The sequence below is a fragment of the Phoenix dactylifera genome, chromosome 12 (assembly GCF_051530095.1).
Source record: "Phoenix dactylifera cultivar Ajwa chromosome 12, Ajwa_hap1_PhDact_Kaust_v1.1, whole genome shotgun sequence".
NCBI classification, from domain to species: Eukaryota; Viridiplantae; Streptophyta; class Magnoliopsida; order Arecales; family Arecaceae; genus Phoenix; species Phoenix dactylifera.
Window position 1 is genome coordinate 24,359,349 of NC_143201.1, and position 71,013 is coordinate 24,430,361.

The following is a 71,013-nucleotide window of genomic DNA, read 5'->3' on the forward strand; positions in this document are numbered from 1 at the left end:
TCCCCCTTAACCTTCCGAGCTCCCTTGGATTGCTGTCGAACTCGAATGGGTGGCAGAAGTTGGCGAAGGTGGCACGACGACAATCACCCTCGAAGGATTGGAAGGCCGGGGAGGGAGCCGACTCGGGCACTGATTCTGGGATGACTTAAGGGAGTCACCTAGTCGGGTCGAGCTTCGATCCATTGAACGAGCTAGTCGACTCGATTGATGACTCGGCTGAAGTTAGGCTAGGCGTTGTGCAGGTTGGCCTAGAGATAGCGATGGTGGACATGAGCCTAAGCCATTCGAATAAGAGGCCCAGGAGCCTAGTGATAGGGTCGGTGGGATTGAGCCTTTGCTCGGCAGACTCAGGCTGGCCTGGTGGCGTGGATTGGGCTACCCAGGCGGATGGACCCAGTGTGCCCCAGGCACTAGAGTCGAAAACTGGAGAGGGACGGGGCCATGGTGAGTTGGAGCTGATCACCACCCCCTCCCTCTACCCATGCATCGGCACCTACCCCGGCGACTTTGCCTTCGGCTTCGGCGACCCCCGGTTCTTTGACACCGCCGAGGGGTTCACCTTCTCCGATCTCTGAGGCCGCTTGGGCTCTTGCCCTTCTTAGTGGTAGTGGCCCGGTAGACCTAGACTCGGTGGCGCCGGCTCTTCGACCGGCAGTGAAGACAGCGGTGCTGGCAGTCAAGGGGGCTTCTGATGGTGGCGAGCCAACAAGCGGGCAATTGAACTAGCTCCTATTCGCTGCGACGGGTGATCACCAAGCAGCAGTGAGGAGGGCCAAGTTTGTGCTGCTTTTGGGAAGTGTGGGAAGGGGCGATGGAAGTGGGCCGGCCCACCAAGAAGAGCAAGGAAATAGGACTTCGGGCGGCGAGGAGTAGGGTCTTTCTTTGTTGCATGTTGAAGAATGAAGATTCTTATGTGGAACTATAGGAAAGTGGGTAAGCCCTCCTTCACTATCTCGTTTAGGAGATTGGTCTAGGTGCTTGATCCGAACATTTATTTTTTATGTAAGACGTGGCTTTCTGGAGACAACCTCTGCTGAGTATATAGTCATTTTTCTATTACTTGGGAGTCTTATGCAATTAAATCTCAAGGTCCATCAGGAGGCATCAATGTTTTATGCAAGCTGGGTCTCGCCACTATAGATATGTTCCACAACTGTCCCCAGCAAATTGTAATGGCAATTTTGTAACCCAATGAAATTTCTTGGATTATGTCAGGAGTGTATGTTAGTACTGATTGTAGAGTGATAAGGGCCCTCTGGAGAGAGGTGACTAACCTTGTCACACATGGGATCCTAACCTTAGTTTCTGGTGATTTCAACTGTATCCAGAAGCCCACAAAAAAGAGAGAAGGCAAGGCCTATACTGACAAGGTAGAAAGAAGGAAGTTTTGTGACTTTCTGGCGGTGAGTGGGTTAGTGAATCTTGGATTCTCTAGACCGAGGTTCACATGGTGCAACACCATACAGACCGTGCCAGAGTGTGGAAGAGGATTGACATGGCCGTTGCATCATCCTACCAGGTCCAGCATTTCTCCACCTATCAGGTTTGCCACCTTTCTTGGATTGCTTCGGATCATTGTCCTCTTTGATCAGCACTATTTTTAGCTCCTAACATCACAACTCCTTCCAATTTGAGAAGATGTGGCTTTCGTATCCCCAATCCTGGGATATTGTCCGGAGGGTGTGGGGGACTCTGGTGCGAGGAAATGCTATGCACAAGGTCTCTCACAAGTTGGAGCTTACCATGCGAAAACTACGAAAATGAAATCGAGAGATGGTAGGCGACATCTTCAGATGCTTGGATGAGGTGGAAGCTTCTATTATTGATATTTAGGAGGACAGTAGCGGCGAGTTATTGGTGGTCAAACTTGTTGATCTTCGTTAGAAGCTAGCTATGCATCATTCTCTTTTGTAGCAGCAAGTCTTTTGGCGGCAGAAGTTTAAAGTCCAGTGGATTAAGAAAAGGGATAGAAACACTTGATTTTTCCACCGTTCGACCATCATGAAGAGGCAAAGGAACATAATCTGATCTTTGAGGGATGAAACCAGATAGAGTGGAGGAAAGCAGGGTAAGACAGATTCTATTTATCTTCTTCAGATCTAGGTGGACGGAGGACAACAACCTAGGGGGTTGTCACCCACTTTCCGCCATTGGATGTCGGAGTTGGGATGATGGAGAATATAGGACTTGTTGAACCAGTCTTAGAGAGTGAGGTGCGGAGTGCGCTTTAGGCCTTGGTGGAGGACAAGGCCCCATCCTCGGACGGCTTTCTCTCGGTCTTCTTCGGGAGATATTGGTGTATCATTCGAAGGGAGTAGTAAAAGCAATCATGTTGTTCTTCAGCACAGCCTCAATGTCGGATGCCTGGAAGGAAACCTACATTACTCATCTTGAAGCGCTAGAAAGCGATGGAGCCCAGCCACTTTTGGCCGATCAGTCTTTGTACTATGCTTTTTAAGGTAGTAGCGAAGATTATGGTGGGCGTGATGAAGTCATTGCTGTTTAGACTCATCAGCCACAAGTAGGGAGTTTTTGTGGAGAGCTGCAGCATCACTAACATATCCTGATTGCCCAGAAGATAGTGGGATCTGCAGCGTGCCCTGTGTCGGCGAAGCTTCATGGAAGTGAAGCTAGATATGGAGAGAGAGAGAGAGAGAAAGCTTATGACCGAGTTTGTTGGGACTTTCTTCAATTTGCCTTGAGAGCTTTGGCTTCTATGAGACATGGATCAGCTGGGTTCTAGGTTGTGTGCAGAAGTCGTCCTCCATTCTGATCAACGAGATGTCATCGCCTTCCTTCCACTCCACTATCGAGCTATGTCAAGGTTGTCTCTTGTCCCCTTACTAGTTTATTATTTGTGCTGATGTGTTATCTCGAGTCTTGCGAGTAACGTGTCGGAAATAGGCGATGGATGCCTATGTACCATCCCTAGGGCCCCGACCAATCTTCCATCTTCTATTTGTAGATGACTGTCTTATTTTGGCCAGAGCGAGGACGAGGGATGCGTTGACTCTTAAATGCGTCTTGGAGGACTACTGCAAGGCATCAAGTCAGTAGGTGAATCTCCTCAAGTCAACCATCTGCTTTAGTTTGAAGACTAAGCTGTGGGTGAAGCAGGCCATCAGGGAGCTCCTTAGCATGAGGAGTAGGAGAGGCCGTGGAGTTACCTAGGTGTCTCTATCACTGAGCAGAGATTGCAGGCGATAGAGTGCCTCAATATAGTGTAGCGTATCCTGGAGTGGCTTAAGGGTTGGAGACTGCCTCATTATCCATGATAGAAAGGCCGACTCTAGTGAGATTGGTCCTCAGGTCCATGCAAGTTTATCTTATATCCAACACGGTTGTCCTGAAGACAGTGCTGTTGAGGATTGGGCGACTATTTTAGAGCTTCTTATGGGGCTCATATGGCAGCGGACATGGGGTGCACCTACTGGTATGGGATATCGTCTGCTAGCCATTTCAAGGAGGGTTGAGTGTTTAGTCTCTACTTATGAGCAGAGAGGCGCAGATTGTTAGACATGCTGTGAGACTGATATTTGAGCCTCGGCGCCTTTGAAGTTAGGTGATAACAATTCGTTATAAACCAGTAACTGCATGCGGGGCAGCTCAAAGTAGTCGGAGGTGCTCATTCATGTGGAAGGAGATCTACAGGTATGTTCCCACTACTTTGGCTAACACCAGATGACTGATTGGAGATGGGTGTAGTGTGATGTTGTGGAAGACCCTTTGGTGGATATTCTCCTCCGTCCTAATGGGGTAGGGTGGGACTCTAGCCAAATCGACCATCCATTTGTATGGCACCTTGCTGAGAAGTACAGTAGCTAGCAATTTCAAGGTGTGGTGGTTTGGATGTAATGGTTTTGGTGTATGTCCTGTAGCCCCAGATTTGAGTAAGGGACATTTATGGCCTTCTTCAGAGTGAACAACATCTAAGGCAAGACTGTGCCTAGATTTGGTCTTCACCCGAGAGTAGCTTTGTTCATTTGGAAGGTGACTTGGAGTCGGCTACCAACGAGGTCTGCCCTGAGTAGGCATAGACTAAGCATCCAACTGCACTGCCCAGGGTGCAAGGTGGTGGAGACCATAAACCACATTCTATTCGAGTGTGATCAAGCTATGAGGGTGTGGTGGCTTGTTGATATCCCGTCAGATGCTCTATGCCAGTCCGACTCCTTCACCCAGGCACTTAGACGGTTGGTTAACATATCTCAGACCTAGTATGTGGCTATCAAGGCAACGTATATTGTATACTATATTTGGCTAGCTAGAAATGTCTGAATTTTTGGAGAGAGCATTCCTATACTAAGGCTCGTCATAGAGAGGGCTTGAGTGCATACTGCAAAGATCACCCATGCATGTCTATTGGATAGGTTGTTGATAGTTCGGGATATCTGGGACTCTACCTCTGCTCTTGTAGTACCTCAGACGGTGTATATCACCTAGGAGCCCCCAGCCTCAAGTTTCCTCGAGGTCAACTTCGATGAATGTGTTTAGGATAGTAGCAGGAGAGGTAGAGTGGGTTTTGTGATCAGAGGCCCGGATTCTAGAGTGGCGGTAGCCGGTGGGTGCCCAATCTTCGACATTTCTATCCCTAGGATGGAGCGAAGGGCAGCTTGGGCTCATCTATGTTATATTTGGCGTGTAATGCTGGCCAACACAATTCTGCTTGAAGGTGACTCAGCTACTGTAATGAGCTAGATCCAGGGGTGCTCTGGTGATATAGGTAGCTACTATTTCTTGCTCCAGGGTGTTTGAAAAATGGCAAACGGAGATATTGCCTTCCGAGCCGCACATCATAGGGAGGCTAATGGAGCTGCAGACTGGATGGCTCTTTTGTGGTTAGCTATTATAAAGGAATTCTTTAGACTGGTGAAGAGGAGCTATTTAGAGCACTCTGTAACTTATTTATACTAGAATTATATGAGCCATCTATTTTTTATTTTTATTTTTTAGTGGAATAAACATAATTTTGGGCGAGTTATCGTCTACCTCGTCCATTAGTTGGCTGATATGGAAAATAGATAACACAGTTCCAGGAACACGAACACAGTTCCAGGAACACGAGAGAACCCCTCCCGCACAAACAAAAAGCGCCATTCAGTTTACAAATAAATACACAGGAACAATTCAGATTAAAATCACTATGGTGCAGAAAATTTCGATTACGGCTCTGTTGGGAAAAATCTTGCCTCGACTGGGGATGGGGGGAAGAAGGTCGCGGTGTATCGCCTCATCTGGGGATAGGGTGAAGAAGGTCGCGGTGTGTCGCGCCTTCCCGATCCCCGCATTCCCGTCCCTCCTCCGCGTTCTCTTTCCACCCTATCCCGCCAGGTCCCGCGTGGTTTTCCCAAACACGCCCTAAAGTTGCAGCGAGGCGGGAAGCTTCGGTCGGTACTACAAGAGAACAGGATTTGGGGGATTATTAGAGAAAAAACTATAATTCTTGCATCTTAGACGCAGCGGCATGCAAAGTTTTGGGGCTCTATGGTGAGTTTGGCTATTTTTACTTCGCCACTGTTAACCCCAGAAGCAAGTGCCAAAAGCCAACACTGTCCAAATCATAGAATTACTTGGATGCTCCATGATGCCGTGTTTCAAAAGAAATCCTTCTTCCAAACGGCCTTTGATAAGGAATTCTCACCGTCCAACCGCCGTCACGACAAGGACGTCCTCCGTCCTGCTGATAACATTCTTCGAGCATTGGATCCATTAGCTGCGGGATACTACGTCTTTCTTCCATCTAAAAACTCAAAACCATTCATTTAGTTGATTAGTAACGTGAATCAGATTCGTCGATGACACGGATATAAAATCCATTCCCCGTTTCAGTTGTCGTGAATCAAGTTCTGATGGCTCGCAGGCATTCCCCAATCCACTTAGCTTTCTAAAAAAGCATGCCACCAAGAACTTTCAACCATCGACGCTCTTTGGAATTGACTCCAGGATCCATTCATCGAGCAGAAGCCGCCTCCTGCTTAGCCCTCTGCCTTCAAATTCGCCGGGCCAAGTCCTAGGAGGATCACCCAGCTTGTCCGGTTTCAGAGCCCATAATTAATGGCAACCACCGCCTACGCCTCCATATTACTCTCGTTTGATCGTCGATATTTTTGTTGGAACTTCCATAGTCCATGCACCCCTTAAAATCTGAACACAGTTTCCAGAATATACAATTTACTAGAAATAATTTTTCCAAAGTTGGGAGGTGGACATATCTGGGGATTAGTGACACATCTCACAACCAGTTACCACATTTACCAGCAAGATAGAACAGAACAGAATCTAGGCTGTCACACTGCAAGTAACAAATTTACGTAGATATACTACACAATGGGGGACCATCAAGCCTTCTAGAAATTACTTACATAGCTGTTTTCCAGATAGGGATGTTTCCATACATGCAAGCAAAAATATCTGTGATTTCTCAGGGTGGTGGGGAATGCAGTTCAAGTTTTCGAGCAGTAATTATACAATCGATGCTTGGAAGGAAACTGAGATGAAGCTCTCCATCATCAGCCAATATTTAGAAGCCTTCGTCCTCAAATAATACTCCCCTGATCGGATGATGCATCTTCGTGGTAGTAGGGGGAGAGTTTTCCATGCCTCTTCTCAGGCTTATTAGGCTTGTCAGCACTCACTTCTTGGAGCATCTTCACTACCTTCCTCATGGGAGGGCGGTTAATGGGGAGGGAACTGGTGCAAAGGAGGCCAATTTTGAGGACCTTTTCTATCTCCTCCTTGGAGCACATATCAAGCTTGGGGTCGATCACGAGGTCCGCATCCTTCTGATCAATTGTGCTGCACACCCACTTCACCAGGTCCTTCTCTCCAAACTCAGGATCCGCAGGGCGCCTCCCTGTCACCAGCTCCAGAATGACGACACCGAAGCTGTATATGTCGCTCTTCTCATTCACCCGGAGGGTGTATGCATACTCTGCAGCACATTAGAAGATGACAAGTAAAATCTGCAACAAAAATTTTAGGCCTCTAGTAGTTGATAGGCAAATACATGCATCGAGACAAGCATAAACTATTGATGAAAGAATTCAGAAAACCTTTTCGTCAATCAACTTTAGAAGGATACAGATACAGCTGGTTATTATTAAAACTATTCGGTAAAATTTACAAGAAGGAAAGCAAATATTTTCATATTGTTAGTTAATATATCTAGATGTGCATGCAGAAATTGAGCAGGAACGGGATAAGTCTCCCAACTACATATGAAAATAGATGGGTTATCCATGAGATAAGAAAAGCATAGTCATTTGATGGACGAGGTTTTAAGTTCTATGCAAATCAGAAAAGATGAATTACATACCTAACACTAATCTAAAGGAAAAAAGAACAGAAGGAAAAACGAACCAGGAAAAACTGTTATGATGACAATTTTTGAGAGTTCTCAATATCAAAAACTGAAAATACGGAGAGGGATCATCAAGAATGAACTTCTTGAAGAAGGGAATTTGAAACATATGTATCCGAACAAAAGAATTTGTGGACAAAATAAGATTATGTTGCTCTACAAAACAGCAATTAGGAACTAAAGAGCAAACAACAGACAGCATCTACATAAGTGATATGGAGGACAGAAACAATTTAAATAGAGGACAGGGCGAGAAAGCGTCTTTTAACATAAGAAGAAATAGAAACAGGGAATGAACAAACCTGGGGCGATATATCCACACGAACCCGCGATACCGGACATAGATTTCGACCCCTTCCCAATTGCTTCGACCGCCTTTGCAACCCCAAAATCTGCCACCCGCGCTCCAAACTCCCCATCCAACAGGATGTTGTTGGACTTCACATCTCTGTGCACAATTGGTGGCACGCAGTCATGGTGCAGATAAGAGAGTCCTTCGGCCGCATCCAAGGCAATCTTATACCTTGTCGGCCAATCTAAAAGCCCTCCCTTGCTGCCATGCAGCAAGTCCCCCAAGCTTCCATTAGGCATGTATTCATAAACCAGAAGCTTGCAATCCATGTGAGTGCAGCAGCACCACAGCTTGACAATGTTCTTGTGCCTGATCTTTCCCAGAGTCGCAACCTCTGCTTCGAAAAGATCATCGACCATCTGATCTACGTTGTCCCCATCCTTCTTTGATGTCCCCCAGAGTTTCTTCACTGCGGCTGCCTCTCCATTGCTGAGGACTGCCTTGTACACCTTCCCGGATGCTCCGCTGCCTATCACATTATCTTCATCGAGGCAGTCCAGGATCTCATATTCGCTGAATCCTAACTTGTGGAACGAGGTCAGCGTCCACTTAGACTTATCCATTCCCAGCTTGGACCTCTTGAAGCTCCGGTACCTCCAATAGAACCATGCCACCCCGACAACGAAGACCAGAGCAGCTAGTATGAAGATCGACCAGAGCAACCAAAGGAACGCATGGCCATCCTTCCTGCCTCCCGGTGTAACAGGGCACAACCCCGGCAAGTCATCACACAGTCCGGGATTGCCCAAGAAGCTATTGCGGTAGGCCTGGCTCGCCAACAGGGGTGGAAGAGATCCCGACAGGCGATTGTTGGATACGTTAAACTTGCTGAGCTTCAAGTTTTGCAATTGGACAGGGATCTCGCCGGTGAGTATGTTGTTTGAGAGATCGAGATAGTTGAGCACCGGAAGGTCGCCCAGCTCCGGCGGTATCCCACCAGTGAAATCATTATAGGAGAGGGTCAGCTCACTGAGCCTTTCCCAGGATTCGATCCCTCTGAGCAACTCGCCGGAGAGGGAATTGTTGCAGAGGTTAAGCCGGCCGAGCTCCGACAAGTTGCCAAGGGACGACGGCAGTGGCCCAGTCAACCTGTTATTCGCAGCGGAAAACTCATATAGCTTAGACAGAGATCCCATTTCCGATGGGATACTGCCGCTGAACTGGTTATAAGAGATGACGAGATTCGAAAGATTTGCCGCGCTGGATATAGCCGGAGAGATCCCACCAGAAAAGAAATTACCTTTGAGCTCAAGAAGCGAGACATGGGGCAGGCCCCACATCCCGGCCGGGACCTCGCCGGAGAGCCGGTTGTTCGCGAGCCGGACCCGTGTGAGCGTCCGGCACCGGCCGAGACCCATTGGCAAGCTCCCTGTGAAGAAGTTATCGATCAAGAGGAGCTCCTCCAGCACGCCGCGGTCGCAAATGCTCGGCGGGATCTCTCCGGAGAGCAAATTGTCCGAGAGATCAAGAGATATCAAAGGAGAGTTCTTGCCGAAATCCGCAGGAAGGGAGCCATTCAGCTGGTTGCGGAAGAGACTCAGCTCGACGAGCTTCGAAGCGCGAGACACGCCGGCGGGAATGCTCCCGGTGAGCTGGTTAGTATAAAGATGGACATTTTCAAGCAGAGGGGCGTCAAAGATGTCCTCAGGAAGAGGACCCTTGAGTTGGTTCGTGGAGACGTCGATCCGGCGGAGATTGGCGAGCTTGGAGAAGCCGGAGGGGATGGGACCGGAGAGGAAGTTGTTATATAGCTCGATCTGGACGAGGCTGGAGAGCTGGGTGAGGGTCGCCGGGATGGGTCCGGAAAGGGAGTTGGTGGAGAGGTCGAAGTTGGCGAGCTTGGCGAGGCGGCCGAGCTCGGGGGGGATCTCGCCAGTAAGATTGCAGTGGGAGAGCCAAAGCTGCTCAAGGGAACCGAGTTTGGCGAGCTCGGCGGGAACGGGGCCGGGAGTGAAGGAGTTGTAAGAAAGATTGAGTTCGCGGAGGGTAGAGACGTTGGAGAGGAAAGAGGGGATGGTGGAGGTTAGAAGGTTGTTGACGAGGGAGAGGCGTTGGAGGCGGGGGAAGGCGGCGAACGAGGGGGGGATGGGGCCGGAGAAGTTGTTCGCCGAAAGGTCGAGGTGGAGGAGGGCGGGGAGGGCAGCGAGGGCGGAGGGGAGGGGGCCGACGAGGTTGTTCACGGAGAGGTCCAAGTGGGAAAGGGAAGCGCAGGGACGGAGGGTGGAGTCGGGGAGGGAGGAGTTGATATAGTTATCGGAGAGGGAGAGGGAGGCGAGGTAAGGGAGGCGGCAGAGGACGGCGGGGAATGGGCCGACGAGGCCCTTGCCGGAGAGATCGATGGAGGTGACGATCCGGTCGGAGGAAGGGGAGCTGGGAGGAGAGCAGAAAACGCCGGTCCAGTTGCACGGGGTGTCGTCGCGGCGGTTCCAGTTGGCCAGGGCGTCGCCGGGGTCGTCCAGGCCTCGCCTGGCCTCGAGAAGATAGATGCCTTCTTGGTTGAGAGAGAAGGCGAGCTGGGAGAGGTGGAAGAAGAGAAGCGACGGTAGTAAAAGTCGCATGGTGGCGAGTCTCGGAAGCTAGGTTTTAGCTCTCTCTTTTGGAGTCCAGGTGGAGCTAAGAGCTACTAAATATACGATGGTGGTGAGTTCTTGGATAAGGGAGGGAAAGAAGTTCCCAAGGGCCGTCCCGCCCGCCCCTCATCAGTGCTGAAAGGGAGAGGAAGAGAGAGGAGAAGAGGCGGGGAGCAAGTGGGTGGTGGGGCGGGCAGCGGGCACTTACTACGTGAGTGAATGAGAAATTTTAAAATGTCGCCATAGAAAATGGTCTAGTTTTCTGCGAGTTTTTTTAATGACCTGTTGTTTACGGTAATGGAATGGCGTCGTGATCCGGATGTTGCTGTCCTCAATTACCTGCCTTCTACTGGAGATTCTAGAAAAGCACCGGACAGGGCGCCCGAAGCCCGTCTGGTTACCAACCATTAGAAAGAGGTGGACATAAACATCTCTGAATGCTTTTACTCTTAATTAGAAGGCGATGGTCGTGTCAGGGATGATGTTTTTTTTTTTTTTTTTTTTAAGATTACGAATCATATTAACGTTCTTTTTCGTAGGTGGTTGGCCGGTCTCTTGCATGGATGAGATTTAATGGTGATCATTTAAATTATATTCCTTGATATCCTGTTTCTGCTTATATCTCTTGCATTTTGAGTGCCAAATAATGGTTGTCTAGAAGTTTAGATAAATAATTATTATATCTCACTGTTTCTGTGCATAATACTGCTATGTTGCAAGGGATCCACAAACATGGTTAGACGCTACTGCCATCTACCAGTTATGTGGGTTCTAAACGATGTGCAGCCATGGATCCAAGCTTACAGGTCTATTCTCTAAAACTTTAATTATGGTTCACTTGCATGGAAAAGGCCCACGTGAAGCGCTGAGGACAGACTCGGGACTCTGGTTTTGACTGCGGTGTGGCCAAATTCGTGCATGATCTAATATGATAGTAATTGGCCAGCCACACAAGCTGTGGCCGGTTGTTATCTTCTTTGTCGCTTTGTGTGCGGTATGTTTGACCTCCACTGCACATTATTGTTAAAACCTGAATTTATATCTAAACCGTAATGGACAAGGGTTTGCCCACCATTTCATGCTTGCTCGGGCTATACCTGTTTATCTAACGACGGTGATTTTTAAATACATTTTATGATTTTATTCCTTCTATAAGTGACTCATCTTTCTCTCTCTCTCTCTCTCTCTATATATATATATATATATATATATATATATATATATATATAAGAATTGACTCATGTTTCTTTAATTTGAAGTGAGGGAAAGAATATTCAAATCATATTAAAGGTTGATGAGGAGCTTTTTTTTCTTTTTCTCAAAAAATATGCCTGCGAGCTATACCATTCAGTATGTAGAAAACACAATATGTGTCTGTATTGCAACATGAAGACGTATTAGCTATTGCGATGATCATGATGTTGATGGTGATTACAAAGTGCCAAAAAATCTAAGAATAAAAAAAAGTGTTCTTTATTTATATAAATATTATTTTTATGAGTTATTTTTTATCTTGTTATTGTAATAGGGCGCAAGTGAGATTCAAATATATGATTATCCTAGCGGACCAGCCAAAGCGATGGCAACCGGATCTGATTTAGGTTAGATTAAAAAAATATGTAAATCCTAATATGATAATTTGAAATTTTATTTACATTTGAATCCGATCATTTTATTAAAGAAATAATCTAATCCAAGCTATAACTGATTAAATTAAATTAAATAAGATTAAGCATTGTCACCCTTTTATTCTGAATATATACCACCGTACAGAACTGGGGACTGGGGTGGACCACATGAATACATGCGGGCGGTGGTCTAAAAGCAACGCAACCCACCCGAATTTTTTATTCCATTTAATAATTCCCCTCCCCAATTGCATCACCACGTTTCAGAATCAAGGTTGGCGCTTTGGTCCCCACCTTCCCTGCCCCTTCATTTGAGGAAGCCAGCATCCGATGTCCCATGCCAAACTCTGTAGACACGCGGCGTCATTTTGATGAAGAAAAAAAATGGAGGGTCGTGTAGGTTTCTCTCTCTATCTCCATCTTATAAGTTCCATTTCACCAATAAAATTCCAATTGAACTCTTTGCTTTTGAATTTTCCGCCATGTCATCCCTTTTGGCTTTGCAAAGCCATCTCAGTTCAGTGTACTCCTCTGTGCTCTTCTTTACGCTTCCTATTTCTCGATCTGCGTCTCAATGTGTCTCGGCCTTTTAGCACTCGGTGCCTTAGAGCAATCAAAAGCTGGCACGTCAGCTGTGAATCTATCTTGTTAGATTCTCGTGTGAATCTAATGGCGCTCCGGTCTGTGCCTCTGGCTTGCTGCTGTGCCGGGGTTTATGTGCGAAGATCAGTGATGGCAGGGAGGTATGCGACCGGAACTTTTATATTTTCGGCCAACCCACCAAAAGTCGCTCCCTCCTCAGAAATTAACGCCGCCCTTGTCATATCACTTCTCGGGGGAAGGGACTGGGGAGAAGACCAGATCATTTATCTTCTCAGCTCTCCTTGTTTTCTGCCCTTTCTTCAAACTTAACTCTATAATTTATCTTAATTTAATAAATTTTGAATGACTAAACCTTCCTTCATCTGAAATATATCTATATAAATAAATAAATGTGGAAAGAGAGAAGGGGAGAACCTCGACCGCTGCGAGGAAGGTGGTCTGATTATTATTAGTAGGTGGAGGGACTGTTGCACCACTATAACGAGCCTAATTCACAAAACGGCCGTTATTAGACCATTATCATGTTTAGGAAGCGGGAAACCTCTCATTAGGTGCATAAAGCATATAGACAATTATAACAAAATCGGTCATTCTAATGCTTTTATGTCATGACAACCTTGTAGAGTAGGAATCATGATCATAGTTCTCACACATCGATTTTTATTTCATCCAAAGAAAATTTTAAGATAAAAAAAATTATTGAAGATATTTCTTTATTTGATGAACCCTCGCTTGAGTAAATAAGATATTTTCTTTCCTTGCAAATATAATGTTCTGTAATAATCCTTACAACAATCATTAGTTTAATGATTGCCATTTCTAGTGTAATAGCAAACAATAGTCTTCGAGAAAGATTTTTTTTTCCGAATTTATTAGCTCTCAATTAGGAAAAACACAAAATCTATATCAATGTACCCATATTGCTTTCATTTTTATCTAACTAATATAAATACAAACATAGATATTAATAAAATATTATAATTTATATCCATATTTTTTTTAAACTTATATATGTATTAGTTAGATATTGACAGTATGATTATAAATGCATATGTAAATCGAATATTTAAATTTTATAAGATAAATTAAGATTAAGACATCAATATTATTATTTATTTGCTTTTAAAATTTAAGAGATCTAGACATGACTAAATAGTATTGCAAATACAACCACATGTTTGGAGGGGCTAGTTATCTAGTTATAACCATATTTGAATAAATTCAGACACAAAAATAGATTTGAGCAAATATTATCCTATTTACTTTCATCTTTATTATTATTGAAAATTTTTGTGATATATATATATATATATATATATATATATATATATTTCTGGAGCAGCTATATGGCTCTTTATTTTAAACTGAACTTAATTTTTTACTGTTTAAATTTATATCCACTAAAAAATTACAAAAATCATTTGCCCTTTCACCGGTTGGATATCAAAGTCGGAGGTTGGTTGACCGGTAAGCAGCGGCCCACCGACCGATCCGGTCATCTACCGCACCCGTTCCAGCCACATCAGCCCGGTCAGTGGAGCGGTGATTTGATGGGTGACCGGAACTTGGAAAGATTAGATTCCGCTACGCAAGTCAATTTTACTCGTGGCCGGCGACATGATGTTTTGCCCGGCCAAGTGCGGCACTTCGTCCAAGGGAACGTAGTTGTATCCTTGGTGCGAAGGCAGGATTCACCTTCCTTCGCGTTCATCTACCGTTAGATCGTCCACTTCTCGCTTTGAGAGCCGTGCGGGGAGGTGAATCGTCCTTTCGCGCGAAGGTTACGAGAACCGCGATCCTCGTCCCAACAACGGCACTTAGACGCACCCAGATCTAACAGTGTATAAACTCACTCATCATCAATTTATAGTTTATAGTTTGCAACTTAGTTACTGGGATCTCCCCTAAGTAAATTTTGGGGGAAATTTTTAGATGGATCATGCCCACCATGGATCAATCCAACGAATCCAACCAGTGAAACCAAAAAGCGGCACTTATGATAGTATCATTTTTTTTCTTTTTATGTGTGATAGCAACATGTGCTAGATTGGATTTATTAATTATTGAGGAAGAACTTGATCCAATTAATAAGTTTTTGGATTTTGACATCTAACCATAATGTGCTACAAAGCTGGCTGTTGCCCGGGCCGATCTGTCACATAAGTTCATTTATTCTATGTAGACTTAAAATGAAAGCATCGGTGCGATTGGTGGGGGTGGGTCATTGGTTAAACGAATACACTTGGCTGTGGGGACAATTAACCTACTGTCCCTAAATAAATAGAGTTGATGGTGTTCAATTATCAATTATCTCAAAATAGAACATGATTTTATAGTTTTAAAAATTGATTTTCCTCTTTCAAAACACGTCACCATTTGACTGTTAGGTATGTTAAATTTTTGAACAATGCTAAACAAATATCTAAATACTTGTGCTTTTGAGGATGGCGGGGTGGAAAAGAAATTTTAATAGTCTTTATCGCTTATCGTATGAATTATATATACAAAATTAGCATATGTACAAAGTTTATGAGTGCTATATAAAATTAAATAGGATTACAAATAAAATTGGATATTCGAATACGAATCAGATAGTTGTTTATCTATATATATATATCTTTTTTATAAATTTGAATATAACAACGGATATTAGTCTGATGCTTAAATTTCTATCCATATTTAGATAGTTTCATATATGAAAACAAATCTAGATGGATATTGTCAGATCCACTTTTACCCCTACTTCAAATGTCCTATAAATTGGACACATGCCTATTTAATAGACCAAATCCATCTTTGCTAAATTACTAAACATATGTTTCTCCCCTTAAGATCATCTACCCAGATCACATCCAATAATGAACAGTACTCGAGCACACACCCTTCTCAACCTAAGCTTGCCGTGTACCATGGCTTCAAGCCTACTTCTCTTCCAACTCTTTTAGGTTTTGGACCGGCGAGACCTAGAGGTTTAAGCTGATTTCTAAAACAGTGATGGGATATTCCACGTTTAAGTTGAATTATAAATATCAATTGTCTTTGTCCTAATCACCAGCTAATTTTTATTATTCAAGAAGACTCTCCATCCAATTTAATATGCTTCTGGGACCGTTGATGGAGCCGCGATGAAGATAAGGAAAGCATCGGATAAACGATGATTTGGTTTAGTGTTGTCGTAATTCATGCTTTGCTTTTAAGTTCGGCCGTGGCTAGCTGATGCTTTTAAGTCTGGTTTTTGTCAATGAGAAGCAAATCCCAAGACTGACTCATGCTTGCAAGTTTCGTTGTCATTTTGTCAGTGAAAAGCATGTCCTAAGACTGATGTTTGCAACGTGATAAGTGAGACAAGCGACATTCTCCGTCTCACCTGCCCCCCTGCTCTCTCTATCACCCAATTGCTCTTCTTCTTCGTCGTCTTCTTCGGAAAAAAAAATCAGGAGCAGGAATGAAGCAGCTCATCTCTCAAACTTCAAACAGAAAAGAGAGAACGAGACTACCAGACAGAATTTACAAGCAGATTTTGTGGAGTCTTCCAAAAAAAAATCTTTAACATTACAATTATTGCTCAAACAAAATTCGAAACAGACACAGGGGACTGAGATCATTTTGGAGCACGGTTTGACATTTCAAAGAAGCCAGGGTTCGATTTATGGGTCATTCGTGTTGTTAAAGCGAAAGAATTGAATGAACGTAGTTTGAGAGCCTCAAAGGAAAAACTATCCAACTACCATACTAGAGTTTTTTTTTTTAAAAAAAAAAAAATCACACCTATTAGAGTTCAAAAAAAATATCAATAGAAATTTAATTTAAATAAGTTGTTTACGTGCATAGTATGTATTAAATGCTATTAAATGGAAGTTAATAGACCCGTATGCCATGGTGCGTAACGTAGCTGTCCACGGGAACAAAAAGAGATCAGCAAAGCAATAACCAGTCTCAAGGACCGAGTGCAAATCCGCCTTCAATTCCCTCCACAAAGATAATAATTTTAGGTCTGGCCAAAAATGTGTGACGCTCTGGGACAAAAATAAAAATCCTCTGAATTTAGAGTCCGAACAGAAGTATAATATGTTGATGACCAGCTTGCAATTACCTGCAAGACCCGGCACCATGAGCAAATGTAGTGAGGGGACCATATTTTTGGCTTGGATCATTAGCACGAGTGGAGAGGCGTTTTCCAAGGATTTACTCCTGTTGGGGGAAAACTCAAGTCGCACCAGTCCGGAGGCGCTCGCCTAGGGAGCGCCGACCAGAGGGCGCCGACCAGGAAGGCGCCCGACCAGAAAGCGTCCGACCAGGAGACGCCGACTAGAACGCGCCGACCTCGCGACACTCGAGTCAAAGGCACCCCACTGAGCAACTGGCTCGGCTCGGCACCCGGCCAGGTGCCGAGTCCTAAAGATGCCTTGTCTAAACATTCGACTCCAGCCTAATCCCTTAGAGAGAATCTGACAACTAGATATCCAACTCCACCGTACTCTGCTACCGTCGTCAAGCCATTAAGGCACGTGACCTCCGCAGGCCTCCGACACACCCGATCATTAATGCGTGTGACCCCTGCGGGCCTCCAGTGCACTCAACCATTAAATAAACACGGCCCAAGATGATCTTCGGATCACTGGACCATCAAAGCGTATGGCTCTTCCTGATCACCGGTTCACTCAGCAATTAATGCACTTGCTATCTACGAACCCCAAGCCCACGACGGCCGGCGGTTGAACCACTCCAACAGGTCCGATCAACCATGACAATTCGCTGACTCCGGTCTGATCCGGTCTCATCCTCCATGTAAAACCCCCCAAAATTAAAAAAAAAAAAAAAAGAGGAAAGGGCGGATGGGCCGGCCCGAAAAGACCGGGCCCATCCCCTTTATCACGATCGTGCCCTAGGCACGATCGTGGAAGAAGAGGGAGAGTGCGAAGGGGAGGCGGCGGCGGCGCTAGGTCGATCGCTGGAGGGAGCCGACTCGCCGGAGAGAAGACGAGCGCCGGAGAGGGGATCCGGCCGGCCGCGCTTCGGAGAAGATTCCTCACAAACCAAGTGAAGAGCTCTCGGATCCGTGTTTTTCAACCGAGCTCGCCACAGATTTCTTCCTCCGATTCCTCGCCGGAAAGGCCGCCGGAGCACTCATCGGACGGAGGTAAGCATGGATCTTTCCCTTGTATATCATTTGCTTGGTTTTTGGGTCGTGTGGATGGGATTTTGGCCGGCGGATCGCCGGAAAAAGGGTCCGAAACAGGGTACCCCTGTTTCGGCCTCTTCTTTCCGGTTTTTGGCCGCCGCCGGCCGCCGAGATGGCCGGGATTCATGGCGGTTGGAATTGGTCGGGTCTGTGAGGGGGTCAGAGAGGGTTTTCTAGGCTATGTATGTGATGAGGGAGGGTGGATCCGAGGTCTTCTTCCTCGGGATCCCATCCTCTCCTCCTCTTCCCCTCGTCGGTTGGCCACCGGCGGCGGCGACGGCGGCTGGGTGTCGTCGGTTGGGGGCCGAGCCACCATCACGGTGGCCTTTCCGTGGAAGAAATGGAGGAAGGGGGAGGGGTCTGTGTCGGCTGGAAAGAAGAAGAAGGAGAAGAAGAAGAAGAAGAAAAAGAAGGAGGAAAAATAAGAATATAATAATAATAATAATAAGAGGAGAAGGAAAAGAAGAAGAAGAAGAGGAAGAGACTTCTTCTTCTCTCTTTCTCTTGGCCGGCCACCATCGCCGGTGACTGCAGCAGGGGCGGCCGGCGATGGTTCGGCCAATGGTGGCCGAGGGTGGGGAAGGTGAGGGCACAGCCACCCCGGCTGTTGCCCTTGGACCAAAGAGGTGGAGGAAGAACCCTTCTCTATCATCCACCCTTCTTTTGGTCTTTTCATCGGGACCGGCCATCGTCGCCGGCGTGGCAGCGGCCACGGCTGGCGACGACATGGGCCGGTGGTACAAGGGTGGGAGTCGGGCCACCCCGACTGCCCTAGACTTGGAGAGATTGAGATGTTTGGGGATCTGGTTATGGACCCCATAGTAAATATCAATTATGGTTTGGAATATTTAAATATTAAATGATTTAGTTTGTGATTTGTAATTGATGTTGTAGAGGAAGAGTCGGCAGAGCCAGGAGGTTTTGATCAGGGGACTCAGCACCCCAGCGCGTAGGTTGTGATTCGGACTGTGTTTGAGTCAGTCTACAATTTCTGTAAGAATCCCTACATCTGAGCACTTCTATGCATATATTGATTTATCGTTGGATTTATTTTACGGTTGTGTTGTTATTGCTTGTGAGCTGATATGACACATATGAGATGAATGTTTATCAACATATTTTCATTATTATGTTGTTATTGTTTATGTGTTGATGCGGCACCTATGAGGCGTGCATGTTGTTTTAATGAATATATTGAGATAAATTCATTTGGGAAGAAATAACATATTTTTGAAAATTTATGAAAATATGTGATGTGATGGGAATGTGATTGAACATGTAAAACTAGACATGTAATATGGGTTGGACTAACCTTGTCATGAGATAGCGGCCACGAGCTGATGCGTGGGATAGCCTCCACGGGCTTACGGATAGCGGCCACGAGCTGATGCGTGGGATAGCCTCCACGGGCTTACGCGTGGGATAGCCTCCACGGGCTTACGGATAGCGGCCACGAGCTGATGCGTGGGATAGCCTCCACGGGCTTACGCGTGGGATAGCCTCCACGGGCTTACGGATAGCGGCCACGAGCTGATGCGTGGGATAGCCTCCACGGGCTTACGCGTGGGATAGCCTCTACGAGCTTATGCGTAGGATAGCGGCCACGAGCTGATGCGTGGGATAGCCTCCACGGGCTTACGCGTGGGATAGCTGCCACGAGCTTATGCGTGGGATTTGTGCAGTCTTGGACTGGGACATGATCTTGGTTAGTCCAACGCCAGAAATGAAAAGTTTGAAAACTTTGGAATTTGAGTAATACGGGAAGGGATCACATAATGTGAAAAAGGATTTGTGTATATGTACTGATTACATATATTTGTTGTTTGTTGAGCTTTTGAAATGATGAAATGATATATATATTTTGATACTTGATTATTTTATGATTTTGTTGTGTGTGGCTGTTGGGATTCTTACTGGGCTAGAAAAGCTCATACTATACTTCCATTTTTTTTTTCAGAGGCACTGGATTCGTAGAATCTGTCGGATGGGACAAGAAGTGAGCTCGATCTGGAGTCAGACTGCTAGATAGTTAGAAGTCAATTTATCTTTTATTTATGGACATTTGAAATTATGTAATAAATCAGTACATTGTAGCTGGATTTGATTGAATTACACCAATCTTTGGTTTTGGCATATATGTGAATGTTGTACCTTTTAGGCCTTGCATGATCTTTAGGGCACTGTTCTAGGGCTCATGCGGCCGGTCGCGTGCCGGACCCGGGAGTTGGGTTCGGGGCGTGACAGAGTGGTATCAGAGCTTCAGGTTAAGGTATCCTAAGGTTTAGGAATCATAGGGTTTAGGCTCGAGTAAGCCTGAGTGGGGAAAATCATTAAATACGTAAGATATTAAATGGTGTGATTAGCATATGAAGGATGCGAAATTTTCTTAATCTGATGATCTTGATGCTGGAAAAATTGTGTAGGTTGATATGGCGCGAGGGCGTGGTCGGGGGCGTGACAGAGTGGTATCAGAGCTTAAGGTTAAGGTATCCTAGGGTTTATGTTCAGGTGAGTATCAGTGGAGAATTATGATAGAAAAACTATCAGAGATTTGGTTTATAATCACCTGAGATTGTAACAAGAATGATATTATAATCTAAGGTTTAAGACCACTAGGGACTGTGGCCTTAGTGGCACTAAAGTTTGAGGTTTAAGATTATTGGAAAATGTGACCAGTTGGAATCTGAGCATATGTTTAAGATCACTAGGGATCGTGACAGAAATATATCATAGCTTAAGGTTATGATCACTTTGTACATGACAATTAAATTCAGTGCTTAAGCTGTAAGATCACTTGGCCTTGTGATAAAATGTATGCATCGGTTTGGTTTTCGATGCATACGGAAGGAAAGTATAAATTGTCTTTGATCATGATAAGAGAGGTTTGACCTAAGATAAGTGTAGGTCAACAATGGCATATCGAGCATACCATGTTCAGATATTATTTAAATGATTTGAAAGTTCAAATTTGATTTGGGTTTTGATGTGATCATACTTTTGGTTTAGCTTCTAATTATTAGAGTGGGATTTGTACGTTGATTTAGTATTGGAGTAAGCTAAGGAGATTTCATAATATTGAAAGGAACGTTCTTCGAAGTTGAAAATGTATGTGGATTATATCTGGTGTTGGCATGTTGGATATTGCAAATAGGTCTATTTCCTATGGATGTATTTGATTATTTTGAGGCCATAGAGTATGCATATTGATGGGAGAATTCTAATTATTTGAATTCTCATGTTTGGATTGGGCTACTGGATTTTACTTATAATTGTAGAAGACTATTTGATGTGTTAATTTAAAACTCAAGCCTAGGTTTAAGATTTGAGCAGGGATCTTTTGTCGTTGTTGATGAAGTCACTAATAAATGTCATATTGAGTAGAGACTTCGGTCATGAGATGCTTACATGAATTATCATATATAGCATTACTGATGGATGTTAAGAATCTTGGTGAAGGAAGATCTGGAGATCAATCGAGTTAAATTCTAGTGTATTGGCTCAATGACTCCTAAACCATTGAATTTGAAGTAAATCTTTTGGAAAGAAGATCAACGTAGATTGTTTAATCGAATTGCTGAGGAAATCCATGGTTAACTTATTTTAAATTAAACCTAGATATTTTGGATTCTAAGAAGGTTGTGGAGATCACATAGTGACCTTAAACTTGACTAAAGGATCGGGGGTTAGTTATGGTATGTACACTCTATATAAATTGAGGACAAAAAGATCTAAAGGTTTTGCTCTAGTTCTACTTGGAAATTTGAGATTTGGAGTTTCTTAGTCTCAATGCAAAGTGATACTTTAGTCAGAAATCATTTTGTGACTTTAAAGAATTAAATGAATTAAATCAGAGTGTGCAGCGAAAGTGTGGTGGTTTGACTTATTTTGAAACTGGTTAAGATCATTAATATTTGATCTAAAAGGCATTATGATGAAATACTTGAGTTAGTTTCAGGAGAATGTTGTTGATTCTATGGATCTCTTATTTGTTGGAATGATGTGGGAGAAAGAAAAGAAAAATGATTATAGAATATTAAGAGCATTTGATACTAAAGATTTCTCCTATTTCTGTCAAGCCAATTATGATCTCTGTGTAGAATCAAGGGAAATTAATTTCTTGGGATATAATTATGGCATTTTAATCTAAGGTTGGAAGTTTGGAATTCTTTTGAAGGAGATCAAAAGAACTTACTATGTGTGGTAAATAAAAAGGATCAAGTTTTGAGATGCTGTGATTTTTGTATGTCAAAATCTTGTGAGTAGATACTTCGAGAGGGAGACTATTTGAGATCTCAGGGATGATGTGGGAGAAAGAAAAGTATTGGGTCCAAAGATAGTACATCAAACTGTGGATAAGATACAGATAATCAAAGAACGGCTCCTTACAGCTCAGAGTAGACAAAAGAGTTATGCTGACAATAGGAGAAGAGAACTGGAGTTTCAGGTTGGTGATCATGTTTTCTTGAAAATATCTCCCACTAAAGGTGTGATGAGGTTCGGAATTCGTGGCAAATTGAGCCCTAGGTTTGTTGGTCCGTTCGAGATCTTGGACAGAGTTGGAGAAGTGGCATATCGTTTGGCCCTACCACCAGCTTTATCAGGTGTACATGATGTATTCCATGTTTCAATGCTGAGAAAATATATTCCAGATCCAAACCATGTGGTAGATTTTGAGCCTATAAGTCTGCATGAGGATCTGACTTATGACGAGTACCTGATTCGGATTGTGGATAGAAAGGATCAAGTGTTGCGACGTCGGACCATTCCTTATGTAAAGGTGCAATGGAGCAACCACTCCGAAAGAGAGGCCATTTGGGAGCTCGAAGAAGAAATAAAAACCAAACATCCTCAGCTCTTTGGTATTCCAGGTACGTTAATTTCGCGGACGAAATTTTTTTTTAGGAGGGGAGAATGTAAAACCCCCCAAAATTAAAAAAAAAAAAAAAAAAAGAGGAAAGGGCGGATGGGCCGGCCCGAAAAGACCGGGCCCATCCCCTTTATCACGATCGTGCCCTAGGCACGATCGTGGAAGAAGAGGGAGAGTGCGAAGGGGAGGCGGCGGCGGCGCTAGGTCGATCGCTGGAGGGAGCCGACTCGCCGGAGAGAAGACGAGCGCCGGAGAGGGGATCCGGCCGGCCGCGCTTCGGAGAAGATTCCTCACAAACCAAGTGAAGAGCTCTCGGATCCGTGTTTTTCAACCGAGCTCGCCACAGATTTCTTCCTCCGATTCCTCGCCGGAAAGGCCGCCGGAGCACTCATCGGACGGAGGTAAGCATGGATCTTTCCCTTGCGTATCATTTGCTTGGTTTTTGGGTCGTGTGGATGGGATTTTGGCCGGCGGATCGCCGGAAAAAAGGGTCCGAAACAGGGTACCCCTGTTTCGGCCTCTTCTTTCCGGTTTTTGGCCGCCGCCGGCCGCCGAGATGGCCGGGATTCATGGCGGTTGGAATTGGTCGGGTCTGTGAGGGGGTCAGAGAGGGTTTTCTAGGCTATGTATGTGATGAGGGAGGGTGGATCCGAGGTCTTCTTCCTCGGGATCCCATCCTCTCCTCCTCTTCCCCTCGTCGGTTGGCCACCAGCGGCGGCGACGGCGGCTGGGTGTCGTCGGTTGGGGGCCGAGCCACCATCACGGTGGCCTTTCCGTGGAAGAAATGGAGGAAGGGGGAGGGGTCTGTGTCGGCTGGAAAGAAGAAGAAGGAGAAGAAGAAGAAGAAGAAAAAGAAGGAGGGAAAATAAGAATATAATAATAATAATAATAAGAGGAGAAGGAAAAGAAGAAGAAGAAGAGGAAGAGACTTCTTCTTCTCTCTTTCTCTTGGCCGGCCACCATCGCCGGTGACTGCAGCAGGGGCGGCCGGCAATGGTTCGGCCAATGGTGGCCGAGGGTGGGGAAGGTGAGGGCACAGCCACCCCGGCTGTTGCCCTTGGACCAAAGAGGTGGAGGAAGAACCCTTCTCTATCATCTACCCTTCTTTTGGTCTTTTCATCGGGACCGGCCATCGTCGCCGGCGTGGCAGCGGCCACGGCTGGCGACGACATGGGCCGGTGGTACAAGGGTGGGAGTCGGGCCACCCCGACTGCCCTAGACTTGGAGAGATTGAGATGTTTGGGGATCTGGTTATGGACCCCATAGTAAATATCAATTATGGTTTGGAATATTTAAATATTAAATGATTTAGTTTGTGATTTGTAATTGATGTTGTAGAGGAAGAGTCGGCAGAGCCAGGAGGTTTTGATTAGGGGACTCAGCACCCCAGCGCGTAGGTTGTGATTCGGACTGTGTTTGAGTCAGTCTACAATTTCTGTAAGAATCCCTACATCTGAGCACTTCTATGCATATATTGATTTATCGTTGGATTTATTTTACGGTTGTGTTGTTATTGCTTGTGAGCTGATATGACACATATGAGATGAATGTTTATCAACATATTTTCATTATTATGTTGTTATTGTTTATGTGTTGATGCGGCACCTATGAGGCGTGCATGTTGTTTTAATGAATATATTGAGATAAATTCATTTGGGAAGAAATAACATATTTTTGAAAATTTATGAAAATATGTGATGTGATGGGAATGTGATTGAACATGTAAAACTAGACATGTAATATGGGTTGGACTAACCTTGTCATGAGATAGCGGCCACGAGCTGATGCGTGGGATAGCCTCCACGGGCTTACGGATAGCGGCCACGAGCTGATGCGTGGGATAGCCTCCACGGGCTTACGCGTGGGATAGCCTCCACGGGCTTACGGATAGCGGCCACGAGCTGATGCGTGGGATAGCCTCCACGGGCTTACGCGTGGGATAGCCTCCACGGGCTTACGGATAGCGGCCACGAGCTGATGCGTGGGATAGCCTCCACGGACTTACGCGTGGGATAGCCTCTACGAGCTTATGCGTAGGATAGCGGCCACGAGCTGATGCGTGGGATAGCCTCCACGGGCTTACGCGTGGGATAGCTGCCACGAGCTTATGCGTGGGATTTGTGCAGTCTTGGACTGGGACATGATCTTGGTTAGTCCAACGCCAGAAATGAAAAGTTTGAAAACTTTGGAATTTGAGTAATACGGGAAGGGATCACATAATGTGAAAAAGGATTTGTGTATATGTACTGATTACATATATTTGTTGTTTGTTGAGCTTTTGAAATGATGAAATGATATATATATTTTGATACTTGATTATTTTATGATTTTGTTGTGTGTGGCTGTTGGGATTCTTACTGGGCTGGAAAAGCTCATACTACACTTCCATTTTTTTTTTCAGAGGCACTGGATTCGTAGAATCTGTCGGATGGGACAAGAAGTGAGCTCGATCTGGAGTCAGACTGCTAGATAGTTAGAAGTCAATTTATCTTTTATTTATGGACATTTGAAATTATGTAATAAATCAGTACATTGTAGCTGGATTTGATTGAATTACACCAATCTTTGGTTTTGGCATATATGTGAATGTTGTACCTTTTAGGCCTTGCATGATCTTTAGGGCACTGTTCTAGGGCTCATGCGGCCGGTCGCGTGCCGGACCCGGGAGTTGGCTTCGGGGCGTGACACTCCACAACGCCATTAATGAGCATGATCGTACCCAATTATCATGAAGAAGATAATTTCCCCTGTCACCTCCCAGGTAATATAATATCCTTCTATAAAAGGGAACCTGGGGGAAAGAAGAGGGGGGACAGACACAAGAACAAACATTCTCCTCTTTTATCCCACTCATATACTAGCCCCCTCTGACTTAAGCATCGGAGGGCCGGCGCCGGAGATTCCGGCCGCCGGCTTCTTGCAGGACTCTCCAGGAGGACGCCACCAGCTGACGCGCCGCCGCCCACCGTTCCAGCAGCGGAGCTCCTCCCCTCTCAGCTCGCGGCCGCCCCCGGGTCTAATTTCCAGCAACAACTCCCTTGGTGGTAAATAATTTTTGGTACAATAGCTCAAATTAGCTGGTGGTGGTAACCCAGGGTCCATTGTGGGGTCATAAGCTTCCTCGCGTACTCCGCCAAAATCTGACTTCGATTTAGTGCAATATGTTGGCTCCGCTGCATTAATCATGTTGTCTTCCAATATTCATTCCTTAACACTTAAAGTATCCTTAATCACAACAAATATTGAGGAATCTGTGTGAGGTTTAATTTCATATAAAATGGTTAGTGGGAGGTAGATGAATTGATATAGATGATTGGATCAAAAATCTAATGATTTGAGCATTTAAATTGAGTTGGTTCCAGCATGTATATTAAGTCCTTATTGTATTAAGATTTTCCATATTCTCAAGATGTTTGACGATCCTGGACAACTTGAAACTTTAGACATGTTGAAATTGATGGCTCTTACGAAGAATGGTTCCTATAAGAATGGGCTCTTGTAAGAATATAGTGAAATGTAGCTCTTGGAGGGCAAGTCATTTTTACACTCGAGCAATGACACACTGAGACAAAGTATGGCTTGTGGAGAGCAATGGTAACATTTGGTGCATTCAGAAGAGTAATTAAATATGGAGCATATATGAAGGGAAAATATTACATTGAATAATTAGTGGGAGGTAAATGAATTCATATAGATGATCAGGCCTAAAAAAGTTTGAATTGGGTTCCAACATATATATCAACTCCTTTCAGTATTTGGACTTTCTGCCTTCCCAACGATGACTTGATAACTTATACAATTAACATTGCTGTACTTTAAGTGAAAGAAAACAATTAACTAAGTGTTGGTTAGCAAATTAAGAATAAAAGTAGAAATCCTTATGGAATACACTGGAAGTGTTGGGAGCCTGATGAAAGTTTAGTTGGCACCTCTCCTCATTTATTTTTTATGGGCAGGTAATGTCTATATGTACATGAATGTGAGCCAGCGTGCATCAGTTTTGCATACATTGATTCACGAATCATAGCCAAAAAGTAGGGCTTGCATTGCTAGATCTGTCCCTTCATCTAGCAACTAGAGATTTTGCATTGGAGTTTTAGGTGATGCATCCTGAAGATCTTAGCCATCCATTCTTATAATATGTACTATCCTTGAGCAATTCCTTCCCATTTTAAGCCATTTATTTATATACTCCATTATGTATGCACATACAAGCACATAATACAAGTAATAATACAAGTGCAAATAGCAATTATAAAAATTTAGATATGAAATAGATTAATACCCTTTCGTAATCATGAGATTTTGCAAACTCCAATTTAAATTGAGAGTTTTCATCATGAACTCCTTATCAAAATCCAACAATACCAGAATCTTTTCCACAAAAAAAATTGAACATAGTTTAGACCTTTACAGAAGAAACTTAACTAGAATCATTATAATACAGTCATTTTTAACTATGTCGTGATATGATGAATTTATAATTAAATAAAAAGTTCGGATCACCATGTGACTGCGAAATGATATGCTCCGTGATCAGGAATCGAAAGAAAGGCGGATCGAACTTGCTCGACTCTTTTACAAACTTTGAGCAGGATGCCGGGATCTTGGAGGGCCAAGGGTGGGTGGATGGACGGCGTGCATTCTCATAATTTCGGCCGCCTCGCTCGCCTTTTTCAGAGTCCCCATGAACAGGTCCCGCTCCGAAGTCCTTCTTTGTGGCTCTTGGTCCCACGCAGCCACTTCCCGTACGTTCAAGTGACATCATTGGAGCACGCCAAGACTGCCTTTTTGTAAGCGTGGCAACGACGATACGAACATATAGCTGGCGTCGCAGCAACTCATAGGGGACCGTGCTCTTTTTGGCCGACCAAACTTTGTTGGCTCGTGCACACGAGGAACAAGCTCACGTTCACACGTCATGGATGCGACCATGGATGACCTTTGTTTTGTTTTTTTTTTGTTTTTTTGTTTTTTTTTTTTTTTTTTTGGTAAAAGCGGCTACTCATTTCATATAACTCTAACGTGAGTACAACCTGCTAAATCGCGAGAAAGTAAAAAAAGCAAAGAAGAAGGAACATCATAATCAGACGTCCAAGTAAAATCTCCGGAGTGCCGGGCAACATAAGAGGCGACCCAGTCTGCAGCCCTGTTCGCCTTCCTGAACACATGTCCTATCTGAACATCGTGCATCAACCGCACCATCCTCCGGGCCTCCCGAATCAGGGGATGACCATCCCCGAACCGATCCGCCCCTCGAAGCTAGTCGACAACCACAGATGAATCTCCCTCAAGGCAGATCCGCTCCACACCAAGTACTCGCCACACATAGGATATTCCCTCCCAAGCCGCCCGCAACTCTGCTCCAACCACTGTGAGTCCAGGCGTGCGCCGTCCTCCTACTGCTATCATCCTACCAAGGTGGTCCCTAACCACAAAACCAACCACTCCAGCCACACCATCCACTGACCGACTGCCGTCGAAATTTACTTTGAGATAGCTAAGGGGTGGGGGTACCCAAGAAACAAGGGCAAAACGGGGCGCTGAAGCAGCGTGGAGAGTATGACCTTTGTTCACTTGCTACGCGAAGCAAACGAGTGTGGCTTGTTGCTCCTTGCTCTCCTCGAGAATACACGCGCGAGGGAAGAGGTTCGTGTCTTCTTCCTTGGAAGTGGGTTATAACTCAACAACTTGGAGCTCATTATACCGAGTTCGGGTTGCACCTTTCTTACAAAAGGAACAGATGTCAAAGCATTCTGAAATTATTTATTCGCCCATTTACATAGATTTCGAAGCAACTATTGTGTAGAATTTGCATGAACGAGGGTGAATTCTTTCTATTAAATCTAGCCAATCATTAAAAATTGTATTTGTTGCATTTCCATTCTAACCTATGATGCAGGAGACCAAAGCTTGTTAATAGTAATTTTTTATATATAAATATATAGATGGACAGATAGATAAATAAATAATATTTTTCTACCATCTATCTCATCTTTGTTTGGCCTTGTTCTTGTTACTGACCCCTTTGCATATTAGCTCACATGATCTCTCTCCGTGCTTACAGATGCGATCTACATCCATGCCCACAAAGGATGGTACATTTTTATCTAAATAATTTCCTTTTTTTTTCTGTTTTGATAACCAACTTTTTCATGCGTTGGGTGAATTTCTATTACCACAGCTGATACTTGTGTATGTCTCACAGTATAATGCACACATTCCAAATCGTAGGGGTTAACGTGTTTTTGGTTTTTTTTTGCTCTTTTTTTTATAGCAAAGATCAAGTCAGTATATTATTTGCTATATATTTGAGGTTTCATAAGTTAAAATATCTTGCCCCATCATTTAATGGTGGCTATATATTATTTAAAATAAATTATAAAAATTTCTTAAGATTTATATTTATTATATTTATATCCACTAGTTTGTAAAATCTACACTTACACCTACTTAAACTAACGGCATTAGTGAATCCATTTACTTCATATAAAAAGTCAAAATTGTCCCAGAGTGATAAATAAATTACAAAAAGCTCCTAAAAATAGGAGTAAATTGTACTTACATCCAATAGTTTTTATCCCTCTGAGGTCTGTTTTTATCCAGCATTTTAACTCATAACGTAATAAAATGTTAGCCAAACCATTAATTTAAATAAGACCTAAATGCCACATTAGAAAAAATTAAAAAAATGACCAAAATAGCTTCAAGTGATATAACATCTAGCCAGGGAGGAGATCAGTCATGAGGTGCCATAGGTCTGAGTTTTATCTTGATGAGTTATCAGAAAAGTGCCATGTGCCAAAGAAAAAGTAATCTAAATCTCTCAAATAAGTGGATGCTTCTAAAATTTTCTATTGCAGAAAACTAACATCAAGAGTTTTATTGCTTGAGCTAGCTTGTCCATGGTCTAAGCCAGACTATAGAACCACAACTGATGCACCATCCAAAAAGAAGATATTGATTTGAATCTTTTTGATGATAGGCTGCGAGAGCTATTATAGCTCCATATGTAGATATAGAAATTTTCATTTACAACGATAATATAAAAAAATCATGTCTACAGTATTTGACGAATAAAACTCAAAATCAACAAATAATACACCGGCATCTTTGATCTTTATGATGTGGTGGGCAAAAAATCGAGAACAAAATTTGATTAGGAAGGATAGAGGCTAATCGGAAAAGATATTCGTCGTCGGATGTCAATTGGAAAGAAAGCTTGTCATCAGTCACTCGTCGTAAAGAGAAGCTCCTAGTGGGTTAGGCGAAGTAAAAAAAAACTCCTAGACGCTTAATCTTGAAGAGAAGAAGACTTTTGAAGACTTAATATTTCGAAGAGTTTCGAGAGTTGAAAAAGTGAAAGAGAAAATTTATTTTCTTATAGAAGTAATTTTAATTTTTTACAATAGATTAACGATTTCACTAATATTGTCAATTTAAACGGGTATAAGTGTAGGGTTTCACAAAATATTGGATGTAAGTATAATAAGTATGAATCTTAAAGAGATTTTGTAAGGTTATTTTAGTTATTTTAAAAATTTTTAACGTGGTAGTTAGGCCCATTAAAAGTTAACAATTTGACTAACATTCTATTAATTTTAGGATTGAAGTATTGGATAAAAATAAATCTTAGAGAGATAAGCGTAGATTTTTTATACTATTAAATATAAGTATAATTTATTTTAAATTTCATAAAAGTTCTTATAATTTATTCTATTATTTAAGGTTTCGTAGGGTTAAACTTTCTTGCCCCATCATTATGACATGCAGAACATTTTTAGGCCTTCTAGTAAGAATAAAGGCTCTTTTGGAATCTATGGCATAAAGAAATATAAAATTAAGGAAACGGCGAGGAATTAAAACCCCACCACCCCCAAGGAGCCACCGATTCAATTATGCAATCAACTAGCATTAATGGGGCCTAATGCATGTTCTAAGTGCGAGGCAAAAAGTCAACAAAGCCAACCTCAAAGTATTAACTTAAAACAGTGGTAGGATCACGATTATGAAAAAGTAAAAAGGACATTCTAGAAAACCTAGAATTAAATTTTTTTAAAGGTGTTATGATGGGCTTAAGTCCACTAAAAGCCGTGGTTGTGTACTTGTGCCTTCTCCCCAATCTACATCTACATTGATGGAATGCATAAATGGTTCATCCATTGTGACGGTATTGATGAAGGAAAAGTACATTATGCCCATGGAAAAGTGGCGATTACCATCTTTTAGTTTTGCACTAGGTAGAACCAAAAGATTAAAAAAATAGGAAATAAACAAATGAATAAAGTATCCTCGTCTGAGGAATATCAAGACTATATGGTAGTCTCTTTCTTTTCCTCATTGTCAAACAATTCAAAGGGTGAGAGCACCAACAAAAGTAGGTATATTTTTATCATTAGCAACTAGGACTGCCGGCAGCACCGCCAGCAGAAGACTATAGGTGGATCAATGATTAGAACCTTCTTTCCCTTATTATTTTGACCGAAATCAGGATACCAAACAAATAAGGAAGTGAGGATCTTTTACGATAGACGGCCACCCTGTAGTCAAAACTTGAAGAAGATAAGATCGGGTTCAAATGCTTTGAACCTTCAAAGATTTTTGAAGATAATGGAATGCTGCTTGAATCTATAGTAAAACAACCGCAAAAGTTAAGACAATGTAAAGATGATAACATAAAAGAGATTTTATTATTCTGAAAAAAAAAAATTTGACAGTTGCAACCTGATATTTATAGACTCTTAACTAGTAGAATGGGTGCTATTACTTAACTTTGAATACTTGTCTTCGCTATTGCGTGCTGCATAGGCCACTATCGCCAAAATAGGTAGTGCTTTCTTTTCTTTTACATTACAACTAGGTAGCAAAAAGATGGAATCTACTATTCATTTTGGATACTTATTTTTGCTATAGTATGCCACATGAACACTTTTGCAACACTTGATGGATGGTGTTACTTTTTTTTCATGTCATGGGTAGTAGAGAGATAGATACTACTATTCATCTCGGACACTTATCCTTTCTCTTGTATACCACATGGACTACCATTCTCGTCTATAATAGATAACATGATTGCTTTTTCCTTATCATAGTAGTTATAGTAGTTGGCTAGCCACCATCTTAAAACTTTACTCTATTAAGGTCTCATCTCGGCCAATAACTCTTACCCTTTGGGTATACATCCTAGTAACTTGGCTCGCACACTTTGCGTACCAGCCTATACCTTTGGCACGGCTTGTACACTTGGAGTATCGGCCTATAACTAGGTTAATAGACATATCGACCTGCACCTAGCCTAATACGCATCTATAGTTTGCACCTTTAGCGTACCGCCCTATATTCTTAATGTATCGACTTACATTCTTGGCATTTTGGCCTGCTTTTCTAATACTTGGTCTAAAGTTGCTTCCTTTTAGTAGTAATCAGCCTATTAACTTGTATTTCATCCTGTTGTCCGAATATTTCAGCCTGCTGACTAAGTATAACTCGGCCTATAAAATCATGTATTTTGGCATACTAGCTGAGTAAATTGGCCTATTGATTATGTTCTCAGTCTATACATTGGCATTTGATCGAAGATTGACATCCTTCGGGAACCTCTTATTCAGCCCACAAAAAAAGATATTTCTCGTACAGATCTACCATTATTCAGTCTATACTGGATGGTCCTTCAATATGGTATAGACAAACCCTAACCAACAATTTTTGTTCTACTGTTCTTGGTCTACTCTATGCTTTGATGCCTGTAAATTGTTCCTCAACTTTTCTGAACTTTCTACTATGTTTGCATGTGGGGAACATTGTTACCAGACGAGCATGATTTTGAACAGCGAGTATGGTGCACCAATAAAAAATAAAAAAAAAAAGACAGTCAGCCTGCTTTAGTTATCATAACAATCCAAAATTATTGTGAATGATGTTTTCAGCCAGACATAGCATTTCATTGCACATTCAGCTTGGTTAGGTTTCTCAAATTTAAATTGGTGGAAATCAGGTAAATTGAACCATACACCAGTGGATGTACGCTAGGGTGGTAAATTTTCTATTATTTTTCATTGTACCAGGCTTATTACTGGTGGTCGTGCTTTCCAAGCCAAGGCAAAATTGTGGACGAGAAGGTCCTTATCTTGAAGCATAGGATAGAAGAGTTCATGCTCCATTTGGAGCGCCACTCATCAAGGTATCAATGTAAGGTGGAGACAATAATACAGCGGGAGCTTTTGTGGCTGATCATTCCCATGCATGGACTATTCTGGATTTCTGAGGAACAAGTGTCTAAAGCTTTTAGAACTTAGAAGCATATTGTTTTCTAATTTTTTTTAGATGTATTCGCATCAGAGTAATATGAAACACCCATCTAAGCTATAAAAAAATAGCCTGGTGATGGTTAAGCATGTTTAGTCTCTTCATCTTGTTTATCTTTCTTTTTTTAAGAAAAAACTTTTATATTGGGCAGCTAGGATAGAAATACGGTAAAATACCTTCAATATTGATCCATCCCTTACCGATTATCTTGGGTTTTTTTCCAAGGGATAAAAAGAGTATAAGTCAAGTCAAGGATAAAAAGATAAGGTGAAGCTCCGGAACTAAAATCGAAGACTTTGAGGGAAGCTCAAGTCAAGGAGAAAAGGTTAAGGAGACAACGAGAAGCCCATGAAACTAATTAAAGTCGAGTAGCGCTTCATTAGTTTTCTAGATTAGATTTGTGAAAATCACATAACACTTTCACGTTACATCAACTTTAAAATTTTATGAATTATTTTATATGGTATATTATATATATATATATATATCTATATATGAAAGTTATCAATTTTTAGAAATGGTTACAGGTGATTCTCTGGTTAATAAATATATACATTAATACTCTTCATTTCGTTGATTTATTTATGAAATCTCACAATTCATATCATTCGGCCTTTTCTGCTTCCCTGAAAGAAAAAAAAATCCTCATGCACATGACTAGACTTGAGTTTGAGAAAAGGCAGGATACCATGTACCACAACATTTTAGTCTCATTGTTATAATACTACTGTCACAAACCTATTGTGCTGTTTCAATTCTTGTTATGCAACTCTTGTTAGCTAATGTTTTAGCAAAAAATCACTCAGCTAGTGTAGCGTATTTCCATTTCTCCATTTAACAAACTAAAGTGATCGGTGCAAGACACCTGAGTTACCCTAGCATTACTCTTTGTTTTGAAAGCTGTATGAATGGTGAGTATCAAGTTTATATAGAGATTTCTATGTGTGCATTTTTTGAGTAAAATTCTATATATGTAATCAGAAATAGCTTACTTCACAAAATCAATATTATATCATGGCTTAATCCTACAAGTCGGAGTTATCTTTTGGAGGTATACATAGAAATGCTACTTAGATATTGAATTTGTATTACAGAAGATGCATGTGCCGGATCTGGATTTAACTCCAACAAATTCTTCTCAAGGTGCACAATCTAGTTGCCTATATATCTTCTGGTCGATCCATAACTCAACCATGAGCATAAGATTATCTCAACATTTTTCAAGTTGCCTTTCTTGATCGAGCATGGAGTAACATTTTCTTTTTTTCATTAAAAAAACAAAGCATGGAGTAACACTCAGGCAACAAATGCTTCTGTTTATTAGTCTGGATGAGGTTCTTCCCTCTACTGATCATCAGACACTTAGTTTGGAACTATTTAATTCCTTTTCTTGTATCTATTCCTCTCCTCTCTTGACAATGTAACTCATCTCAATTGTAAATATGATTAATCTTCAATAAAAACCGTGTGGCTCCTTTCTGCCTTCCCTTTACATCAAAAAAAAAAAAATGAAAAGAAAAATAGAAGGCCAGCAGGACTTAATTTGGTCATTTGCTTAGCACCTCCTCTTCTGATCCTAAACTCCATGCACCACGGAATAGAGTAAAATAGGATAAGGAAATGAAAGCATGAGCAAGACTAGTTTTCTTGTGCATTTTAATATACCTTGTTAGCTCTTTTTCATGGCATGTGCCCTGACCTTGGGTGCGATTCATGCTGCTCGTGCACACGTCTAGTGTTAGCAAACACGATCAATGGTGGTCATCAGAAGGATAATAAAGGTTATCTCTTGGGAGACGGACAAAAATAAAGATATCAGCCAAACAAATCCTAATATTATACCTAAAAATCATCTCATGATCAGTTCATGAGAAGAAGCCGCTGTCATGGCGTGGAACAAGGGCAGTTGGATGTTAACACTTGTCTTTCTTTATTCCCCTTGACTGAGCTCTCCCTCTCAATCTTCCTATATGGGACGGATTAAACGAAAACAATGGTGGAGTACTCGTCCCTTGGCTCATGCGACTAATTCAACTGTTTGAATGGAATCCATTAAATCGTTTGATTCTCCGAGTGGCTGTGGCCTGTGAGAAAGACCCTCACTTACACTGGAAAGTGGAAGACACCCACTAATGAGTACTGGTCCCAATTTCTGGAAGAAAAGACCCCATGGAATACGGTCTGTCGGTAGGCTAGAAGAAACCAAATTAGCAATCCAAGTGAGCCCGCCCTACAGGCTAGAAAGCATCTTTCCGCCATGGAAAATTTGCACGCAAGGATGAGATGATGGAAAGGGGCCGGGAAACTTTGAAAAAAAACAAAAAGAAGAGAGAAAACAATCGCTGAAGATCCTTGCACATGGAGACTAGTGCCCTTAAAAATCCAAAGATGGTTCTCATCAATTCACCAGAACAGTTTGTCTATGATTAACACACTGTGCAGCATTATAGGTCTCAAGACTCTCGCTAATGAGGTCTTAAGACTCGGATATTATAGCATCACCTGATGCACTGCATGCACTAACCTAGTTGTTGCATGCGTCAGGATAGAGATCGAATGTTGGAAGCATAGTCGCAAGTTCAGGCAAAATTCAGCTAGGTGTAATGATTTGGATTCAAAAACAGTTCAAAAAATTCATCAAAATATCAGAAAAAAATTCAGATATTAAAAAAAAAGTATGAACTTACAAAATACCTATCAAATTATTTACTTCAAAATAAGTATAAAATTGGCAAAAGTAACAAATGATAGGAAAAAGATCTAGCAACAATATATTATATGGTTAATTTGTAATATTTTAAAAAATAAATTAGCCATAAATAAATCATAAAATTTGTGAATAATTCAGAGATAATTGAATAGTTCTAGATCGATCTATTTTTGAAGAATAATTCAGAGAATCAATGATCAAGATAAAACCAAGAATACTTCGATATTTTTTTTAAAAAATAGAAAATATTATAAATATGGTTGGAAGATGTTTCCTTGAGTTACCTGTGTGATACTCTGCATTTCTTTGAAATGACTTATGGTACTCCTCTTGTTATTATCATTATAAAAAGGTTAACATTAAATGGCTTCTGTCATAATATAGCAAGTTTATGCATCCTGTTTGTCAGTCTAAAATGGCTTGACATCATATAACCTCAACTCACTAGGATCCATGAGACCATATGCAAAGCTAATATAGTTGGTAAACACAATATGAGCCTAGAAAGTAAGCAAACCAGTTTTTAAACTCGAATGAACTCTGTGTTCGACGATATCCTACTCCTGGAGCTTCCACTCGTAGCAGACTCATAGGCCCTGGCAACAATGTTCCTCATCATTCTCAACTTTAATTTGTTCCTTCAAGGCATTTGGTCCATTTCCCTTTACTTGTTTGCAGATGTTTAATCTCTTACTATTGACGACATTTATATCATGCTCAAAATCTCACAATCAAAAGCCTTCCAAAATGATTCAAAACTGGAGACCGTTGGCTTGATGTTGCATGCTTTCCAAAAATCATTGCTAGGTTGCTAGACGTAACATTTGCAGTGTATGCTTCAACATTTAATCAATTTGATGTTAAATGCTCCACTGGCTTTGCCACGCAGAACCTTACATCCTGATCCCAAGCGATCCTCAGCAGCCATAGCCTCTTCCACTTATCCAATTTGAGTCAAAGTTCGAAAAAAGGTTCGATCTTTTAGCCTATGAGGCTACTACAGCTGCGCCAAATGAACCTCCTCTTTTCTCTACTAAATTAAACACCAGAGTTCATGGCGCCCCTCCATTCATCCGGGTTTAAACTAGACTAGCCAAGCCTTGATCATCCTGTAAAGCACCTCGCATGCATGCTTCTAGATCGTCCTAGCCAGGACTTATTCCACCGAGCAGACTAACCCACAGCTTGTTGGACCCAGCAAGCAGCGTATGTGGGCTGGGTTCTGAAAACAATGAGTTGGGACGTTCGAGGGCCTGAATTTTATAAACGGAACTTGGAACAGCTGTGATGAAGCCCATAAGCCAGGACGACCTGGCCCAACTTTCTTTCTTTTAATTTCCTTTTTCCTTCTTCTGAGAAAAAAGAAGGGGCTAATACATTATCCATTTCACGAGTATTTGGAATATTGGATTATATGTTTAAAAGTGATAAATATTAATCAAATAAGAGTTCTGCAGAAAGCAACGTTTTTTTTTTTCTTGCCTTCAAGCCATACATCAAGGCCAAGACCCAAAAATTTAATGGCCAGATCCTGGTCTGGTGGCCGATTAACAAATGAAATTATATCCGTTATTGCGTGCCCGCTCTTCCTGGGACATGCTAGTTCTAGACTTCTAGTCATTGACTACTTAGCTTTACAGAAATGCTTCCAATTTAAATGGAAGCAAACATGACCAGAAACAGCTAAGAGAACTCTTCAACACCACAGTGGAGCGCATGGAATCGATCTCAATATCATGTTTGTTTTTGCAAGTCAAGTCAAATGACGAACCGGTCTGTAGACAAAAGAGGAAAATGCATACATCAAAGACTGATATGCGTGCTCCACATACTGTTGTACAATTTAAGATCATGCGTGTATGTATATACTATGCAACCACCCATCTGTAGAGCCTAACAATGAGTTGAGGTGGTTTCAGGAAGTATCTCGAAAATTTTTATACAAATTGTAATAACCCAGCTAATGTATACCAAAAGGCTAGATTTCAGGAAGTATCTCAAAAATAGCTAGCTGAAAAGTATTGTTTGGATTTTTCGATCTTATATAAATACCAAAAATCTACCCAGTTAATAACCAATGTGCATGAGACTAGATACACGCCTGCATGGATTCTCACATACTCCCACCGTCTAAGTTCTAACGTCCTCGTCAGGTTAAGGGTTCAAATCCATGTAAATCTAATCATTAGCACCACGATTGGTCCGTGATCAGGTCCAATGGATCCGTGCTATAGTATTCTCTAGTCCACATAAGTTATTGACTGGGTCCATTCTGATATCATTTGTAATAACATAGGACCTCGCCCAAAATGGCTAGCTAAAATGTATCCAATGTTTTTTGATCTTGTATAAATATCCAAAATTTATCCAGCCAATAACCAATATAAGATTAAATACACGTCTGTACATATTTTCATAGGGATAATATTGAGGCACTAGGTTCTATTTATCTTTTGATACCACAATGCTTTTGCAGCAGGTTTCCTCGCAACCAGGATACTATGATCCCGGTGTCCAGGAGCCGCACCTACACGCTGACACCCAGGAAAACCCCCTCTTCTTTAATGCAACACCACACACCATGTTAAACGATCGAAGTACCAAACTCGGCTGCCGTCTCTTATCCAGCAAAAAAAAGCCCAAGCGTGAACGCGAACATCCAATAAGCTTGGCTGCCGTCGCTTCCGGCTTTTTTTTATGAAACTCTGTTGTATAACGGCCACGAGAGCCGCCGTCTAAAGAAAAGAAAACCAAAGACGCCGTCTTCGAAGTTGGGTCTTTCCTTTTGTCGATGACTTGTCCTTCACAAATAAAAAATAAAGCAAAACCCCCTCCGCAATTCTAGTGATGTTCCTTGCAAGCTATTCCTTCACCCCCTCCTCGCTTCGACTCCCACGAATCCCTTCTCTATAAACTCACCAACCTACCATTTGATCGTCGTGATCACCTCCCAGTTTGAGAAGGAGGTACAGGGAAGAAACAGAAAGAAGAGACCGGTGCTGTCGGGACAAAGATGGAAGATATGGAAGCCCATCATCATGAAGAAGAGCAGCAGCCTCTCCTGGCTTCCAAGCCATCGGATGAGGACAGGATGACCATGGTGCAGCAGGCCATAAGCCAGACTTTTAAGAGCGTCGCCCATCTCGCCAACCTCCTCCCAACCGGCACGGTCCTCGCCTTCCAAGTCCTGTCCCCCATCCTCACCAACTTAGGCCGCTGCACCGATGCGAACCGAACCATGACCGCGTGCCTCGTGGTCCTCTGCGGGCTGTCATGCTTCGTCCTAAGCTTCACCGACAGTTTCCAGGACAAGACCGGGAAAATAAGGTATGGACTCGCCACCTTCGGGGGCATGTGGATCATCGACGGCGCTAAGCCTCTCCCTCCAGAGATAGCGGCCAACTACAGCGTAAAGTTCGTAGACTTTGTCCACGCTTTCATGTCGGTGTTGATCTTCGCGGCGGTGGCCTTGTTTGATAAGAACGTAGGGTCGTGCTTCTACCCTGTCCCGTCGGAGGATATGGAGCAGGTGCTCACTGCATTGCCGGTTGCGATCGGAGTGTTTGGCAGTGCAGTGTTTGTTACTTTCCCTACGACTCGCCATGGAATTGGCTTCCCAGTTTCCCCTCGTTGATGCTTCAATCTGCGTGCGTGGATGCTTGCTCCCCGTGTAGTTCTACTGAAACAGTCAATATATATGGTCTTCATGTTGAAACAGTAAATGGGATTGGCAGTGTTTTAATTTTTTCATAAGATAAAGAGTTGAATTTAATACTTTGGCAGCTCCGTTGATACCGCAAGAGTTAAGAAACGGTGGTTTCTTGCGGCAACAAGCAAGTTGCCTTCGACGCATTCTTTTCTTGTGTATATGGAAATCGTCCTCGAATGCTCTACCGAAAATAGTGATGTGCTTCTTGTTATAATTGGGTAGATATAGACAGTGATGGTCGTGTTCCTTTGAAGTGTTCATAATTGATATACTTCAAAAAAATAAATTAATAAACATCGATCATTGCTTATGGGGAGAGATAACTGAGGAGGAATATCTTCTTTTGGTAAGAAACAAGACAAAGATATTGAGAGGAATAATTCCTTCCCTCTCTGCGTGTTATTCTCTGCCATTTGGGTTGCATTCTATATATTGCTGAGCACGTCATGCCAATATGTCGAGTTCATAGCAGGAGATGTCAGTGACCTGAAGCAGTAATAAGAAAGATCATCAACCACTTATTCCACTAACTATAACACAGCATCCAACCAAAGAATTGGATTTACAAAGTCATCCAATGACCATCGCTAAAGAGGAACTTTGCAAATACGTACGTTAATCAGCTTAGACAAACAAATAATGCCGCCACATCATTCCATACCTGAGAGCTCTAAACAATCCCCATAATATTTTAAATATCTAGAGCACAACAAATAAGATCTGAAGCTATTATACGGATGAGAAATGCCGCCTTCCATTTTCCTCACATAAACAAACCTCGCTCGCATTGACTGGCACAGGGAAGTGGATGGTGGCATGCCTTTTACGTGGTCATTTCATAATGTTCATCCGCACAATCTTTAAATCCTTGTAAGTGAAAGATTCTCAAAATTAATAAGAAGATATAAAGATCAAAAAATAAAACTGCTCTTTTTTAAACAAGGTGCCATAACAAACTTTACAATAATTTTCTCTGACTACCTTTACAAGGTTCCAAATAGAAAAACTTCGACCATTACGATTTTTTGAAGAGCTGAAAAAGGTGGATAAGATCTATCCCAAAATATTAATCTGAATTATCCGTGTGATAAAAGGTCCTGCTCTACTATAAAAAAAAGTTTCATACATGACATAACCCCTATTCTGATTATAGGAGGGCTGAATTTTTTTGAGCCAAGCCAAGAGACTGTCTCAGATAGACCATAGACATATAAAAACTTGAAATAACAGATGTGATTTAATATCGTCAAGGTATCATAATGTTATCTAATAATATTCAAATTAAAAAAAAAAAAAACCTTAAAGTATCTAAGGCTTCTTGCGATGGTTTATAGTGATTGTCCCCGCATGATATTGTCAAAAATATAAAATTATTATTTTTTTGCATCTTCATCCCTGACATATTTTGTTTTTACGTATAAGAGCCTGTCCTTTTTATTTTTATATGAAATCGCTGCAAACTACTCCATTAGTGGATGCTTTAAGAATCTTGTAGTACGAAAAATATAGGAATTATTCCCCAACCACTAGATAAATCTTCCTTTAGTTTGTGCTTCACATGGAAGAAATGCTGGAAGGAGCACACTCAAACAAGCATGGGCCCGAGGCCATACACACCAGTCAATAAATGTACCGGTGATCAATTACCCTGCCAAATCACTCTAACGTGGGTACAACCTGCCAAATCATAAGAAAGTAAACAATACATAGGAGAGTGCGCCGCTAATCTCGCCAACCTTCTGCCCACCAGTGCGGTCTTCACCTCCCAATTTTTGTCCGACTCAGGTTGCATCTTTCGCACGAAAGAAAGGATTCACCTTCCTTCATGCGAGTTCACTGCAGGATCACCCACAGTACAGATCCCAAAGCGCCCCAATCTCCATCATCCATCCGTCTGCACAAATCTAAAAGCAAGGAGTGGATAATCCTAGGGTGGATTCGCGCAAAGGAAGGCGAATCCTTTTGTCTCTGAAAAGATACGACTCGAGTCCGTTCTCCTCCCCTACCTGCATCGACCTCGTCCATGTTTGCCATTCGAGTGTTGGGAAGTGCGCTCTTTGCTGTTTTGCCAAACACCCTCCTGCAGGCAAGGTCTTTCCATAATATTAAGAGTGGAATTTTACTTTATGCTGAAATGACGTTTAGGCTCGTGGGGTTTGGATCAGGTGCAAGCAACTCTAAACCTAAAGTTATTGCTATCTCAAAAATTTCGCATTATATAAGTTGGACCTGGAACATGCACATGGTATTTATACAAACTCCACCTTACCTTAGTCAATATGATAGGATATTCTCTGTTATACGACTCCAAGGATACGTTTTTACCTAGGCAGATGCGGGAGTAATCCATCTAACCAATTCATGACCTTCTACTTAAACCATAAATTGAGATTGGAAAAAAAATCTAAGCAAATCCAAGCAAATCAAAGTTCCATGTAAAACCTGTTTATGTCACGCCCCGAAATCGGATCATGACACGGCCGTGCTATTGCGAACCCTTGCCCGCAATAACACGCAGCCACTTTAAAAACTTTAAATCAATTATGAACAATTTCTTTCTTGAATGTTAACAAATGTTTTATCAATAAAAGATTGATTACAAAGCATCTAAAATAGAAACATTTAATGTGTCATTTTCTTTTCCCCATAACCCTGAAACATGTCACGCTCCTCGTTCCTAGCATCTCCTATTCATCTGTAAGAACATAAATAAATGGGTATGAGCTATAAAGCTCAGTAAGTAACCATGCATAATCTTATCTGATTAATCATAATATTTTCTCATACTAGTGCATTAATTTAAGAAACTAACAGTCGTAACAAAGTAAGCATTTCATATAACAAACCAGTCATAAAACTATGCATGTCCATTTATGCAACTTCATAAACATGGCTATGCATTATAAAACTTTTGTCATTATCCCATGCTTTGAAATCCGTACTTATCATTATTCATGCTTTGAAATCTGTGCTATTATTCATACTTTGAAATTCGTGCTCTCAGATGATAGTGCAGCTATGGTCACTATTATCACCCGTGACAGAGCCATAATCTTTACCAACTATTATTCCCCGTTGGCAGGGTCTAAGCCAAGCTACTATAACCCGCTGGCGAGGGCCGTATGCCGAGCTACTGTAACCCGCTGGCGAGGGCCATAATCTTTGCCAACTATTGTTCCCCGTTGGCAGGGTCTAAACCAAGCTACTATAACCCGCTGGCGAGGGCCGTATGCCGAGCTACTGTAACCCGCTGGCGAGGACCATAATCTTTGCCAACTATTGTTCCCCGTTGGCAGGGTCTAAACCAAGCTACTATAACCCGCTGGCGAGGGCCGTACATAGCGATCTGAGAGTTCTTAAAAACATATCATGCTTTTCATAAATCTTTTCTCATCGGTACTTTGGAAAGTGAGTAATGGCATCATGCTGAATAAAATTCATGATCATGCTGAAAACTTTATTTTTCTTTCCATGCATCTTTCTACCTCATCATAATAATGTGTAAATAATATAATAATCATTATGGATGCTATTTATCCAAAATCATGCAATCATTTGCTAACACATGTTGGATCCTAATTTTGTGAAAATATAAATAATCATATACAATTTCATAATCAAATAGCCACAAGTATTTGATAAAACATAAGATTATATCCGGGTTACTTATATTTTCCACAATTCATATACACAATTCCAATTCTATAAAAATACTTTTTCACCATATAAAATGTGATACATGATCCATAATAAGATTAAGACATGTTACTTACCTTAATTTGCTCACCCAAATGCCAATTCTCCAATACCTAGCAAGATCATTAAATTACATGTCACTTGCACATTTAATCTTTATTCATTTATAATCTTAAAGTCATTTACAACCCATCCATAGGGCTTAATTTCATTTTCGGGTCCATAGCCTAATTCAATTTCTGATTCAGGCCCATGACTCAATTTAATTTCTGTTCTGGTCTGGGTCAGCTTCTAGTTCAGACTTGATTCAACCTCTGATTCAGGTCTGATTCAGCTTCTGGCTCAGTTAATTCTGGGTTTAAGAATATTGGGCTCAGACGAGGGCCTAGTCCGGCCTCAGGCCTTTAAAGCCTTGTTCATTTGAAGCCCACCGCCGAAATCAAGCCCAATTCGGCCCATAGCACTTTTTTTTATTATATATATATATTTCCCTTCTTTTCTTCTTTTTCTTTTCTTTTCCTCTTTTTTTTTTCTTTTCTTCTTTCTTTTCTTTCTTCTTCTCCCTTCCCGAACCTTCTCTTTCTTCCTTCTTCGTTCCATCCCGATCTCCTCCCCTTTTCTCCTCTTCTCCCACGAAACTGGGGAACGAGCTCGAAAGGGTGCTCGGGATGAGGCCGGCCCGAAGCCGACGGCGCTGCGGCCAACCGGCGGCACCGACGGCGGCCGGGGTCCCACCTGCGGCAGCCGTGGCCCGACTGGCAGCTCTACTCCTCCACCTCCGGTGGAGGAGATGGGTCACGACCACCCGTCGGGGAGTGACAAGACCGGCCGAAGCCGGTGATGCTCGCGAAATGCGCGGCCAACACCCGTGGTCGGCCCGATGGCGTCTACGGTGGCCCGAGCCGACGACGTCCATGGCCATCGGAAATCGCCCTTCGGTCCATCTTCTCTGATTCCCTCCAGTCACAATCAAACCGGTTCCCTCCATGGGAACCGGATTTGTACAAGCCGAGAACCATCCCCATGAATCGAGAGGTAGGTTCATTTTTTGGATTTTTTAGATCTAGGGTTTTAATGAGAAGGGGAAGTCACCGTTGAGTGGAGGGGAAGGTTCTTCAACATGGGCCGTCAATGGTTTTCGGTCGATGGACCCAGTGCCGGATGAATGCCGCCCATGATAAGATCTTCCCCTCTACATCATCTCCCTACCCATCTTTCTCTGTTAATCCTCTTCTAGCTAGATTGGATCTAAGCTATTAACATGTAAATCATGAATGGGGAGAAGGGTTAGGGTTTACCTAGCTCCGATAAGCCGTGAAGTATTTCCGGCGAGCTGCTGTGTCTGCTCCGGTGGCGCGGTGCGACGACGAGCTATCAGTCCCCCCCTCCTCTGGTGCCACTGCTATCTGGCTCCTTGCACAGAAGGAAGAAGGTGAGGAGTAGGGAGAGTGTAGTCGATGGGGTCCTGTACTCAGGACTCCATGGGTTTTTATGACCCTCCATCAAACTCAGAGGGGTGGGGGACCGCGGCTGTTAGGTGGTTATAACCACCTCAACAGTTGCCGCCCTCTACCTCCTTCCTTCCAAAATTTCCAGATGGACCGTCGGCTTTGGTCCATGCCGGTCCATCTGGTCCGGGGTTTACATTCTTCCCTCCTTAAAAGAAATTTCGTCCTCGAAATTTTACATACTTTAATCCTTAAACAAATGAAGATACTTAGTCTTTTATCTAATATTCCACTAGACTTCCGCTGCGCAACTTTAATTGAGCCCAACATATCAAAGGCTCAGTCCCAATTTGTATTAACTCTAACTTTCTCACTTAAGTGAAAAGATTCTTAAACATAACATCCATAAGTATAGCCCTCTTTTTTTCTTTTTTTTTTCTTTTTTTTTATAAGAGAGATGACATCACATAAAGACTGGTTCAATTCTTATGACGTGCATTTTAGAGGGTTAGAAACCCAGAAGATACAAAGGTGTCAGAAGATTTACAATTAATTGACACCTGGCCTTCATGGCATTATCTAGGATGATATTTGTCACTATTTGGTCATTTGTACCAGCATTCTACTGAGTCAATGCAAAAGCTGAGCTTCCGATGTAGTAGGTTCCGAATCATTCTTCTTTTTATTTGGACAATCCCGTGCGAAATGTCCATGTTGACCACAAATGAAGCAGACTCCCATCTTCTTAAAACAAGGCCCTCCATGAGTCTTGCCACAGTAGGTACAGACCTCAAACCTCTTCTTCTTATTTGTACTACTTTCAAGGTTCTGTGGCCTGTCACTCAGACTTTCTGTCATCTTGGGTCTCTTCTGGTCACTTCTTTCTTTTTCTGATCTCTTCAATTCGGCTTCCAATTTTAGAGCCCTTTCCAATACATCCTGGTAACTAGTGAAAAGCAGAACAGCCAACCTGGACCTGATCCCATATCTCAGGCCTTGTTCAAACCTATTAGCTTTACTTATCTCTTCCTCCATGAATTGAGGACAAAACCTGCCCAATTCATTAAACTTGCTGGCATATTCCAATACTGTCATATTCTCGGTCTGTTTCAGGGCCAAGAATTCGTTCTGCTTCACCAATCTCACTGACTGAGGAAAGTATTGGTTGTAAAATTTACCTTTAAATTCCTCCCATGTCAGTTGTTCACCATTTCCTTGAACAGCAGCCTTCATAGCTATCCACCAGAACTTAGCGTTTCCTTTGAGCATAGGAACCGCCAATTTGACCTTGACCTCCTCGGGAAATTGTAGGGCATCATACATCTCCTCTATCTCCCGAATCCAAGCCTCCGCAGCCAAGTATCAGCACCTCCCTCAAACATTGGAGGGTGCAGCCTCCGAAATTTCTCATAATAGGTATCGGTAGACGACACAGGTCGGAAGGAGAGTTGCGTCTGCTGCTGCTGCTGAAGAAGCTGTGCCACCACTTGGCATACCCCAGCCAGATCTGCCTGAGTAGCTACAACATTTGAGGCTGGCCTAGCTGGCATGTTGGTAGCTTCTTGGGTTGATGCTTTCACTCCTTTCCTTTTATAGTTAGCCAGAACTTCATTCTCGCTATCACTCATCGTCACCTATCAAAATGTAGTATTAATCATTATCCATTTCATCACATTATATATATATATATATAGAAATTTTCTCTTATTATTATTATTGCTATTATTTTTATTTATTTAATATTTAAAATGTCATTATTGTTCTTACTGTGACTCCAATCATGTGAAAGCTAACTTAGCTATCCATTTCCATGATTAATTTTAAAAGTTTTTAAATCATGGTTAAACTTATTGCTCTGATACCACTTGATGTCACGCCCCGAAATCGGATCATGACACGGCCGTGCTATTGCGAACCCTTGCCCGCAATAACACGCAGCCACTTTAAAAACTTTAAATCAATTATGAACAATTTCTTTCTTGAATGTTAACAAATGTTTTATCAATAAAAGATTGATTACAAAGCATCTAAAATAGAAACATTTAATGTGTCATTTTCTTTTCCCCATAACCCTGAAACATGTCACGCTCCTCGTTCCTAGCATCTCCTATTCATCTGTAAGAACATAAATAAATGGGTATGAGCTATAAAGCTCAGTAAGTAACCATGCATAATCTTATCTGATCAATCATAATATTTTCTCATACTAGTGCATTAATTTAAGAAACTAACAGTTGTAACAAAGTAAGCATTTCATATAACAAACCAGTCATAAAACTATGCATGTCCATTTATGCAACTTCATAAACATGGCTATGCATTATAAAACTTTTGTCATTATCCCATGCTTTGAAATCCGTACTTATCATTATTCATGCTTTGAAATCTGTGCTATTATTCATACTTTGAAATTCGTGCTCTCAGATGATAGTGCAGCTATGGTCACTATTATCACCCGTGACAGAGCCATAATCTTTACCAACTATTATTCCCCGTTGGCAGGGTCTAAGCCAAGCTACTATAACCCGCTGGCGAGGGCCGTATGCCGAGCTACTGTAACCCGCTGGCGAGGGCCATAATCTTTGCCAACTATTGTTCCCCGTTGGCAGGGTCTAAACCAAGCTACTATAACCCGCTGGCGAGGGCCGTATGCCGAGCTACTGTAACCCGCTGGCGAGGGCCATAATCTTTGCCAACTATTGTTCCCCGTTAGCAGGGTCTAAACCAAGCTACTATAACCCGCTGGCGAGGGCCGTACATAGCGATCTGAGAGTTCTTAAAAACATATCATGCTTTTCATAAATCTTTTCTCATCGGTACTTTGGAAAGTGAGTAATGGCATCATGCTGAATAAAATTCATGATCATGCTGAAAACTTTATTTTTCTTTCCATGCATCTTTCTACCTCATCATAATAATGTGTAAATAATATAATAATCATTATGGATGCTATTTATCCAAAATCATGCAATCATTTGCTAACACATGTTGGATCCTAATTTTGTGAAAATATAAATAATCATATACAATTTCATAATCAAATAGCCACAAGTATTTGATAAAACATAAGATTATATCCGGGTTACTTATATTTTCCACAATTCATATACACAATTCCAATTCTATAAAAATACTTTTTCACCATATAAAATGTGATACATGATCCATAATAAGATTAAGATATGTTACTTACCTTAATTTGCTCACCCAAATGCCAATTCTCCAATACCTAGCAAGATCATTAAATTACATGTCACTTGCACATTTAATCTTTATTCATTTATAATCTTAAAGTCATTTACAACCCATCCATAGGGCTTAATTTCATTTTCGGGTCCACAGCCTAATTCAATTTCTGATTCAGGCCCATGACTCAATTTAATTTCTGTTCTGGTCTGGGTCAGCTTCTAGTTCAGACTTGATTCAACCTCTGATTCAGGTCTGATTCAGCTTCTGGCTCAGTTAATTCTGGGTTTAAGAATATTGGGCTCAGACGAGGGCCTAGTCCGGCCTCAGGCCTTTAAAGCCTTGTTCATTTGAAGCCCACCGCCGAAATCAAGCCCAATTCGGCCCATAGCACTTTTTTTTTATTATATATATATATTTCCCTTCTTTTCTTCTTTTTCTTTTCTTTTCCTTTTTTTTTTTTCTTTTCTTCTTTCTTTTCTTTCTTCTTCTCCCTTCCCGAACCTTCTCTTTCTTCCTTCTTCGTTCCATCCCAATCTCCTCCCCTTTTCTCCTCTTCTCCCACGAAACTGGGGAACGAGCTCGAAAGGGTGCTCGGGATGAGGCCGGCCCGAAGCCGACGGCGCTGCGGCCAACCGGCGGCACCGACGGCGGCCGGGGTCCCACCTGCGGCAGCCGTGGCCCGACTGGCAGCTCTACTCCTCCACCTCCGGTGGAGGAGATGGGTCACGACCACCCGTCGGGGAGTGACAAGACCGGCCGAAGCCGGTGATGCTCGCGAAATGCGCGGCCGACACCCGTGGTCGGCCCGATGGCGTCTACGGTGGCCCGAGCCGACGACGTCCATGGCCATCGGAAATCGCCCTTCGGTCCATCTTCTCTGATTCCCTCCAGTCACAATCAAACCGGTTCCCTCCATGGGAACCGGATTTGTACAAGCCGAGAACCATCCCCATGAATCGAGAGGTAGGTTCATTTTTTGGATTTTTTAGATCTAGGGTTTTAATGAGAAGGGGAAGTCACCGTTGAGTGGAGGGGAAGGTTCTTCAACATGGGCCGTCAATGGTTTTCGGTCGATGGACCCAGTGCCGGATGAATGCCGCCCATGATAAGATCTTCCCCTCTACATCATCTCCCTACCCATCTTTCTCTGTTAATCCTCTTCTAGCTAGATTGGATCTAAGCTATTAACATGTAAATCATGAATGGGGAGAAGGGTTAGGGTTTACCTAGCTCCGATAAGCCGTGAAGTATTTCCGGCGAGCTGCTGTGTCTGCTCCGGTGGCGCGGTGCGACGACGAGCTATCAGTCCCCCCCTCCTCCGGTGCCACTGCTATCTGGCTCCTTGCACAGAAGGAAGAAGGTGAGGAGTAGGGAGAGTGTAGTCGATGGGGTCCTGTACTCAGGACTCCATGGGTTTTTATGACCCTCCATCAAACTCAGAGGGGTGGGGGAACGCGGCTGTTAGGTGGTTATAACCGCCTCAACAGTTGCCGCCCTCTACCTCCTTCCTTCCAAAATTTCCAGATGGACCGTCGGCTTTGGTCCATGCCGGTCCATCTGGTCCGGGGTTTACAGTTTACATCAATATGCCGGGTAGAATGTAAAGTTTGGACCCAAATTAAAATAGAAGTAGATCTAGGTTGGGCGTTCCAAACTGAACGAACTCGATCAATTTGTTTGCATTTGGTTTTGATTTCTTGCTCGGGCCAAATCGACCTTTTCGGACCTATTTTTCCCTGCCAAGTCATTCTTGTATTTTTATTCATTTAACGTCGAGCTCATGGCTCAATTCTTGAACATAGGGTTTTGTTTTATAAAGAGTGGTGGCTTGAAAAGGAATAATTGTTGTCATGCAAGTATTGAAAGGATAGGACTTTCATGAGCACTTTATGAGATGGTCACTGGTAAAACCCTTTTAATAGTTGCCGGTTCTATTTATCTATCTCTGTGTAAGTCTAGATAATGTTTAATTGATCAATAACACAAACAAAAGAACATCTTTAAAAACGGTGTGTTCTTGAAACCTTTTACATTATATAGTGAACTTAGGCCTGGTTTGGACGGGGGAGAGAGTATTAATGATAAATTTTGATTAGTAGCAGTTTCTATAAGATTAATTATTTTCTAAAAGAAATGCGGTTCTTGTTTTCCAATCATTCTTGGAATACTTCTCCAATCATTTGAGATTCCTCTCCTACGGTGCTGCTCGTTCCCTCACTTTCTGCTTATAAGGCGTTTATTCCATGCTTCCAAATAAGCTCTAGATTAGCCAACGAACTCGGACGGACATGGATGACCGTGAGTCTACCATTTTAGCTAAATTGGCCGGCAAACTTCTCAAGAGGTGATCCTGATTCCAATTCTCCATTGTCTCAGACTTTGGTTTGTCGTGTGATGGTACCCGCTGAGAAGACATCTTATTCTGTTACGCCATATCCCTCCGCTGTGATCCCGGATTACCTCTATATGTAATCCTCACTCATAATCATTTCTCCACTTCCTTGAAACCCCACTATTATGTAATTCTCACTCATTTGTAATTCTTTATTCTTTTATAAAGTTTGAGAAATACTTAGTGCCATTAACTAGTCGGAAGGTACTCTTCTGTTCAAGTCTTAACATCCTCATCAGGCTAACTGCTCCGATGGGCCGAGTTTGCTCTAATGTCATTTGTCATCACTCGAGATTTCACTCAAAAAGGCTAGCTAGTATGTTTTTTTGGTTCTTTAGTTCTATATAAGAACTCAAGATCTTTTCGATGAATAATCGATGTGGGACTAAACATACGTCCGCACGGGTCCTCATAATAACCATGCATGATCTCAACCGGAAAAGAACAGCCATCATGTCCGCACTCAAAAATTCTAACCAGTATGAAGAGTCACTCATGCAAGGTGTTGGAATCTAATTTACAAGCTAAAAGAATTTATGGATTGAGGACAAATATAGATTATTCTGCAACCACTAGTGCTCTTTTGATGCTTCTTGTGGTACACAATGTTCCAAGTAGTCTAAAATTGTGGCACACGTCTCAGAAACTTTTTTGGTATAGACAGTGCTCCAAACCAATGAAATCGCTTGGAATTCTGTCTCTTTTGCCTAACCTTAGTATGATGAATAGAATCATTTGTGGAAGGCCATTGATGAAGCCCTTGATTTTTTCATGGACTCACGAGATGCCCGCCGCCGCCGCCGCCGCCGCCGCCCACCCATCATTTGTGGAAGGCCATTGATGAAGCCCTTGACTTTCTCGTGGACTCACGAGATGCCCGACCAACCCCCACAAAGAGGATAAGGGAATAGGCAAAGGTGGCGAGGAGAAAAATATCCATTGCACAAGATTGGCGCGCTTCCAAACGCTTCACGTTTTTTTGCAGATAAGAGCAGAAGGACCGATGTTGCCTACGCCCATAAATTAAATCCAAAATCTATTTTTCAATATCTGAGAGAAACTAAGTCCCCTGCTCATAAATCCGAATCCTATTTGACAATAAATGTCAAAGAAGACTGTTAGGAAACAATAGAAAGAACTGCAACTTGATCGAAAACTGCAGAGACAGAAATAATAATAATAAAAAAAGATGTTGGCAAAATATCCCTTGATTTCTTGTTTCAGTCGTTTTGAGAAGATTGCACATTGAGAAGTTGATCCGATTTAAGCCTCATCTTTATCCTGAAAAAAGGGTTGAGAATTATAAATATATGTAAACAAAAAGAAATATTTTGACAAGGATGGTGGAATCCGAAAAACTGAATTACCAAACGAGCCATTACAGAAACCAGAACTATATGCAGCCATCGGTATCCTATGTGATTGCAAATGAACCAGAACCAAGTCCGGCACTTCAAAAATTTGAATATTATCGATCTTTTCTCTCTTGTGGCCTCTATTATTTGTCACGCATGTCTTTTTCTAATTAAAGCTTGGTGATCTAGCAGGAGCAAACAAGAACTAAAATAGATCCCACCATTTGTTCAATCTCCAACCACTCATTAGCACATCATGAACAGATTTAATTAGAAACGCTAGAGCATAAAATTGACATGGAGATCTCAAATTACCACGAGCAAATCTAATTTCTGATATTATATTAACTAACCAATTGCTCTAAAAAGTTCGAGCTAATTAGCTCGTGATCGATGTAATAGTCAGGATTAGCAAAACATCAAGCTTTTGAGTTACGTTAGATTCACTAGAGATAGCAGCTATATCAGATGTGCAACCAAACCATAGAACCTCGAAACGTCAGTTGGACCCGTGTATCATTGCAATGCCATAAAACTTAGACGAGATGGTTCTGTAACAATACCACAGACGGCATATCCCTAGGTCGCATAGAAACTCTACAAGGACATGTGAAAGAATGATCAAAGAAATCCCTCCACACCGCACCACGCCCCTCCCGCCAATGGGCGCACGATACCTTCCCCGTCGCACCATAACTGACGAACAAATATCATAAGAAAAATGGGGCGAGGCTTTTTATTTTTGACACATTTTTTTGTATCTATCTTAAAAAGAAAATTCAAAGCCAAATAGGGATAAGAGAAATTCGACTAACAAAGTTTAGTCTTCTAATTTAATGGGGAAAAAAAAGAAAGAAAATTGTACACGTCAAGAGAGACCATCTGTATCCTTTTTCTTCTTCGCCAAGCCTCTTCTTCTATCCTCTTCCTCATTAAGTTGTATTTCTCATCCCTAAAGGCTTTCTTCTCCTCTCAAGTTTCTTTCTCCTTTTGTTTTGGAAACTATATATTGATTTACCTAAAGGTATGTATTAAAACATTGGATGATTATTTTGCTAGATATATATCACCTGATTATATAGTGCATACTAATGAATATCATTATCTGTAATCTATGTATCGATTTATTTGAAGGTATGCATTAGGTTGTTGTTGAATGTATATTATAAAAGCTTATAATATGTATCCAGAAACTGATAAGTGCGCATCACTTAACCATATAGTGTGTATTGATGAGCATAATATTTGGACTCTATATCAATTTATCCGGAGGGGTGTATTAGGATATTGGATGATTATATTTCTAGGTGAATATCGACTGGTCATATACTATGTACTGGTGAATATCATATTCTGAAAATTATGTATTGATTTATTTAAATATATGTATTGAGTTGTTACCAAATGTATATCAAAGAATCTTACAGTGTTGTACCAAAAAAATAAAAAAAAAGGTTGTATCAAAAAAAAAAGGGCTTACAGTAAGTATTAGGAAGCCGATGAGTATATATTACTTGACTAGAAAAAAAGATGATGAAACGTTTTTTGTTTGCGCACCGTCTCTATTAATGCATGATTTTTTTTTTAATTATAGAATTGATTTTTTTAAACTTAGCAAAGGGACCAGATTTTTTGGATAAAGCAGCATCCTAACAGAAAGACAGATTTATTCCCCTTGAGTCTGGAGATCCATCAAAAGGCATCCATTCTGTTCAGTGATGCTCTGTTTCTTGGAAGGAAATATATGTTGGTGGTGGTTGCAAGCAATCTGATGTTGCCATTGTGCACCTCCATCTTGTAGCCGATGCTATTGTACACTCTACATCTATCATCTCTTCTTCAACAACCGAATGAAGTCAAGCAAGGCCACGCAAACACCATAATACCAAACACCAGCATCATGCCACCACTTCACATCAGGCTTGAGATTGTATCTTGATCAAGTTGAAAACATGAAACTCCAGATCAAAGCCAAGCAATTTCAGAGGGTAAGGTAATTGTGATACTTGACCCACAGAATCAACACAAAATATATCTTTTGTTAAATTGTAAAAAGATTCGAGAGAATTTTTGTTTTCTTCAATGCAATCGCTTATGAAGCACAAGGAGCCAACCTACCACTAGAAGATGATGCAATCATCAATCAATTGTAAGGACAACAAAAACAGCACACGCAATAAATAAATTTTCTGAAACAACACATTCTCCGGACTCAGAGCAGTCCACTTAAAGTGGCGCATACACATGCTGTTCAATTCAACAGATGAAGTATCTTCATGACCCCAAAGACGACTCAGTTTCCTATTACCTGCCAGGACACTTCATAACTGTTTCGTGTCCTCATTAACAGATACGAGCAGCTAGTTTACTTTATATTTGAACACCAGAACATAGCTTCTACACGTCCACAGCGTCAACAGGCTGTAGTCCTTCAAGGATTTGTTGACTCAAAATATTTTTTGTATTATAGTAACCATATAGTTACTGACCACAACAAAAAAAAAAAAAAAAAAAAAATCAGAAGCCCAGACAAAGGGATCCCTGCTTCTATTAAACGAGTCCATTGTCCAGACCACGAACACTTTGAAGAATTTGTTCAGTCTGACGATCGTTTGAAAAAAAAAAATCAAATGTACCGCAATTACAGAAGACAAACCACATCAAAATAATAGGACTTTTGCTTTCCTGAAACATCCAGTTGAAGAAGTCGCCACCTATGCAGCAAACAGTTTTAGTAAAAAATAGAGCACTATTACAGAAATAAATCAATAATTCTTCAATTTCTTTGATAACTAAACAATCATATGTTTACGGAACGCCCATACTCAACTGTCTAAATGCTTGATCAAAACCTAATAGTTAAGCTTATTGCAAAATCTCAATTACGGTACAAACTTGTTGAACCAAGAAACATCACCCGGCCAACCACAAATATTCACAGCATCAGATGCCCAGCAGCATCTTGAACTCATGGAGCTAATAGTCTTTTGATTCCAGCTTTCTGCTCAGAAGTTAACCTTGTCGGAAACTTAATATTGAACTTGATTCGAAGGTTTCCTCTCTTGGAACGATCCTTTGGTATTGGCATGCCTTCTCGAGGAACCACCTCCTCATAGCCAGGATGAATTATGGAGTTTATTGGTATTGTAAGGCTCCGACCATCAAGTGCAGTCAAATGTACAGTGTAACCTGTAAGAGCTTCAACCAAGGAGATTTTCTGTGTCATTATAAGATCATTTCCTTCCCGTGTAAATACATCATGTGGCTTCTCATCAATGACAAATACTATGTCTGCAGGAATTATGTTGGGAGCTTCATTTCCTTTCTCTGGGAAAGTAATTTTTGTTCCTTTTTTCCAGCCCGGCTTTACATCAATTGTTAAAATTTCCTCCACTGGCATCGTCCTCCTGGATCACGGACAAATTAGCATGGTTAAGAAGAAAACAATATTAAAACAAGAATTAAAATAAAACAAAGGTATAAATGGGAAAATTTAATCAGATTATTTCTCAATAATTGCAGTAAACAGCTAATATTACTGTTTGCTGTTCTATGAACATTATTTTCATGATGTACCAAAAAAACATTATTTTCATTGGAACAACTGCATCATCTACTAGATTATCTACCTGAAATTCCAAACAAGTGAAGTTGGCGAGCTCAAATGTACCAAAGGTTCGTGAACGAGGAAACAAATAACCACATGTTAATAGATAAAGAAAAAATAATAATAAAGACCAGAACAAAAATCTGATAAATCAGTTGCAGTATTCTAAACAAAAATGCCAAACAGACACTGCATTGTCAAATGTTATATTATGATCTAATAATAAAATAAACTATGCAAAAATGATTATACTTTTCTAAGAAGACTTTTTTTTCATTCTTTCCATGCGGAACCATTAGAGATGTCTACCATATTTGATACTTTTCAAATGTGTGTCTATTATGTTCCTTTGTTTTAATATCTCTAATTTTTTTGGGTAAAAATCTTGTTGAAATGACAGAATCCAAGGCTGAAAAACACAGGTACTAGCAAAGTAGAAGTCATCTCCCCCAGAACCTCATGATGTACTAAACTCAACACTTCTGAACAAAATACAAAGGTGCAAGAAAAGAAAAAAGAAGATTGATGAATACTATGATTCACACTCAGAGATGTACATGCTTTTCAATGTTGCTGGTGCCTGCATACGTACTCGAGAGCATTCCCATCCCCTTTGGCAGAGCCACCTTACAAAATCCCTCTTAGTAATTTGGGGGTTAATTTTACTAATGGATATCAATTTGTCTACCACCCAGATTGATTTTTTTATTTGGGGGTTAATTTTACTAATGGATATCAATTTGTCTACCACCCAGATTAATTTTACTAATTTTACTAATGCATGAGACCACTGGATAAAAAGAAAGATAAAACAGGAAGGCAGAAACAAGAAATATTTGCCAACATAAAATCTGAAAAATATAGAGGCTCTCTTTTGATAATAAATCATTACCTGATAAATCAGAAACTGAGCATGCAGAATTAATTAGTGAAACTAAAATTTGCTTTTCTTGGTAAAACAGTTTGAACTCCCCCCAGCATGATGTTCTAGTATATGATATGAAGCAAAATGAGAAAGAGGTTCTAAGGTATAGTGCTTGTTCAGAAAAAAGATCAGATTAACTGCACCCTGTTAAAGCATATTGATGAACGATGCATTGGAGGTACATGTGGAAAGGCAATAGACTGCAAGCTACAACTGATAAGCAAGCATTCTGGATCAAGTATGGCCCTTCTCTTGCATGTGCATGCGTTTCTTTGCTTATTTAGAAAATAGAACATTGATGGATTCTCAATTTGCACGCAGTCTGCTTCAAGGCACTAACAATCCAACAAAGTCTTGCTGGTAATAAAGGTTCAAATAGTGCAACACTAGATCTCCAATGACAAGAATCCAAAAGAACAAATTAAAATGGAAAATTCAGCGAGATGATTTCAGAATGAGATCTGAAAAATATTGTTGTAATTTAGCAAAAGACTTACTACAGAGATTAGGATGCATTGCCTATGCTTGTTTTTTTTTAAAAAAAAAGGATCACTCTTCTTCCCCTGCTACACATTGTCATAATGTCTCGGAGCATGGAATGCCGTACCGGCCCGTACCGGCCGGTACGGGCCGGTACGTACCGGTCCGGCCGTGGACCGGTACTGGAACGGATAAAAAACCGGTATTTCCCGGTTTTTTATCCGAACCGGCCGGTTCGGAGCCCGTACCGGCCGGTACCGGCCTCGTACCGGTGTGAACAGGCCGGTTCGCACCGGTACGATTTTTTTTTTTTTTTAGAACCACAGCGCCGCGCGCTGTGGTTTTTGAAACCACCGCGTACCAGCCGGTACGGGACCGGTACCAGCCGGTACGTACCGGACCGGACCGGTACCATACTGGTCCGGCCGGCCACCGGTACCGGTACGGCGGACCTTGTCTCGGAGGAGTTTTAAATGGAGCCTAAACAAGAGAGTGTGTTTCATGAATCAGGAAATCATAGGAGACATGCCGAAAATTTAGAGGGAGAGGGTGAAGGGGTTTGAAAAAAGAGCAAATTCATTTTTAAATTAATAAAGAAGCCATGGTAACATCATGATGGTGAGAAGAAAAGTGTGTTTACAGAATGCACAATTCAATACTAAAATTCATAGAAAAGCTTTTATAAATATGTTTATGAAATTAATGAGGAAACTTCTACTATAGACAAACTCATACAAAAGAAATAAAAATTCCAAGAATAATTTGAAATTGTCAACGGTTCATAAAATTATGTATCAATCAAGAAAAGAGCTCATTGCTCCAACAGGCAACTAATTACATTGGCTATAGAAGGAAAAGTTACTTATAGCAAGTTCAAGGTCTTTAAGTACAAGAATGTACCATGTAGTATCTATTATGTGCAGAGTATGCAGTACCGGTATCGGTAGGCGTACCAATCGCCTAATGGACCAGTACGGTTCCGGTTCGGACCGATTAATCCGAACCAAAAGAGAAGTAAAGCGTTTGGATTTTTTTCGCGCGCGCGCACCCCAAGTTAAATGCCACTTTGTGGCATTAAATATCCTCCCGCGCGGGCGCGGTTCCCATAGCGCGGGGAACTAAGCGGCCACGCTGCTCCGCGCGCGGGCCGGTGCGAATCGGCACGCAATGAAAATCGCTCGGTTCCAGCCTCATAGGGGCCAGAACCGTTTTCCACAGCCGAACCGGACCGGTTCGGTACAGGCTGAACGGGCCAGTTCAGCATACTATGGTTATGTGTTAATGCCCATATGATAAAGATATAGTGTGTTCGTGGAAGGTCACTGCACATGATGTATGAGATTGTATCAGCCAATACATGCCTGTATTGCCCCATAAAAGATCAGCATGCACATTACTTGGCATTAAATCTTCATTCAGTTGAGTAATACATGAGTGTACTACGGATTGATTGTTCTGGTGCTCGTCTCTCCTATCCTTATGATATCTTTGAACAGGTGGACAGGGCTGAGATCAAAGGGAGAGAGGAAGAAATTGGCAAGGGCAAGGAGGATATTTAGTCCCAAAATTCACAAGATGTTCCAGTACAATTCAGCTTACAATAAGATTTTTGTATCCCTAACACTTGGATTTACAGGATTGGACCTTACCCCATTCCATCCGCTTCTCTCCCTATCCTCTACTTCTCTCAGACCTTCCAACAGCACTGAGATATCACAAAGATCTAAAATCTGGATATTGAAAACGCACCTTACTTCTTAATTATCTAAAATGACCCAGTTTGAACGCTCCATCACTCTTTTCACTATAAATCATATATGGTGAGTTTCACATGAAGCAAACTTCAAAACTAGGTCAGGTTATGAAACACATAATTAAGGCTTTTATAAGCTTCTGATATTTTTTGACCGAGAGAACAAGATAATGATTTTGCCTTCATCTTTATCACCACAAATACTTAAATAATCATCAACTCAATTTTCAAGAGCTGATAAATCAAACCAAAAATGAGTATATCACCACAAATAATTAAACTGTCATCAAATCAAAATTTTCAAGAGTTGAATCTAACCAAAAGTGATACGTAGCCCATGATTATTTCTTAGAAATTTACGATGCTAAAACCCATTGTGCACGTGTGCATACAGACACCCAACCTAATCCCATCCAAATGGAATTATTGATATGTTAAGATGATAGTTTTAAAAGATGGACCAAGGCAATTCAGGCGTTTGCCTCCGTTTGAAAGTCCAGCCAAGCAATTTGCCTAAAGCATGAAGGGCCTTCTGCAGGCAGCATAAAGGAAACACCCTGCTGTCCTGGAACCCCCTTAAGCAAGGGCTCTAGCAATCCCAGGAACCACAGTAAGTTTCCTCCTCTTATTATCTCTCATTATTGTTCTTTTTCCTCATTTTCCTTCTGTAGCTCTTCATTCAGCCTTGAAAAGGTACCAGGATGGTTGCCTAAAATCTCTTTAATAACAAAAATTGCTAGAGGGTGGTGCTACCACACATGCCAAATCACAAAAGCTTAGCATACTTAGCTAGTTTGCTAAACTAAAAGCCCACTTTTGAAAACCATGACTTCAAGTGGGCTGGTAAGCTTTTAGTCTACCCAAAAGATAGGATGTCACAAAGCATCTTGAAGGTCACCGACTAGCCAGTTGGGATAAGGCCCCGAAAATTGTATCCTTGAGAGCATTAGTAACCAGCCAATCCGAAAAAAGGGAGGGGAATGGGGTGAACATAACAACATTATTGCAGATACATGGTATAAGTATGAGAGTAAGGAAAAACATATACAGGGTAGCATAGGAATTACACTTGTCAAGTAGTTAGGATAAAGTCTGGTGGTTATTATGACCATGGCTACCACGGACAATTAATATAAGCCCATATATTGGGCGAAGCCATGAGAGTTAACTTTCTAGGACACAATTCTAAAAGTAAATCAAAAAATTGCTAGAACACCTCACTTTCATAAATAAAAAGTTACCACAGAACATATCAAGGTCTCACAAGCAAAAAACATGTGCTAGGAGAAGATTCTCCTTTTTTTTCTCATGCATTTTGGGCTACATGAAGTGAAATGGGACATGTTACAGTTCAGGCCATGTGAAGTAGTAGATTCAAGAGCTAAATGAAAGTAGTACTTTCATATCTTAATACAATAGTGCCTAGAAAGCACCTAGCCAAGTAATAACAGATGCAATAATCATTGGTGTAAATGTTGTAAGTTGTCAACATAGATTCTTGATTGAATAGGTTTAATCATCGATTTTATCAAGAATAGGTTAAAAGGTTGCAGAAATGTCTGTGAGAGTAGAGCTGAGAGTTCACAAATCACTTTATCTAGAAGGTTCTGATAGCTATGGTATAGGATGCCTAGTTAGATACGAGATCAAGTAATCTGGCTTATATAAATTGTCCTCGATTCTTACCCAAGTCATCATGACATACTAAGTATATCTATGATAAATATATAGTAATTTAAACCTTGTTTTATCATGTCGTTTTTATGCTAGGGAAGTCGGCTTAGATATCACCAAAAGCAAAAGCATGCCAATTCCCAAGTGACATCAGGGCGTAAGAATTCATTAGTTATGCTGCAAATTTTGCCTTAAAATGCCTCACAACCTGTACCAACTAATACTATCATCAAGTGAGGGTCTTTAAAGCAAATTCCATAATCCAATACATATGTTCATATAAACCAACTTCCAAGTGCATTCTTACATACCTATAACATGTTTTTATCCAAGATATACTTCACTACTATTAATGTTCATGTGAAAAATGACACACTTTCGTATGAGATTCTACACTTCTAACAAAAGATATGTGTGAGATGCCACATGAAGGAGATCCCCATGGAAATCACAGCCAAGGGAGCCTCTATATATCATTATTTCTTTGTCTTTTATCATATAAACACCACTCCTGCATCAGCTATAGGCAACATAATTTCAAAATCTTTGCACATTAAAGTAAAATCTTTGCAAATAAAATACTATACAACTTCAGAACAATGCCACAACAAAAATAATATTAAAACCAAGATATATTTCCCAAAATGTCTTGGGTTTTATCCAAGGCAAAGGATCTTCAAAATTCTCTTCTCAGTACTTCCATTGATGTATTATTTGGCCTTTAAATTCCTCTTCTAACCCTATCGCTTATGTCATATATGCCCTCCTCAGCAAGACTCTAGCCAATAATGCATAAGGCTGAACCATCTCGAAAGGTTCTATGGCACGCTCTAATAGTAGTATGCTAGGCTTCTGCTTGCATGTACTCAGTTCCAACTCTACCTTCCAGTTCAGCATCCTCATTTCTGCTATAAAATACCACAGCCGCAGCCAACCCAACAGTCAATCAAAAAGTTCTACACTTGACATTCAAAAAAATGACACTCCAGACATGCATGTCCTCGTCAAAAACATCGCTTTAGTCTTATAGGAGAAATCTCATCTATCACTTGGTCTTTGGATTATTGGGAACAAAAAGTAATAATGTGGGTCTTTGACAGTAACGCATGTTTTTATTTGATCAGTCAAAATTTTGCATCCTCAGCCTTTTTCCTTCCTCATAGTTGGACGATTCATCACACGCATAAAGCCTACTCTCCTTATTTACAGTAACTTCTTTTTTGATTTGAGAATGGGGACCAAGGTGATGAAATCAATTGTCCTTTTTCTTCTTATACTGACTGTATTCTCAGACCGATTCCTACTCAACCTGCATTCCACGTACAAATTTTGTGAAAATTATGTTTTGAGGCATTCTCCAACACTCCAATGTACCATTCACCATGGTCTATTGTCACAATACAACAACAATGTATAACAACATTCAGGGTGGTATGTAGTCAACATCTAAAAAGAACAAAGAGGTTAAAGGCTTCATGCTGATAGCCAAAATTACCCCCATCCTAGTATTTGCATCATTACTTCCACATTACAAGTTTTCCTTGTAACATCAGTACCTTGAGCAAACGCATGCATAACAAGAAATCTCTAAAAATGCATTAATTATTCAACGAATACATCCCTTTTAACTTTAATTTGCCCAAGCAATGTTTTACAGAAAGACACAAGCAAGAGAAGTAAATCGGCTTTAAAGGGGACATATCTACCAACTCCCATACAAAGTCACTTGACTAAGAAAACTAGCACAGGACACTTCAACTTCTCATCAGCTAGTCTGATCACCATCATCCACTGAATACTTGTTCCTCGTCAATTTTTTATCATGTAAATAACACCTATCTACCTTGCTTGATAAAGCTACTAGTAAGCGCAATCAACATATTTTCTACCTCCAAATAACTGCATTCTGCAGTAAAAAACATTTCAGTTCCAAATCAAAAAACAATCACTAGTGATCCTCCTTCCAATATCTTTATCAGATTCCTGTGAATGGAAACAAACTTAATTGTCAACCTTGTAGAGAGAAGCTCTTAATTACCTGAAAACATGGTTACCCCTTTTTGTCCTTTTTGCGCATTCATGGAGTAAGGCCTAAACTCTAAGAGCTTCAATAAATAACAAAATATATGCACTACAAAGTAACTGCATATAAAATCAATAAACCAGCCAGTCATAAAGCAGATTGATGAGTTATATAGCATCTATTCCAAGCATGACCTGCATATGCAAATGCAGCATTTAGCATGCATTATATAGATGTCACAAAATAGCATTAAAACACCCAAAATCCAATAATGCCTAAAAGACCACCAAAGTTCGCAGCTGAAAAAAAAAAGGATCGAAATAACCCTTTAAGCAACCAAAAGGATAATAGTCAAACATATGGTATGTAAGAACACATTGTTATGAGGTATGAAGAATGTATCGAGAAAATGTCATCAAGTGTATCAAAATTTTAGCATAAAGCGCTTATCCTTCATGCAATAATAGAAAACAGCCTAACTTTTTAGCAAAAACATGATGCCAGGCAGCAAAAGCTACATATATACTAGACCCATCCTATTCAATAAAGAGAATCAGTAACATATTTTGTGTCCCATATCCACTGCTTTTGTCAACCAAGAAACGAATAAACCCTTGCATAAGCACTATTCTTGAAATAAACAATAAAACCAAAGCATGGAACAGAAAAATGGTAATGATAATGATAATCATAATCATAATCATCATAATTATAATCATAATAATAATAATAATAACAACATAATAATAATGTTAATCATCAAAATCATAATCATAATATAATTTAAATGGTTTCAAAAAAAAATCTTTCTAATACTTGCAAGGGCCAGCTTGATGTGGAGAAGCAACACAGCAGTCACTACATTGTCAAAATATCCTTTCTTAATAAATAGTACCAATTAAAACAACAAGTTGATTCCAGTATCAAGCGACAGTCATGGTTTCTTAAGATGTAGCATTTACATGAGCTACATCACAAACCTATTATGCACGACTTTAATGAACCAAAAAAAGAAAAGAAAAAGAAAAAGAACAAAGTACGCTCAAAATAAAACCCTGCAGATCTTCAATCAAATAATTGCAATTTTCCCGAAAGTAGAATTAGAGACTCACCCGCTAGCATCGGCAATCTCCCTGGAGATTTTCATTTTCTTGGTAGTCCCCTTATACAATTCCTCAAGACTGCACGGCAACCGGTTCTCAACAGGCGCCGCCTTCAGCGGCCGCTGGGATGGCATCGCCGACCCCTCCCTGCCGAACGTCGACCCAAAAATGTCATCCCCGAACATCCCACCGCCGAACCTCGATCCGCCCCTCATGCTGCCGCCGCCTCCCATGCCCCCAAACGGGCTGGAGAACCCAAAGAACTCGGCGAATATATCGTCGGCACTCCTAGGGTTGAACTGGAACACGTTGGGCCCGTCCCTGCCGGAGTAGAAGGAGGTCCCGCCGGCGGGGTTGGGCCCGTCCCCGCCGGAGTAGAAGGAGGTCCCGCCGGCGCCCGGCGGCGGGACCTGCCCCTTGAGCCCCTCCTCGCCGTACTGGTCGTAGATCACCCGCTTCTGTGGATCGCTCAGGACCTAGAAAACAGGGGAGGGAACGAATTAAAATCCGATCTTTGATGGGTGATCTGCTTTCGGGATAGAGATTGGGGGAGAACGGTGGTGCCTCGTAGGCTTCGGAGATCTGTTTGAACTTGGCCTCGGCCTCCTTCTTGTTGTTGGGGTTCTTGTCGGGGTGCCATTTCATGGCGAGCTTGCGGTAGGCCTTCTTGAGGTCATCGTCCTTGGCGTTCTTGTCCACCTGGAGGATCTTGTAGTAATCCACGCCCATAATATCCCCAATTCCTCCTCAGCTTCCTTCTCTTTTTTCCTTGTGAATGATTGCTGATTCTTGATTTTCTTTCTTTCTGGGATACGAGGGGGAGAAAAGGATGAAGATGGATGGGGAAAGGGGAGCGGACGAAACGTCTGGAAGAGAACGCTCGGGGTGAGAGCGCTGTGGAAGAAGGTTCCAGAAGGGGGGTTCTTTGGCTTTGACGGCTTTAGAGTTGGTTCAGGTATTTTCGCGAGCCTAGGCCATCTGAGACATTCCATGCGAGAGTTGGCCCAGGTTAGGCCCGGCTCAGGATTGCGGTGCAGAGTTTTTAGAGCCTTTCGTAGCGGAGTTTCGGAAAAGTAAAATTTTTAAAATTAAAATTTTAATAAAAAAATTACTATTTGGTACTTATATTTATAAAATACCGTATATGTTTGATAATCAAAATAAAAAAATATTTTTGATATAATAAATAACAATAAAAGATATTGCATAATATTATATAGTTAGGGATGTAAATGGATCGGGTTGGGTCGGGTCATGAGCGACTCTGACCCAACCCGATTTCTTGTTTGGATTGAATCAGATCGGGTCCACTGCTATATTTTTCTCGGGTCCATGTATAATTAGGACCCAACCCAAAATATTCGGATCCGGTTCGGGTCAACCATCAATGGCTTCAGAACTTGTGTTTGCATCCTCGCGGGCTGTAGCCTATGGGCCCAAATAATTTTATAGATTTGGGTCGGGTCGTGTCGGAATTCAGTAAACCCAGACCCGAGTCGAAAAATAGAATGGGTCTAATTTTAGGATCCGACCCGACCCCACGGGTCCTCCAAAACGGGTTGAGTCGGATCACGGATCAACTCGACCCATTTGCGGCCTTTCACACACACACACACACACATATATATATATATATATAGTAGAGTACAATACAATATAATATTACATATTATTATATATTAAAATATCATTATTTTGTATATTATTATTATAAGATAGTATAATATTATATTGGATACTATATATAACATGATATGTTATGATATGATATGACGATATTAATATAATGTAATATAATAATATTATAATTATGACATAATGTATAATATAATATTATATAATAATCTTGTAATATAATATAATGGATTAGAATCTAATTAAATATTATAATATAATAGATTATATTATACTATAGTATAATAATATTATATTATTATTAAAATATTATTATATTATATTACATTATTCTAATGTAATAATATTTTATCATTTTATAAGCTCCAAAATATAGCTCTTCCCAAATAGGCGTTTTTAGCTTTCTGACGAAACCAAAATAGTTTTCCGATTTTTTACCAAATACTGCTGTATGTTCCAAAAATATTTTTGGAGTGCTAAAAACTGCTTTCTAACCTTTCAAAAGCTTCGCCAAATAAACTTTAGTATCGAGGGTTCTGAATTTGGATCGCCTTGGGATGGACAAGTGTGTTGGTGTTGCAGTTTGATACCCGTTAGAGGAGAAGAAAAAGTTCATTGTAACTAGTCTATAAAAAAAATGGTCTATGAAATGAACTTGGCGTATTTTACTAGTCTGTAAATATTAGCATTTTGGATAGTGGGTAATTCATATCAAGGTAGTATTTAAACTTCTATGATGTGGGGATGGCAAAGGTTAGGCAGAAATGAAAGGTGCAGGACATAAAGATGATAATTTATGATCCTACCTATTAGCTTGATCTACAAATGATCCATTTTCAGCTAGTTTGAATTTGATATAAACGACTTTAAATCATCAGCAGACTAACCTGTCTAAATCTGTTTATTAAATAGGTTGAGTTCAGGTTAAGATCTTTGACTCATTTTGACCAGTTTAATAATTATGTCAGATTATAACTCGACTCATTTAATCAGTTTAAAACCTACTTAATCTATTTCTGACATATTTAACCCAACCCACTTCACTTGTTTAACCTACTGAAATCTATTTAATTCATTAAAAATTCGTTTAACCTAACTTGGTCCGTTTAATAAATGGATTATGCGAGGTGAGTCGGATTATCTATTTAATAAATATGTATGATTCATATATAAGATTTTGACTTGTTTAATAAATAAGTCAAGTTCAAGTTGATGAATTTTTGACCCGATTTGTATCCGACCTGGCCTAACCCGATTGCTATCCCCGGTAGGGAGGTGGGGAAGATGGTATGAGGGGTTGGGGGAATGAGGGGTTTAGGAGATGTTGAAGGTGCGTATAAAGATGGAGGGATGGGGTTAAAAAATAGGGAAGGGAGGGTATGTCCGGGAAGAAGGGCAAAGCAATGGAGATTAGGACAAAGGGAGATGAGTTGATACCGAGGAAGAGAAAATTGGACCCGTAACACGATATTTTAGGTTGCAGGCTAGAATTGAACTTGACTATGTTTAGCATGTCACGCGGTCCAATTCTAGACCCACATCCAACCCACTAAATAATTGAACTTGTTTTCTGGATCCAAATCGAGATCCTAAGGCCAGTTTGCATGCTATCAATCTCATTGCCACCTTATTTGTGCTAAGTCTAAACCCAAGGCCGATAATGTTATTACGTCCAAGAAATAAAAGGAAAAAAAAATAGATTATGAAGATGGACAACCCCATCCATTTAAAGCAGAGATTGGAGCATACTGCGAATCTTTCACTACCTCAAGCGTCATATCTTCACAACAATCTAAATATTCTATCTTTACCCACTCCACAGATCTTCTCATCCACATGCAGCACTATCAACTTAAAATTTCAGTAGTCATTTCTATTGGATGACTCATCAATTCTCTTGCAACATTTGCTAATTGTTTGCTTTAGAGGAAGAGGTGTCTATCCAAATTTGTCTCGCAGAAGAGACAGAATATCCATGAAAAGAACTTTTCATGACAGTACCAGAGTGAGAAATCAAGCATATGATGAATGATTTTTACATGCCATCATGAAATCTTAGTTACCATTCACATAATGCCAATTTGTGCTTTTAATATTTAAGATAAAACAAAAGCAAGGATGACACATTCACTCGTCGGTGGTAGCGTTGTTGTGTATTTTTATTATTCTTATTCTTGTTTTGATTTGTAGACAGCTAAATCAATTAGCTCGTATATTTTATTATTATTTTAAAATTTGTATAACATCAATAACCTGTCTAAATTTTTTGAAGCAATATAGCAGTTTTTTTTTCCTCGAAGTTCCAAATATTTTAGCTGAGACAAATTTCAAATCTTGTTCATATGCCCATAAGTAACAGACTTGCTCGCCGGCCTCTAGCCGAAAATAATATCCCAAGAAATCAAGAAACGTCAAACTCTTTCTTGTTGGAAATTCTTTTGAGGTCACAATGTAATGTGCGAGATATGAAGAATTCTTTTGATTCCCGGAAAGAATTTTTTTGACTAAAATATTTTTTTTAAAAAATAGATATTTAAGTATATGATGCATAAAATCTTATTTATATAAAAAAATATTATTTTTATTTTTTTTGAGAACTCCAACTAAACATACCGCATTTCTCTAATTTTTTGCTGCCCTAATTTTCCTTCCCCTGTCGGCAAACCGAACCAAATGAGTTTGAAAAGCTCGTAGCATTGTATTTGGTCAATGTTCAGTTTACAAGGAGCACGAGTTCGTGCAATTCAGAGAGTGGCTAAGCACGATCGGACGCAAATCTAGCACAATTAGCACAGGGAAATCACGGTGTGAGGTGATTCCTTGAGGATCTAATAGAAAACCGAAAACTATCAATATGTTTTCTCGTGTCATAGGCTTGTCTCACCATGAACAAGCAAGGGAAGAAATCGCCCCATAATTGGAAAAATTATCCAAATAATTAGTAAAAATCAATCAAACTCAAGCGTGCGTTCATGATTACATCATAAAATCTCGAATCGAATCAACTATAACAAATCGCATGACAAAGTTTCCCTAATCCTCTCCATAATCGATCATCAAAAGAAAGAGCGGAAAAAATTCAAAAAAGAAAAAATGAAGAACACTCACAGAAATCGATTATAAACAGGAAAAATCAACAAGGAATCTGTTCAATGAACCATCTGATGACTTTGACCGGCATCTTTATCAGACCGACGGCCAGATTCGCCAGCCCTGCGAAGCACGCGCAGCAGGGGCACAGGCAACTGAAGATCGTCCTGCAATCCAGGAACCAAAAACCCAAAATATTCCTCATATTAGCCACAAACTCACTCTCATCCACAAATCCACAACTATATTTCTTGATTCAAAAAAAAGGATGAGGAGAAAAGCACTACTGACCCAATGATCCAGACGACGGCGCCGACGAGAGACAAGGCCAAGGCCAGCACAGCGAAGGGCAACCCTATTAAGAACCCCAATGGCCTGCAATCCTCCATGCCTGTGCCTTCTCTTTCTTTCTTCTCAGGAGCGTCGTTGCGATAAAGAGGAACGAACAAGCGGGTTTAAGAAACGAGGAGGGATCTAACGACTTGCCTGAGGGAACTCCGGAAATACCCCCGGTAACGGACCGAGAGGTGCCGCTAAGGGGCAGGGGTAATATCGGCATATAAAGTAGGCGCCGGCCCGCGACGTCCGTTGACCCCACCCACTCGTGCCGCGTTTGGTGGGGGTAGGAGCCGGGGCGAACCTTCGGACGCTTTGAATTCTTTGCAGTTGAATTGCTCCAGTCCAAGCGCGTGGCGTGTTTTGGTCGTTGACGGAGGAGTTGTTGGACTATTGATTGATGGGCCACGGAAGAGTGCTTTCTACTTTCAAGTCTGGCCCAACCTTCGTGTGGATGGGCTGAATCCACTTTGACGGAAGCTTAATGATCAAAAGGCTTTTTTTAAAAAAAATAAATTTTTTTTTTTCATGAATATCCTTCTAAAACTTCAAATTTGCATTAATACTTTCTTAATATTTATATTTATTTCTGTACCCTCATAAAACACTGTTTTGCACAAATACCCCTACACCATTAATAAAAACCATATTTATTTTAATTAAAAATAAAATACAATTTTGAAATTATTTTTTTTTGTCCACCATCACGATCGCCTTATAAATATTTCTTTTTAGATATTTATTTATTAAAGATATTTTAGTTATTTTTATTTGAAATCATTAATTTTTCAACGACATAGCATGGGTATATATACAAAAATAAGGATAAAAAAAAGAGTATAATAGCAAAACAAGTGTTTTATGACGGTATACATGCAAATATCAATTTAAAAGGGTATTCACATAAAATTTGATATTTATGAGGGTATTAATGCAAAAAATCCAAACAAAAATATACTCCTTCTCCTTAACCATTGATTGCATGTAAGAAACCTTCCTTTTATTTGTTTGCAAATTAAATAACTTTTACGTCAGAAATTCTCTGACCCAAAATTAGCTATTCGCTGGCCATAAGGAAAGTTTAATTGACTTTAGTCCCATTTATTCTCTCGCGTAGGTTGTTGGAGTTTCCAACTAGTAACCTATATTGCTCCATGGGACACCTGCTTCTGAATTTGACATGGAATGAAGATCTTGATTCCAGCGACGGAAAGCTTGAACTCGATGATGACAGTGCCAATGAGCACAATTGAGTCGCTGGTCACCAAGAAGAGCAGTGGAAGAAATAAAATAAATATTTCATTATAATTGATGGATAGTTACATTTGGATTATATTAGAAGATTCTTATATAAGAGAGACACGATATGTAATGTATAAAAAGGGGCCTCTATATGCAATTAATATATAAAAACAGGATATGTATGCCGAGTTTTCTAAGCTGATCTTGATCCAAGAAGATCCCCATATTTGATACGGACCACTTTGACCACTACAAATAGGACTAGACAGGGCCCACAAACAAGATCTGCCACATCAGAAAGCTAAATCGCATGCCAAACTTTCAGAGGCTATACTTGATTATGCGTTATTCGATTGAAATTATATTTTTGAGTTTTTTGTATGGATATCCTTCTAAATATTCAAATTTGCATGTATATTCTCTTAAAATTGATATTTGTATCTATATCCTTATAAAACACTATTATTATACAAATGCCCTAATCTAACGATTATCCTAACACCGTTAAAAAAAATTATATTTATATGAATTAAAATTTAAATAAAATTTTGTAATGATGATTTTATCCTCATTTTCTTTCCCCGCGGATTAGGATCGCGATCCCGCGGGCAATCATGTTTGCGATCCCGATGAAGAAGCTTTGATCCCGATCCGCGGGCGATCGTGTTCGCGATCCCAACGAAGAAGCTTCTCCAAAAGCAAGGCATGAGCTCAAGGGCTTCCCCGCCCGTCGCTATGGAACCAACGTTGCGAGGATCTTGTCCCCTTGTCTGTGCGTCGATGAACGTAGCGAAGGTAGTAAATCCCCCGCCGTGTTTGGGAGACCTGAGATTTGTTTGAGGTTTCAGACAAAAATGAGACCATAAAGATTTGTCTCCCTCAAAAAACTATAGATTTGGTGGGTTCTGTTGCTCCGTTTTGATCTCCTTTCTTCTTTTTTTCCATTTTTGGTGGAAGGTTTTGATCTTAATTTGATGGCAATCAGGTGGTTTTCGATAAGAAAAACTTGATGCAATTTATTTGGTTTTCTTTAAAGCAATGATCCTCCCTTTTTTTACCATCAATGAATCCACATTTTTTGTTTTCATTGGCAAGCAGTATATTTAGCCACAAAATGATATTTGGATGTTGTTTGATTAAAACAGATTGGTTTTCTTTGTGTTTATCTAAGGAGAAAGTAACGTGAGATAATGGGGATGAATTACTTATGAGCAAAGAAGTCTTGGAGACGGATTGCTTGGATGCTAGTCGCGGGCGGATCACAGACAATCCCAAGGAATTGCGGGCAATCACGATCGCGATCAATCTCCTTTCTTTGTCCCCATTTCTCCCTATTTCTTTCTTCCTATTTCTCCCTATTTCTTTATCCCTGTTTCTTCCTGTTTCTCCCTACTTCTTTCTCCCTGTTTCTTTCTCCCTGTTTCCATAATATTTAAAGGAGCTCTGCTGTTTGGGATTGAAGAATACCGGTTGATGTCTAAGAAAGTGAAGCTGTTGTTTCTAAATGCCATGGTTTCTGGATGTTAATTTGTAAAATTCTTTTCTCCTGCTAGGCCCTTGATACCAACAAAAGAGCAGTGCAATTGGAGAGGGTGAAAGAGCAACGAGTGTTCATGCATCTTAAAAAATGTTTAAGTAGATTTAATTTCCTATAATTGAAAAAAAAAATTATATCTTGCATGACAAGTATTTGCAGGGTAGGCATAAGAGGATGGCATAAGAGAATTGTAGATTTGACATCACTAGCAGAATGTTTATGTACTATATTTTTTTTTTATT

The 71,013-nt window shown here is 41.0% G+C and overlaps 4 protein-coding genes and 2 long non-coding RNA genes across 8 annotated transcripts; 2 read left to right on the plus strand and 4 right to left on the minus strand.

Annotated features, from left to right (window-relative positions):
- Window positions 1–6,263: 6,263 nt before the first annotated feature.
- LOC103696841 (uncharacterized) lies at window positions 6,264–10,677 on the minus strand. The gene is made up of 2 exons (XM_008778594.6): window positions 7,663–10,677; window positions 6,264–6,931 (listed from the first exon to the last, which is right to left on the minus strand). Exons 1-2 carry the CDS (start codon window positions 10,268–10,270, stop codon window positions 6,537–6,539), a joined length of 3,003 nt encoding a protein of 1,000 aa, XP_008776816.3. The 5' UTR covers window positions 10,271–10,677; the 3' UTR covers window positions 6,264–6,536.
- A 6,983-nt stretch (window positions 10,678–17,660) lies between these two features.
- Window positions 17,661–23,282, plus strand: LOC148699749 (uncharacterized). Of its 2 annotated transcripts, XR_016398083.1 has the most exons (4): window positions 17,661–18,688; window positions 19,653–19,940; window positions 20,157–22,031; window positions 22,564–23,282. It is a non-coding gene; the product is annotated as an uncharacterized LOC148699749 (long non-coding RNA). The 2 variants fall into 2 exon arrangements; XR_016398084.1 differs by lacking the exon at window positions 22,564–23,282 and having other exon boundaries at window positions 19,653–19,958; window positions 20,176–20,666.
- Window positions 23,283–38,358: 15,076 nt separating this feature from the next.
- Window positions 38,359–39,429, plus strand: LOC103722318 (protein DMP6-like). Its single transcript, XM_008812867.6, has one exon. The coding sequence runs from the start codon at window positions 38,591–38,593 to the stop codon at window positions 39,209–39,211; it is 621 nt and encodes a 206-aa protein (XP_008811089.3). The 5' UTR covers window positions 38,359–38,590; the 3' UTR covers window positions 39,212–39,429.
- Window positions 39,430–40,634: 1,205 nt separating this feature from the next.
- On the minus strand, window positions 40,635–49,255 carry LOC149751568 (uncharacterized). 2 transcript variants are annotated; one of them, XR_016397940.1, is made up of 4 exons: window positions 48,846–49,255; window positions 47,624–47,659; window positions 43,060–46,064; window positions 40,635–41,981 (listed from the first exon to the last, which is right to left on the minus strand). It is a non-coding gene; the product is annotated as an uncharacterized LOC149751568 (long non-coding RNA). The 2 variants fall into 2 exon arrangements; XR_016397941.1 differs by lacking the exons at window positions 40,635–41,981; window positions 43,060–46,064 and adding an exon at window positions 46,071–46,545.
- Window positions 49,256–54,127: 4,872 nt separating this feature from the next.
- Window positions 54,128–63,983, minus strand: LOC103722238 (uncharacterized). The gene is made up of 3 exons (XM_088709243.2): window positions 63,496–63,983; window positions 62,941–63,407; window positions 54,128–54,773 (listed from the first exon to the last, which is right to left on the minus strand). The coding sequence occupies exons 1-3, from the start codon at window positions 63,658–63,660 to the stop codon at window positions 54,335–54,337; spliced, it is 1,071 nt and encodes a 356-aa protein (XP_088565369.1). The 5' UTR covers window positions 63,661–63,983; the 3' UTR covers window positions 54,128–54,334.
- Window positions 63,984–67,504: 3,521 nt separating this feature from the next.
- On the minus strand, window positions 67,505–68,158 carry LOC103722155 (taximin). Its single transcript, XM_008812640.6, has 2 exons — window positions 67,948–68,158; window positions 67,505–67,823 (listed from the first exon to the last, which is right to left on the minus strand). The coding sequence occupies exons 1-2, from the start codon at window positions 68,043–68,045 to the stop codon at window positions 67,700–67,702; spliced, it is 222 nt and encodes a 73-aa protein (XP_008810862.1). The 5' UTR covers window positions 68,046–68,158; the 3' UTR covers window positions 67,505–67,699.
- Between the last annotated feature and the right edge of the window lie 2,855 nt (window positions 68,159–71,013).

Excerpts from the sequence above, each read along its gene's own strand:
- LOC103696841 (XM_008778594.6), bottom strand. The coding sequence starts at position 10,270 with ATGCGACTTTTACTACCGTCGCTTCTCTTCTTCCACCTCTCCCAGCTC. Across the intron at positions 6,932-7,662 it reads GTGTGGATATATCGCCCCAG|AGTATGCATACACCCTCCGG; the intron begins GTTTGTTCATTC and ends AATGTGCTGCAG.
- LOC103722318 (XM_008812867.6), top strand. The coding sequence starts at position 38,591 with ATGGAAGATATGGAAGCCCATCATCATGAAGAAGAGCAGCAGCCTCTC.
- LOC103722238 (XM_088709243.2), bottom strand. The coding sequence starts at position 63,660 with ATGGGCGTGGATTACTACAAGATCCTCCAGGTGGACAAGAACGCCAAG. Across the intron at positions 63,408-63,495 it reads AGATCTCCGAAGCCTACGAG|GTCCTGAGCGATCCACAGAA; the intron begins GCACCACCGTTC and ends CCTGTTTTCTAG. Across the intron at positions 54,774-62,940 it reads GAGATTGCCGATGCTAGCGG|GAGGACGATGCCAGTGGAGG; the intron begins GTGAGTCTCTAA and ends TCCGTGATCCAG.
- LOC103722155 (XM_008812640.6), bottom strand. The coding sequence starts at position 68,045 with ATGGAGGATTGCAGGCCATTGGGGTTCTTAATAGGGTTGCCCTTCGCT. Across the intron at positions 67,824-67,947 it reads GCCGTCGTCTGGATCATTGG|GACGATCTTCAGTTGCCTGT; the intron begins GTCAGTAGTGCT and ends CCTGGATTGCAG.